Genomic DNA, 72,089 nt, shown 5'->3' with positions numbered 1-72,089 from the left:
AAGAAACTAGAATTTTTTTTTTTTTTTGCCAAGATGGCTGACTAGAAGCAGCTGGTGTGCGCCACTCTCACAGAGAGGAGAAAGAGTGGCGAATAAACATTAGCTCTTCAACTGGATCGTCCAGGTGGACAAGTTGGGATGCATCCGGGAAGCAACACAGCTCATGGAGAAGGGAGAAGAGAGAGACCGGACAGCTACCCCCCCAGGATCGGCACGGAGCCAGGAGAGGCTCCCCACTGCCGGGAACGGGCCTCCAGACTGACATGAAGAGCTGCTTAGAGCCTGGGCAGAGCCACCACTCAGGCGCACATGGCTTCCTGAGGACCTTAGACCCCTGGGCACCCTGGCACCAGCTATGGCAGCTCTGGCGATGGGGGAAGCAAGACTCCGTCACATGTCTGTAGGGTAGAGGCTGAATTGACAGGGCTGGGGAGTGGACGGACTGCAGGCCTTACCTCCGCTGTACCCCACCAGACTACGCCCGCTGGCCTAGGACCCTAGTGCAGCCCTCAGTGCCACCTGAGCTCTCTGGCTTCTGCCCTTCCCTGGGATGGAGCTCCCAGTGGTGGCAGGCAGGCCCCTTAGTTTTCCTGCTCTGCAGCTCCCAGCTCCCGCTGCCCTCAGGCTCAGGAGGCCGCAAAGCGATTCAAGACTAACACAGCCCCCAGCACAGCGCAGCTGTCTTACGAAAAAGTGGCCAGACTGTTTTCCACGTGGGTCACTGCCCCCACTTACCCTCAGTGGGCAGGGCCTCCCAACATGGGACCCCAGCCCCTCGCCCCTCCTGGGGTGCTGGTAGCAGCTCTGCACTGCTCTGCGAGGGAGCTCCAAGTGGTGGCAGACAGGCCTGCCATTTTTGCTGCTCTGGAGGGCCTGTCCTTGCTGCCCTCAGGCTTGGGAGACAGTGAAAAGATGAAGGACTAATGCAGCTCTCCACCGAGCACAGCCCCCTTAAAGAAAAGTGGCCACTCTGTTTTCCTCATGGTTCTCTGTCCTTGATACTCTTATTGGAAAGGGCCTCATAACCTGGGTCCCCACCCACCCCCGCTTGGGTTTAAACCCACAATGTGTGAAAGTACTTTTTTATGATGCCAATTTTCAGATTCATGGGTTTAGAGGGTGTGGATTTCTTGATCTGTTGTGTGGCAGGGTGCTGGTAAATGGGAGCCTACCACATTCTGCCAAGAATGAAGTCCAGTTTCATGTAGCATTGGCAGCCCTGCGCTGCCCTGGGACAGAACTCCCAGCAATAGTGGGCAAACCTGCTATTTTTGTTCTCAACAACTCCTGCTCCTGCTGCCCTCAGGCTTGGGAGGGAGCAAAACGACTAAAGACTAAGGACTAAGAAGGACCTCCAGCACAGCACCGCTGCCGTATGGAAAAGCAACCAGACTGTGTTCCGGGCAGGTCCTGTCACTCCTCACTGGGCAGGGCCTTTGACATAGTTAGGATCTGTGTCCCTGCCCAAATCTTATGTTAAATTGTAATCCCCAGTATTGGAGGTGGGGCCTGGTGGGAGGAGATTGGATCATGGGGGTGGATTTTCCCGTTGGTACTCTGTCATGATAGTGAGTTCTCACTAGATCTGGTTTTTAAAAAGTGTGTGGCACTGTCCCCCCACCCACCTTGGTCCTGCTCCTGCCATTAAGATGCCTGCTCCTGCTTTGCCTTCCACCGTGACTCAAAGCTCCCTGAAGCCTCCCCAGAAGCAGATGCTGCCATGCTTCCTGTACGGCCGGCAGAATCGTGACCCAATTAACCCTCTTTTCTTTCTAAATTACCCACTCTCAGGTATTTCTTTATAGCAGTACAAGAATAGACGAATACAGCCTCTCAAACAGGTCACCCAGCACAACCACCTTGCCTCTACCTGAACACGTCAGCTGGTGGTGGCTCTGCATTTCCCTGGAAAGGAAATCCCAGCAACAACCCTCAGACCCCCTCGCATTGCGGCGGCAGTGGTACCACCCTTACTACCCTTGGGCAGGGGGAGGAACAAAGGGCCTGGTCCCATTGCTGGCACCTCCAGCATGTCACAGCCACCCTATGGAGAGGAGCTAAGTTTCTCTTTCCTGTGAGCCCCCACCCCCTAGTCTTCACCAGGCAGGTCCTCGGCTGGGGACCACAGAGCAGCTGCCCCACCCCCAACTGAGTGCTCCCACTGGTAGTGGCTCTGTGTTTCCCTAGGATCGAGCTCCAAGTGGCAACTGACAATCTCTGTGCCATTGCCATTGCAGCAGTTTTGCCCTTGTTCCTCTTGGACTGGGGAAGGAACAGAGTCTGAGGGCTTTATTTGTGCCCCAGCACGCCACACTTACCATAAGGAAAGGAGCTCATTCTCTCTTCCCTGTGAGCCCTGACACCCTGCTCTTTATCAAGGAGGGCCCCTGGCTCAGGCCCCCAGTATAGTTGTCCCAATCCCTGGCTTAACATTCCCGTTGGCAGTGGCTGTGTTTCTCTGGGGTGGAACTCCCAGAGGCAACTGAGAGCACCTCTGCCACTGCTACTGCCGCTGTAGGGATACTGCCCTCGCTGACTTCAGACTGAGAAGGAGCAAAGACTCTGAGTGCCTTATACCTCTAGCATGCTGCAGCCGCCATAAGGAGAAGAGGCCAGTCTGTCTACCCCATGAGCTCCCTGCCCCCACTATTTGTTGCCAGACGGGGCCCCCAGGTTGAGCCCACACAGCTGCCCCACTCCAGGCCAATCGCCCAGATTGGTAAGGGCCCTGCATTTCTCTGAAGGTAGAGCCATAAGAGACAAGTGAAAGATCCTTTGCCATTGCCACTGCTGAGATCCCTGCCCCCAAGCCAGGCAGGCAACCTAAAGGCTGAGCTTGCCCCAGGGCTGTGGTGTGAAACCCAGGAGTGCCAAACTGAGGTCTGTAGTCAACACTTGAGTGGGAGAAGAGCCCGCATTCTCAAAGCACTGAGATGGAGCATGGCTGCAAACACAAGGAAATACAGAGGAGCCATGTGGATGAGCAAGAACCTATCTACTGGCCATTACACTTAAGTGCTGTCTACCAACCCAAAGCTTCAACACCAAAAATACTTTGCTAATATACACCCCATGAAACCAAGGACAAGAATTCAGCTACGAGAGACCCTGCACGAAGCCTCGGCCTGCTGAAAATATCCAGAAATGAAGACAACAGACTATACTCAGATTACACCACAGTTAAAGGAACACTATCCCACCCAAATAAGAACCAGCACAAGAACTCTGGCAGCTCAAAATGCCAGAGTATGTTCTTACCTCCAAACAACTGCACTAGTTCCCCAACAATGGTTCTTCACCAGGTTGAAATAGCTGAAATGACATAAATAGAATTTAGAATATGGATAGGAACAAAGATCATCAATATTCAGGAGGAAGTTGAAACCCAATCCAAGGAATCTAAGGAATACAATGAAATGATAGAGGAGATAAAAGGCAAAATGGCAATTTTAAGAAAGAACCAGGCTGGATGCGGTGGCTCATGCCTGTAAGCCCAGCACTTTGGGAGGCCAAGGTGGGTAGGTCACTTTAAGACAGGAGTCTGAGACCAGCCTGGTCAACATGGTGAAACCCTGTTTCTATTAAAAATGTGCAAGGTGGCAGGCACTGTAATCCCAGCTACTCGAGAGGCTGAGGCAGAAGAATCATTTGAACCTGGGAGGTGGAGGTTGTAATGAGCCGAGATTGTGCCATTGCCTGGGTGACAGAGTAAGACTCTGTCAAAAAAAAAAAAAAAAGAAAGAAAGAAAGAACCAAACTGATCTGATAGAGCTGAAAAACTCACTTCAAGAATTTCATAGTACAGTTACAAGTATTAACAGCAGAATCAACCAAGCTGAGGAAAGAATCTCAGAGCTCAAAAACCAGTTCTCTGAAGTAACTCAATCAGATGAAAGTAAAGAAGAAACAAAAAAGAATTGACAAAACTTCTGAGATACGTGGGATTATGAAAAGAGACTAAACCTAGGACTCATTGGCTAGTCTGAAAGAAGGAGAGAAAGCAAGCAACTTGGAAAACATAGTTACGGACATCATCCAGGAAAATTTCCCTAACCTTGTTAGAGAGGCCAACCTTCAAATTCAAGAAATGCAGAGAACCCCTGTGTGATATGGTACAACATGACTATCCCCAAGACACACAGTAATCAGATTTCCAAGTGTGAAATGAAAGACAAAATGTTAAAGGCATCTAGAAAGAAGGAGCAGATCACTAAAAAGGGAACTGCACCAGACTAACGTGAAGGAAAAATAAGATTTTTTTTTTTTTTCAAGATGGAGTCTTGCTCTGTCACCCAGGCTGGAGTGCTGTGGTGCAATCTCGGCTCACCGCAACTTCCACCTCCCAGGTTCAAGCGATTATCCTGCCTCAACCTCCTGAGTAGCTGGGATTACAGGCATGTGCCACCATGCCTGGCTAATTTTTGTATTATTGATAGACACAGGATTTCACCATGTTGGCCAGGCTAGTCTCAAACTCCTGACCTCAGGTGATCCACCCACCTTGGTCTCCCAAAGTGCTGGGATTACAGGCGTGAGCCCCCATGCCTGACCAAGATCTTTTTCAGACAAGCAAATGCTACTGGAATTCTTACCAGTAGACTGTCTTACAAGAGGTCCTTAAGAGAGTGCTAAATATGGAAAGGAAAGACTAATATTGGCCACCACAAAAACACACTTAAGTACATAGACCATTAACACTATAAAGCAATCAAGCCATCAAGTCTGAATAATAACCAGCTAACAACATGATGACAAAATCAAACCTCAACTGATCAATATTAACCTTGAATGTAAATTGGCTAAATGCTCCAATTAAAAGGCAAAGAATGGCAAGTGGAATAAAGAAAGCAAGACCCAACTCTATGCTGTCTTCAAGAGAATCATCTGACATGTAATAACACCCATAGACTTAAAGTAAAGGGATGGAGAAAAATCTACCAAGTAAATGGAAAACAGGAAAAAGCAGGGGTTGCTGTTCTAATTTCAGACAAAACAGACTTTAAACCAATGGTAATCAAAAAAGACACAGAAGGACATTATATAATGGCAAAGATTTTAATTCAACAAGAAGATCTGACTGTCCTAAATATATATGCATGCAACATAGGAACACCCAGATTTATAAAGCAATTTCTTAAAAACATACAAAGAGACTTAGATAACCAAACAGTAATAGTGGGAGACTTCAACACCCCACTGACAGTATTAGATAATTGAGGCAGAAAACTAATAAAGATATTTGGGACCTGAACTCAACATTTGACAAAATGGGTCTAACATACACCTACAGAACTCTCTATCCAAAAACAACAGAATATACATTTTCCTCCTTTACGTGGGCACATACACAAAAATTGACCACACAATTGGCCATAAAATAATCCTCAGCAAATTAAAAAACCCAAATTATACCAAACACACTCTTGGATACGGTACAATAAAAATAGAAATCAATACTAAGAAAACTGCTCAAAAGCACACAGTTACATGGAAATTAAACAATCTGCTCCTAAGTAACTTTTGCATAAGCAATGAAACTAAGGTAGACATCAAGAAATACTTTGAAACTAATGAGAACAAAGATACAACATACCAGAATATCTGGGACACAGCTATAGCTGTGTTAAGAGAAAAGTTTATAGCATTAAATGCCCACATCAAATAGAAAGATCTTAAATTAGCAACTAACATATCACCTAGAGGAACTAGAGAAACAAGAGCAAACCAACCCCAGAGCTAGCAGAAGACAAGAAATAACCAAAATCAGAGGCAAACTGAAGGACATTGAGATGTGAAAAACCATACAAAAGATCAACACATCAGGAGTTGGTTTTTTGAAAGAATAAATAAGATGAGTAGATCACTAGCTAGACAAATAAAGAAAAAAAAGAGAGAAGATCCAAATAAAAACAATCAGAAATAACAAAGAGGACATTACCACCAACCCACAGAAATAAAAAAAATGCTCAGAGACTACTACTAATACCTTTAAGCACAAAAAACTAGAAAACCTAGAATAAATGGATAAATTCTTGGAAACCTACACCTCCTAAGATTGAACCAGGAAGAAATGGAATCCCTGAACAAACCAATAATGAGTTCTGAAATTGAATCAGTAATCAAAAGTCTACCAATCATAAAAAGCCCAGGATCAGATGAAGTCACAACTAAATTCTATCACATGTATAAAGGAAAGCTGGTACCATCCCTATTGAAACTATTTCAAAAAATTGAGGAGGAGGGACTCCTCCTTAACTCATTCTGTGAGTCCAGCATCTTCCTGATACCAAAACCTGGCACAGACAGAACAAAAGGAAAGCCTCAGGACAATATTCTTGATAAATATAGATGCCAAATTCGTCAACAAAATACCGGCAAACAAAATCCAGCAAGACATCAAAAAATTAATCCACCACAATCAAGTAGGATTTATCTCTGGGATGCAAGGTTTGTTCAACATACATGAATCAATAAATGTGATTCATCACATAAACAGAACTAAAACCAAAACCACATGATCATCTCAATAGACACAGAAAAGGCCTTTGGTAAAATGCAAAATCTTTTCATGTTAAAAACCCTCGATACACTAGGCAATGAAGGAACATACCTCAAAATAATCAGAGCCATATGTAACAAACCCACACCAACATCATACTGAATGGGCAAAAACTTGAAACATTTGAGAACTGGAACAAGACAAGGATGCCCACTGTCACCACTCACATTCAACATTGTACTGGATATCCTAGCCAGAGCAATCAGGCAAGAGAAAGAAACTAAAGACATCCAAATAGGAAAAGAGGAAGTCAAACTATCTCCGTTTGTAGACAACATAATTCTGTATCTGGAAAACCCCATGGTCTCAGCCCAGAAGCTCCTTCAGTTGATAAACAACTTCAGCAAAGTTTCAGGATACAAATCAATGCAGAAATCACTGGCATTTCTATACACCAACAATAGCCAAGTCGAGAGCCAAATGAGGAACGAATCACATTCACAAGTGCCAGGAAAGAAATAAAATACCTGGGAATATGGCTAACCAAGGAGGTGAAAAATTTCTACAATGAGAATTACAAAACCCTGCTCAAATAAATCAGAGATGACACAAAGATTCAATGTTTATGGATAGGAAGAATCAATATTGTTAAAATGGCCATACTGCCCAAAGAAATTTATAGATTAAATGCTATTCCTATAAACTATCAATGGCATTCTTCACATAATTATAAAAAACTATTTTAAAATTCATGTGGAAGCAAAACGAGTGCCAATAGCAAAAGCAATACTAAGCACAAAGAACAAAGCTGGAGACAACACATTACCTGACTTCAAACTATTCTACAAGTTTACGGTAACCAAAACAGCATGGTACCAAAAAAAAAAAAAAAAAAAGGAAAAAGACCCACATAGATAGATTGATGCAACAGAATAGAGAGCCCAGAAATAAAACCACACATCTACAACAGTCTGATCTTTGACAAAGTCAACAAAGCAGGCAATGGGGAAAGGACACCCTATTCAATAAATGGAACTGGAATAACTGGTTAGCCCTATGAAGAAGATTAAAATTGAACTCCTTCCTTACATCATACACAAAAATCAATGCAAGCTAGGTTAGAGACTTATATGTAAAACCTACAACTATACAAACCCAGAAGACAACCTAAAAAATGTTACTGTAGACATACATTCTGGCAAAGATTTCATGATGAAGCTGCCAAAGACAATTGCAATAAAACCCAAAAATTGTCAAATGGAATCTGATTACACTGAAGATCTTCTGCACAGCAAAAGAAATTATCAACAGAGTAAACAGCCTACAGAATGGGAGAAGATATATGCAAGCTATATATCCAATAAATGTTGAATATCCAGAATCTATAAGGAACTTAAACAAATTTACAAGAAAAAAACAAAACCCCATTAAAACGTGCACAAAGAATATGAACAGACACTTTTCAAAAGAAGATATACATGTGCTCAAGAAGCATATGAAAAAATGGTCAACATCACTAATCATCACAGAAATGCAAATCAAAACCACAATGAGATAACATCTCACAGCACTCAGAATGGCTATTATTAAAAACTCAAAAAGTAATAAATGCTGACCAACTTGTAGAGAAAAGAAAATGCATATACATTGTTGGTGGGATGGTGATATGGTTTGACTGTGTCCTCACCCAAATCTTATCTTGAATTCCCACGTGTTGTGGGAGGGACCTGGTGGGAGGTAATTGAATCATGGGGGCAGGTCTTTTCCATGCTGTACTCATGATAGTGAGTAAGTCTCACGAGATGGTTTTAAAAATGGGAGTTTCCCTGAACAAGCTCCCTTCTCTTGTCTGCTGCGATGTGAGATGTGCCTTTCGGCTTCTGCCATAATTATGAGGCCTCCCCAGTTTATTGGACTGAAAGTCCAATAAACGTCTTTCTTTTGTAATTGTCTAGTCTCAGCTATGTCTTCATCAACAGTGTGAAAACAGAATAATACAGTAATTTGGTACCAGTAGAGTGGGGCGCTGCTGAAAAGATACTCAAAAATGTAGAAGCGACTTTGGAACTTGGTAACAGGCAGAGGTTGGAACAGTTTGGAGAGCTCAGAAAAAGACAGGAAAATGTGGGGAAGTTTGGAATTCCCTAGAGACTTGTTAAATGGCTTTGACCAAAATGCTGATAATGATATGAACAATGAAATCCAGGCTGAGGTGGTCTCAGATGAGATGAGGAACTTGTTGGGAAGTGGAGCAAAAGTAACTCTTGTTACATTTTAGCAAAGAGACTGGCAGCATTTTGCCCCTGCCCTAGAGACTTGTGGAACTTTGAACTTGAGAGAGAGGATTTAGGGTATCTGGTGGAAGCTTAGGCAGCAAAGCGTTAAAGATATGACTTGGGTGCTGTTAAAAACATTGTTTTAAAAAGGAAACAGCATAAAAGTTGGGAAAATTTGCAGCCTGACAATGTAATAGAAAAGCAAATCCCATTTTCTGAGGAGAAATTCAAGGCAGCTGCAGAAATTTGCGTAAGTAATGAGGAGCTGAATGTTAATCCCCAAGACAATGGGGAAAATGTCTCCAGGGCATGTCAGAGGTCTTCGTGGCAGCCCCTCCCATCACAACCTGGAGGCTTAGAAGGAAAAGTGGTTGTGTGGGCTGGGCCCAGAGTCTCTTTGCTGTGTGCAGTCTAGCGACTTGGTGCCTTGTGTTCCATCCACTCTAGCTGTGACTAAAAGGGGCCAAGGTGCAGCTCAGGCTGTTGCTTCAGAGGGTGGAAGCCCCAAGCCCTGTCAGCTTCCACATGGTGTTGAGCCTACAGGTGCAGAGAAGTCAAGAATTGAGGTTTGAGATTGTCTGCCTAGATTTCAGAGGATGTATGGAAATGCCTGGATGCCCAGGCAGAAGTTTGCTGCAGGAGAACCTCTGCTAGGGCAGTCTGAAAGGGAAATGTGGGGTCAGAGCCCCGACATGGAGTCCCTCCTGGGGCACTGCCTAGTGGAGCTGTGAGAAGCAGGCAACTATTATCCAGACCCCAGAATGGTAGCTCCACCAACAGCTTGCACAAGGTGCCTGGAAAAGTCACAGGCACTCAATGCCAGGCCATGACAGCACCCAGGAGGGGGGCTATATCCTGCAAAACCACAGGGGCAGAGCTGCCGAAGACCATGGGAACCCACCTCTTGCATCAGCATGACCTGGATGTGAGACATGGAGTCAAAGGAGATCATTTTGGAGCTTTAAAATTTGACTGCCCCGCTGGATTTTGGACTTTCAGGGGGACTGTAGCCCCTTCGTTTTGGTTAATTTCTCCATTTGAAATGTCCATATTTACCCAATACCTGTACCCCCGTTGTCTCTAGGAAGTAACCAAATTGCTTTTGATTTTACAGTCTCATAGGCAGAAGGGACTTGCCTTGTCTCCAATGAGACTTTGGACTGTGGACTTTTGAGTTAATGCAGAAATGAGTTAAGACTTTGAGAGACTGTAGGAAAGGCATGATTGGTTTTAAAATGTGAGGAAATAAGATTTGGGAGGGGCCAGAGGCAGAATGATGTGGTTTGGCTGTGTCCCCACCCAAATCTCATCTTGAATTCCCATGTGTTGTGGGAGGGACCTGGTGGGAGATAATTGAATTGTGGGGGCAGGTCTTTCTTGTGCTGTTCTTGTGATAGTGAATAAGTCTTATGAGAGCTGATGGTTTTAAAAATGGGAGTTTTCCTACACAAGCTCTCTTGTCTGCCACCATATGAGACATGCCTTTCACCTTCCATTATGATTGTGAGGCCTCCCTAGCCATGTGGAACTGTAAGTCCAATAAGCCTCTTTCTTTTGTAAATTGCCCAGTCTCGGGTATATCTTTATCAGCAGTGTGAAAACAGAATAACACAGACTGTAAATTAGTTCAGTCATAGGAGAAAGCAGTGTGGCAATTTCTCAAAGAACTTAAAACAGAATTACCATTCAACCCAGCAGTCCCATGATTGGGTGTATACCCAAAGGAATATGAGCCATTCGACTATAAAGACACATACATGCATGTATTCATCATAGCACTATTCACAATAGCAAAGACATGGAATCAACCTCCTAAATGCCCATCAATAGTAGACTGGATAAATAAAATGTGGTATATATACACTATGGAATACTACGCAACCAGAAAAAAGAACAAGATTATGTCCTTTGCAGCAACATGAATGGAGTTTGAGGCCATTATCATAGGCAAACTATTTCAGGAACAGAAAACCAAATACTGCATGTTCTTGCTTATAAATGGGAGCAAACATTGACTACACATGAACACATGTGTACTTGAGGGTAGAAGGTAGAGGAGGGAGAGGACCTAAAAACCACCTATTGGATAGTAAGATTATTACCTAGGTGATGAGATAATCTGTACAACGAACCCCTGTGACATGCGATTTACCTATATAACAAACCAGCACATGTACCCCTGAACCTAAAAGAAAAGTTTTATAAAAAGCTGTACACAAAATGCAGACCTTATTGGAAACCCTCAAGGCAGTGACATCGTGTTGGGTATTCCCATTTAGGGTGATGGGGTCTTGAGTAAATATCTCAGCGTTACTTGTATTATCAGAATGTGGGTATTTGTGCACTACTCTAATAATTGCCAGTAGAAGAGGATTTGGTTTTCCCTGAAGGCTGGTATTATAAAGAATTTACCAACTCCAGACAACTTGAAAGATTAAGTTGCTCATTTTTGGGGGTATTTCTATTTGGTACTTCCATTTAAGATATTCACCTAGGATGGAAAATGTTTTTAGTCCTCCAGTAAAGAATGGCTTTGCTAACACATGGTCAGCTTATTTAATATGTGGCATGTCATGTTTCTTCTAAGTCTAGCATTTAATGTCACCTCTTATTGGATGTAGACATGGAGAATTACTCCTTCTTCTATGTTTCTGTTATAGGAGTTATCATATACACATGTATTATATCTGTCTTTCCTTCTCACCTTCTCAAAACCAGATATTATGTCTTCTTCATCCATATATTCCCAACACTACACAGTACTAGGGATTTAGCAAATATTCTTTTTCTTCCTTTCCCTTTTCTCCTCAAATCATGAGCAATGTGAACTCATTTGGATAATTATTTTGAAATGTAGAAGTAGGCCGGGTGCAGTGGCTCTTGCCTGTAATCTCAGCACTTTGGGAGGCCGAGGTGGGCAGATCACAAGGTCAGGAGTTCGAGAGCAGCCTGGCCAACCTGGTGAAAACCCATCTCTACTAGAAATACAAAAATTAGCTGGGCATGGTGGTGGGCGTCTGTAACTCCAGCTACTTGGGAGGCTGAGGCAGGAGAATCATCTGAACCTGGGAGATGGAAGTTGCAGTGAGCTGAGATCATGTCATTGCACTCCAGCCTGGGCAACAGGGCGAGACTCCATTCAAAAGAAAAAAAAAAGAAATGTAGAAGTATAGAGATGTTGGCTAAACAGGCCAGTTGATAACAGCTTAGAAAACTCAGGTTTGACCATAGAAATGAATGGTGTCTCTAACACTGGCTTTTAGTAAACTTTTTCTCTTCTCCAGATGCAGAAGCTTCAAAGGAGTGTGGAAAGTGTCTGGAAGGAAAGGTGTGCACCTTGGAGCTTTCCTTGGAGTATATCATTGAGCTCTTTGTATTTGGGTGGTGGGTCTTTGGAAGGTAAGACTTCTGACCTCCGAGGGGGTGGATCTCCAGAGAGTAGCCTGACTTCCTGAAGGGCATCCTGGAGAGGCAAGGGTGAGGGAGGCAGAAACCAGAGTTCATCTTGATCCTCTAGGAACTTGACCTTGAAGCAGAGGGCTGAGTAGGGCTGAGTATTTGAATGGAAGAAGAGGTGCACCTTGAGTGTGGCACTGAGATACTAAGCATGGAACACTGTTATCTGCACTTAACACTGAAGAATGAAATCCACCTGCTTCAGCAAACCACATAGGGTGAACAAAATCTTGAATTACATAGAAGGTAACCATACATCCTGGTTTTCTGAAACAGTCCTGGCTAACGTCTCTTGTCCTGGCATAACTATTAACAGCATTCCTTTCTATTATCAAAAATGTCTCAATTTGTACAATAAATTACTTGACCACTTTGTGTAGGATCAGTTTTCAATAGCGACATTATGTGTTCTCACAAAGCAATGGCAGTGGACCAAGGTGTCCCAGGTTGACTCCTGGCTGGTGTGAATGCTAGAATGACCCCTCCCTGCCCTTGGACTTAAGAGCTGTAAAGACTCCTGACAATTTAGGGGGGAGGAATAACTTTAAGGAGTTCAAATATATCCTGTTTTTTTGTTTTTTTTTAAATTTAATACATGGTATATTATTCAATTTTATGCAACTTTCTGAAAAGATATACTTCACTGCAGTGAATAGTACCTGTATGTGACCAGAATTTCTATTTTCATCTAATACTAAGCTAATAGGGTAGAATTTTTTACCTTAAATTAAGAAGGTGACAGCCTCTGGGAACCATTCTATTCTCTATGCTTCCTCCTTAGCACGTAACTGACCCTATAAAAGTAACCTCAGTTTGGATTTTCCATTTAATCGAGAAGTTAATTAAAAGGATCTTTTATAAAATTTGCATGTAACTGGTTGGTTACACATTTTCATAATTTCTATAGTCATTGCACAATGCCTAGAAAATATGACCTGCTTGATACCAGCTTTCTTAAAGTTAATGACATTTTTAGACCTAAAACCTTATCATTTAAAATAATTTTCTCTTGTACTGGAAAATAATGTAGAGTATATCCTATTAGTAAGGCTTGTGAGTATTTCAGCAATTAATTGGAAAAATAAGAGGTGTGATGTATATGCTACTTTGAGTTGGTGAAGCAATTTATACCAGTCATATTCTAGTTATTTTAGAATTGTTGCTTACTTTAGCCCTAGTGACCTGATTATTTACATAATAACTCATACTTAAGAGTTCTTAAACTGAGCTCTTTGTAGTAGCTTTCGCCACCTTAACCTACAGTCTTTAGAAGTTACAATTTTTGCTTATACGAAGACACAGAGTTTAACAATAAAGTAGACCTCTGCTTTTGCATGTCCAGCATCCCTTTTATCTTCCATAGGAACTGAGCCCGTTTTACTGGGAGAAATGCATTCCACATAGTTTAGGTGATTCCCTTACTTTGTTCTTCTTCTTTTACTACTCTTAATCCTTAATAAGGGGCTGAACATATGACATAAACTTGACCAATCAGAGTATTCCATCCCTCTGGCCACATTGACTGTGGGACAGGGTAGGCAATTGACCTCAGGCCAGTTTATGATCTTTTCTGGACTTTACTGCTGAACCTATTGGAAAATGCTTTTATTCTGCAAAGATTGCTAATCTGGTAGTACGAGATTTGGGTTGTTGGCAGCCATCTTGTCACTAAAAGGAGAAGACCCATCTGAAGAGAGAAGAAAAAGAAACGATGTCTCAAAGACATTGTTTTGAGGTTTCTTGCTCTAGCCTTGTCTAAAGCCCCAAATCTATTCATGCACTTAAAAAAATTTTGTGGGTACATAGTAGGTATGTATATTTATGGGGTATATGAAATGTTTTGATACAGGTATGCAATGAGTAATAATCACATCGTGTAAAATGATGTACCCATCTCCTCAAGCATTTATCCATTGTGTTTACAAACCAATTATACTCTTTTAGTTATTTAAAAATGTACAATTAAATTGTTACTGATGATAGTCACCCTGTTTTGCTATAAAATACTAGGTCTTACTTTAAAAAAAAAAATCCACTAAGCATTCTCACCTCCCTGCCATCACCCTTCACAACCTCTGGTAACCGTTCTTCTACTCTCTATCTTCATGAGTTCAATTATTTTGATTTTTAGGTTTTACAAATAAATGAGAACATGTGATGTGTGTCTTTTTGTGCATGGTTTATTTCACTTAGCATCATGGCCTCCAGTTCCAATGCAAATGACAGAATCTCATTTTCTTTTTATGGCTGAATAGCACTCTATTGTGTAGATGTACTATATTTTCTTTATTCATTCATCTGTTGATGGGCACTTAGGCTGATTCCAAATTTTGGCTATTGTGAACAGTGCTGCAGTGAACGTGAAAGTGTAGATGGCTCTTCAATATACTGATTTCCTTTGAGTTTATACCCATCAGTGGGATTGCTGGATCATATGGTAGCTCTATTTTTAGTTTTTTGAGGAACCTCCAAACTGTTCTCCATGGTGTTTGTACTAACTTACATTCCCACTAACAATGTATGAGCATTCCCTTTTCTCTCTATCTTTTCCGGCATTTGTTATTCCGTTTTTGGATATAAGCCATTTTAACTGGGGTGAGATGATATCTCATTGTAGTTTTGATTTGCATTTCTCTGATGCTCAGTGATGTCAAGTACCTTCACATGCCTGTTTGCCATCTGTATGTATTCTTTTAGAAATGTCTATTCAAATCTTTTGCCCATTTTAAATCAGATTATTAGATTTATTTCCTATAGAGTTGTTTGAGCTCCTTGTATATCCTGGTTGTTAATCCCTTGTCAGAAGAGTAGTTTGCAAATATTTTCCCCCATTCTGTGATGTGTCTCTTTGTTGATTGTTTCATTTACTATGCAGAAGCTTTTTAACTTGATGAGAACTCATTTGTCCATTTTTGTCTTGGTTGCCTGTGCTTGTAAGGTATTACTCAAGAAATTTTTGCTCAGATCAATGTACTGGAGGGTTTCTCTGATGTTTTCTTGTGCTGGTTTCATAGGCTGAGGACTTAGATTTAAGACTTCAATCCATTTTGATTTGACTTTTGTATATGGTGAGAGACAGGGATTTAGTTTCATTTTCCTGCATATGGATATCCAGTTTTCTCAGTTTCATTTATTGAAGAGACTGTCTTTTCTCCCACATTTGTTCTTGGCACGTCTGTAGGTGCCAAGATATGCAGATTTGTTTCTGGGTTCTCTATTATGTTCCATTGGTATATGTGTCTGTTTTTATGCCAGTACCATGCTGCTTTGGTCGCTATAGCTCTGTAGTATAATTTGAAGTCAAGTAATGTGATTCCTCCTGTTTTATTCTTTTTGCTTAGAATAGTTTTGGCTATTCTGGGTCTTTAGTGGCTCCCTATAAATTTTAGAATAGTTTTGTTTTTTTTTTTAATTTATGTGAAGAATGTCATTGGTATTTTGATAAAAATTGCACTAAATCTGTAGATTGCTTTGGGTAGTATGGATATTTTAACAATATTAATTCTTCCAATCCATGAACTTGGAATAACTTTCCATTTTTTTGTGTCCTCTTAATTTCCTTCATCAGTTTTTACATTTTTCATTATAAAGATCTTTCACTTCTTTGGTTAATTCCTAGATATTTAATTTTATTTGTGGCTATGATAAGTGGAATTATTTTTTATTTTTTTTTCAGACTGTTCACTGTTGGCATATAGAAATCCTACTGATTTTCACAAAGTGGGGACAGGTCATCATGGTGGATGGGAGGCAGGACTAGATTGCAGCTGCAACTCAGACAGAGAGAGAAGCATGCAGAGGCTCGCATTTTGAATTGTAGCTCCAGATGAACTTCAAGAACAAACCAGCGATTCTGAGAGGACTCACAGACCCTCTGAAGGAAGTGGACTGCTCCTGCAGGACCCAGAAGCCACCCCAAATACTCTGTTGGTATTAATGGCTGAGAGACCCATAGACGGTTCACATGACAGGACTCTGTGCAGACAACCCCCAGTACCAGCCTGGCACCTGGTAGACTTGCTGGGTGGCTAGACCCAGAAGAGAGGCAACAATCACTGCAGTTCAGCTTACAGAAATCCACATTCTTAGGAAAAGGGGGAGAGTACTACATCAAGGGAACACCCTATGGGACAAAATAATCTGAACAACAGCCTTCAGCCCTAGACTTTCCCTCTAACAGGGCCTACCCAAATGAGAAGGAACCAGAAAACCAACTCTGGTAATACGACAAAACAAGGCTCTTTAACACCCCCCCTAAATCACACTAGTTCACCAGCAGTGGATTCAAGTCAAGAAAAAAAATCCCTGATTTACCTGAAAAAGAATTCAGGAGGTTAGTTATTAAGTTAATTAGGGAGGCACCAGAGAAAGGCAAAGCCCAATGCAAGGGAATCCAAAAAATGAAACAAGAAGTGAAGGGATAAATATTCAAGGAAGAGGTAGCTATTCTTATATCAGACAAAAGAAATTTTAAAGCAACAGCAGTTAAAAAAGACAAAGAGGGACATTATATGATGTTAAAAGGCCTTGTCCAACAGGAAAATATCGCAATCCTAAACATATATACATCTAACATTTGAGGTCCATAATTTATAAGACAATTACTAATAGACCTAAGAAATGAGATAGACAGCAACTTGATAATAGTGGGGAACTTCCATACTCCACTGACAGCAGTAGATAGGTCATCAAGATAGAAAGTCAATAAAGAAACGATGGATTTAAATTGTATCTTGGAACAAATGGACTTAACAGATACATATAGAACATTTTATCCAACAACTGCAGAATACACATTCTATTCAACAGCACATGGAACTTTCTCCAATATATACCATATGATAGGCCATAAAATGAGCCTCAATAAATTTAAGAAAATTTAAATTATATCAAGCACTCTCTCAGACCACAGTGGAATAAAACTGGAAATCAACATAAAAAGAAACATTCAAAACGATGGAAATACATGGAAATTATATAACCTGCTCCTGAATGAGCAATGAGTCAAAAATGAAATGAAGATGGAAATTAAAAAATTCTTCTAACTGAAGGACAATAATGACACAACCTATCAAAACATCTGGGATACAGCAAAGGCAGTGCTAAGAGGAAAGTTTATAGCCCTTAACACCTACATCAAAAAGACTGAAAGAGCACAAGCTGACATTCTAAGGTCACACCTCAAGGAACTACAGAAACAAGAACATACCACACCAAACCCAGCAGAAGAAAGGAAATAACAAAGATTAGAGCAAAACTAAATGTAATTGAAACAAACAACAACAACAAAAGAAATGCAAAAGATAAATGAAACAAAAAGCTGGTTCTTTGAAAAGAGTGATAAAATTGATAGATCATTAGCAAGATAAAGAAAAGAAGAGAGAAAATCCAAATAACCTCGTTAAGAAATGAAACAGGAGATATTACAACTGACACCACAGAAATACAAAAGATTATTAAAGGTTATTATGAACACCTCTACACACATAAACGATAAAACCTAGAAGAGATGGATAAATTCCTGGAAAGATACAACCCTCCTAGCTTAAATTGGGAAGAATTAGATACCCTGAACAGACCAATAACAAGCAGCGAGATAGAAATGGCAATTTAAAAATTACCACCAACAAAAAAAGTCCAGGACCGAATGGATTCACAGAAGAATTCTGCAAGACATTCAAAGAAGAATTGGTACCAATCATTTTAACACTATTCCACAAGATAGAGAAAGAGGGAACCCCCACACCCCCACACCCCCACTTCATTCTGTGAAGCCAGTATCACCCTAATACCAAAACCAAGAAAGGACACAACCAAAAAAGAAAATTACAGATTGATATCCTTGATGAACATAGATACTAAAATCCTTAAGAAAATACTAGCTACCTGAATTCAACAACATATCAAAAAGATAATCCATCATGATCAAGTGGGTTTCATACCAGGGATGCAGGGATGGTTTAACATACACAAGTCAACAAATGTTATATACCACATAAACAGAATTAAAACCAAAATCATGTGATCATCTCAATAGATGAAGAAAAAGCATTTGACAAAATCCAGCATCCCTTTGTGATTAAAACTCTCAGCAAAATTGGCATACAAGGGAGATACTTCAATGTAATAAAAGCCATCTATGACAAATCACCAGCCAACATAATACCGAATAGGGAAAAGTTGAAAGCATTCCCCCTGAGAATTGGAACAAGACAAGGATGCCCAATCTCACTACTCCTGTTCAACATACTATTGTAAGTCTTAGCCAGAGCAATCAGACAAAAGAGAAAAAGGGCATCCAAATCTGTAAAGAGGAAGTCAAACTGCCACTGTTTGCTGATGATAACCTTGAAAACCCTAAAGACTACTCCAGAAGGCTCCTAGAATTGATAGAAGAATTCAGCAAAGTTTCCGGATACAAGATTAACGTACACAAATCAGTAGCTCTTCTATATACCAACAGTGACCAAGGGGAGAATCAAATCAAGAATTCAACCCCTTTTACAGTAGCTGCAAACATAAAATAAAATACTTAGGAATTTACCTAAACAAGGAGATGAAAGACCTCTACAAGGAAAACTAAAAAACATTGCTGAAAGAAATCATAGTTGACACAAACAAATGGAAACACATCCCATGCTCACTGATGGGTAGAATCAGTATTGTGAAAATGACATACTGCCAAAAACAATCTACAAATTCAATGCAATCCCCATCAAAATACCACCATCATTCTTTACAGAATTAGAAAAAACAGTTCTAAAATTGATGTAAAACAAAAAAGGAACCCACATAGCCAAAGCAAGACTAAGCAAAAAGAACAAATCTGGAGGCATGACACTACCTGATTTCAAACGAATCTATAAGGCCATAGTCACCAAAACAGCATGGTACTGGTATAAAAATAGGCACATAGACCAATGGAACAGAATAGAGAACTCAGAAATAAACCCAAATACTTATAGCCAACTGATCTTTGATAAAGCAAACAAAAACATAAGGTGGGGAAAGGACATCCTTTTCAACAAATAGTGCTGGGACAACTGGATAGCCACATGTAGGAGAATGAAAGTGGATCCTCATCTCTTGCCTTATACAAAAATCAACTCAAGACGGATTAAGGACTTAAATCTAAGACCTGAAACTATAAAAATTCTAGAAGATAACGTTGGAAAAATCCTTTTAGACATTGGCTTAGGCAAGGATTTCATGACCAAGAACCCAAAAACAAATGCAATAAAAACAAAGATAAATAACTAGGACTTAATTAAACTAAAGAACTTTTGTCTGGCAAAAGGAATAGTCAGCAGAGTAAACAGACAGTCCACAGAGTGGCAGAAAATCTTCACAATCTATACATCTGACAAGGGACTATTCGGAATCTATATTCAGAATCTACAACAAACTCAAGCAAGTCAGCAAGAAAAACCAAACAATCCCATCAAAAAGTAGGCTAAGGACATGAATAGACAATTCTCAAAAGATGTACAAATGACCAACAAACATATGAAAAAATGCTCAATATCACTAATGATCAAAGAAATGCAAATCAAAACCACAATGTGATACCACCTTCCTCTTGCAAGAATGGCCATAATAAAAATAAATAAATAAATAAACAGTAGATATTGACGTTGATGTGGTGAAGAGGGGAACACTTCTACACTGCTGTTGGGAATGTAAACCAGTACAAACACTATGGAAAACAGTGTAGAGATTCTTTAAACAACTAAAAGAACTACCATTTGATCCAGCAATCCCACTACTGGATATCTACCAAGAGGAGAAGAAGTCATCATACAAAAAAGATATTTGCACACTCATGTTTATAGCAGCACAATTTGCAATTGCAAAATCGTGGAACCAACCCAAATGCCCATCAATCAACTAATGGATAAACAAATTGTGGTATATTTATATGATGGAATACTACTCAGTCATAAAAAGAAATGAAACAATGGCATTTGCAGCGACCTGGATGAGATTGGAAGCCATTATTCTAAGGGAAGTAACTCGGAAATGGAAAACCAAATATCATATGTTATTACTGATATGTGGGAGCTAAACTATGAGGACACAAAGGCATATGAATGATACAATGGACTTTGGGGACTTGTGGGGAAGAGTGGTAGGGGGTGAGGGACAAAAATATAGGGACAAAAATATTTTTAAAAAGACTACAGATATAGTGCAGTGTATACTGCTGGGGTGATGGGTGCACCAGAATCTCACAAATCACCACTAAAGAACTTACTAATGTAACCAAATACCAACTGTACCCCAATAACTTACAAAAAAAAGTTACTGATTTTTGTATGTTGATTTTGTATCCTGCAACTTTACTGAATTTGTTATCAGTTCTAAATAGCCTTTTTTGGTGTATTCTTTATTTTTTTCCAAATATAATATCATCTGAAAACAAGCAGAATTTGACTTCTTTCTTTTCAATTTGGATGTTCTTTATTTCTCTATCTTTTCTGATTGCTCTAGCTAGAATTTCCAGTACTATATTGAATAACAGTCATGAAAGTGGACATGTTCCAGAAATTAGAGGAAAGGCCTTCAGTTTTTCCTCATTCAGTATGATACTAGCTGTGAGTCTGTCATATATGGCTTTTATTATGTTGAGATATGTTCTTTCTATCTCCAGTTCTTTGAGGGCTTTTATCATGAAATATTGTTGAATTTTATCAATTGCTTTTTCAGCATCAATTGAAATGATCATATGGTTTTTGTCCTTCATTCTGTACATATAATGAATCACATTGATTGATTTGTGTATGTTGAACTATCCCTGCATCCCAGGTCATGATATATGATCTTTTTAATGTATTGTTGAATTTGATTTGCTGGTATTTTGTGGAGGATTTTGCACCAATATTCATCAGATATTTTGGCCTGTAGTTTTCTTTTTTGATGTGTTTTTGTCTGGTTTTGGTGTCAGGGTAATATTGACCTTATAGAATGTGTTTGGAAGTATTCCCTCCTCTTCTGCATTTTGGAATAGTTTGAATAGAATTGGTATTGTTCATCTTTATTTATTTTTTAATTATACTTTAAGTTCTGAGGTACATGTGCAGAATGTGCAGGTTTGCTACATAGATAAACATGTGCCATGTTGGTTTGCTGCACCCATCAACCTATCATCTACATTAGGTATTTCTCCTAATGCTATCCCTCCCCTAACCTCCCACCCCCTGACAGGCCCCTGTGTGTGATGTTCCCCTCCATGTTCATGTGTTCTCTTGTTCAACTCCCACTTATGAGAACATGTGGTGTTTGGTTTTCAGTTCTTGTGTTAGTTTGCTGAGAATGATGATTTCAAGCTTCATCTGTTGCACTGCAAAGTACATGAACTCATCCTTTTTTATGGCTGCATGGTAGTCCATGGTGTATACATGTCACATTTTCTTTATCCAGTCTATCATTGATGAGCATTTGGGTAGGTTCCAAGTCTTTGCTATTGTGAACAGACAGTGCCACAATAAACGTACATGTGCATGTGTCTTTTTAGTAGAATGATTTATAATCCGTTGGGGATATACCCGGTAATGGGATGGCTGGGTCAAATGGTATTTCTAGTTCTAGATCCTTGAGGAAATGCCACACTATCTTCCACAATGGTTGAACTAATTTACACTCCCACCAACAGTGTAAAAGCATTCCTATTTCTCCACTTTCTCCCCAGCATCTGTTGTTTCCTGACATTTTAGTGATTGCCATTCTAACTGGTGTGAGATGGTATCTCATTGTGGTTTTGATTTGCATTTCTCTAATGACCAGTGATGATGAGCTTTTTTTCATGTTTGTTGGCTGCATAAATGTCTTCTTTTGGAAAGTGTCTGTCCATATCCTTTGCCCGCTTTTTGGTGGTTTTTTTTTTCTTTTCTTGTAAATTTGTTTAAGTTCTTTGTAAATTCTGGATATTAGCCCTTTGTCAGATGGATAGATTGCAAAAATTTTCTCCCTTTCTGTAGGTTGCCTGTTCACTCTGATGATAGTTTCTTTTGCTGTGTAGAAGCTCTTTAGTTTAAGTATATCCCATTTGTCTATTTTGGTTTTTGTTGCCATTGCTTTTGGTGTCTTAGTCATGAAGTATTTGCTCATGCCTATGTCCTGAATGGTGTTGCCTAGGTTTTCTTCTAGGGTTTTTATGGTTTTATGTCTTACGTTTAAGTCTTTAATCCATCTTGAGTTAATTTTTGTATAAGGTGTAAGGAAGGGATCCAGTTTCAGCTTTCTACATATGGCTAGCCAGTTTTCCCAACACCATTTATTAAATAGGGAATCCTTTCCTCATTGCTTGTTTTTGTCAGGTTTATCAAAGATCAGATGGTTGTATATATGTGGCATTACTTCTGAGGCCTCTGTTCTGTTCCATTAGTCTATATATGTGTTTTGGTACCAGTACCATGTTGTTTTGGTTACTGTAGCCTTGTAGTGTAGTTTGAAGTCAGGTAGTGTGATGACTCCAGCTTTGTTCTTTTTGCTTAGTAGGATTGTCTTTGCTATATGGGCTCTTTTTTAGTTCCATATGAAATTTAAAGTTGTTTTTTCCAATTCTTTGAAGACAGTCAATGGTAGCTTGATGGGGATAGCACTGAATCTACAAATTACTTTGGGCAGTATGGCCATTTTCACGATATTGATTATTCCTATCTGTGAGCACGGAATGTTTTTCCATTTGTTTGTATCCTCTCTTATTTCCTTGAGGAGTGGTTTGTAGTTCTTCTTGAAGAGGTCCTTCACTTCCCTTGTAAGTTGTATTCCTAGGTATATTATTCTCTTTGTAGCAATTGTGAATGGGAGTTTATTCATGATTTGGCTCTCTGTTTGTCTATTATTGGTGTATAGGAATGCTTTTAATTTTTCACATTGATTTTGTATCCTGAGACTTTGCTGAAGTTGCTTATCAGCTTAAGGAGATTTGGGGCTGAGACGATGGGGTTTTCTAAATATATAATCATGTCATCTGCAAACAGGGACAATTTGACTTCCTCTTTTCCCAATTGAGTACCTTTTATTTCTTTCTCTTGCCTGATTGCCCTGGCCAGAACTTCCAATAGTATGTTGAATAGGAGTGAGAGAGGGCATCCTTGTCTTGTGCTGGTATTCATAGGGAATGCCTCCAGTTTTTTCCCATTCAGTATGATATTGGTTGTGGGTTTGTCATAAATAGCACTCATTATTTTGAGAAATGTTCCATCAATACCTAGTTTATTGAGAGTTTTTAGCATGAAGAGCTGTTGAATTTTGTTGAAGGCCTTTTCTGCATCTATTAAGATAATCATGTGGTTTTTGTCATTGGTTCTGTTTATATGAAGGATTACGTTTATTGATTTGCATATGTTGAACCAGCCTCACATCCCAGGGATGAAGCCAACTTGATCGTGGTGGATGTGCTGCTGGATTTGGTTTGCCAGTGTTTTATTGAGGATTTTCAAATCGATGTTCATTAGGAATATTGGCCTGGAATTTTCTTTTTTTGTTGTGTCTCTGCCAGGTTTTGGTATCAGGATAATGCTGGCCTCATAAAATGAGTTAGGGAGGATTCCCTCTTTTTCTGTTGTTTGGAATAGTTTCAGAAGGAATGGTGCCAGCTCTTCTTTGTACCTCTGGTAGAATTTGGCTAGAAATTCAACTGGTCCTGGACTTTTTTCAGTTGATAGGCTATTAATTGCTGTCTCAATTTCAGAACTTGTTATTGGTCTGTTCAGGATTCGACTTCATCCTGATTTAGTCTTGGGAGGGTGTATGTATCCAGGAACTTATCCATTTCTTCTAGATTTTCTAGTTTATTTGCATAGAGGTTATTCTTTGACGTAGTTTGTATTTCTGTGGGATCAGTGGTGATATCCCCTTTATCATTTTTTATTGCATCTATTTGATTCTTCTCTGTTTTCTTCTTTATTAGTCTGGCTAGTGGTCTATCTATTTTGTTGATCTTTTTAAAAAACCAGCTCCTGGATTCACTGATTTTTTGAAGAGTTTTTCATGTCTCTCTCCTTCAGTTCTGTTCTGAGTTATTTCTTGCCTTCTGCTTGCTTTTGAATTTGTTTACTCTTGCTTCTCTAGTTCTTTTAATTGTAATGTTAGGGTGTTGATTTTAGATCTTTCCTGGTTCTCTTGTGGGCATTTAGTCCTATAAATTTCCCTCTACACACTGCTTTAAATGCGTCCTCGAGATTCTGGTACATTGTGTCTTTGTTCTCATTGGTTTCAAAGAACTTATTTATTTCTGCCTTTATTTCATTATTTACCCAGTAGTCATTCAGGAGCAGGTTGTTTAGTTTCCAAGTAGTTGTGCGGTTTTGAGTGACTTTCTTAATCCTGAGTTCTAATTTGATTGCACTGTGGTCTCAGAGGCTCTTTGTTATGATTTCCGTTCTTTTGCATTTGCTGAGGAGTGTTTTACTTTCAATTATGTGGTCAATTTTGGAATAAGTGCAATGTGGTGCTGAGAAGAATGTATATTCTGTTGATTTTGGGTGGAGAGTTCTGTAGATGTCTATTAGATCTGCTTGGTCCAGAGCTGAGTTCAAGTCCTGGATATTCTTATTAATTTTCTGCCTTGTTGATCCATCTAATATTGACAGTGGGGTGTTAAAGTCTTCCACTATTATAGTGTGGGAGTCTAAGTATTAAAGTCTTCCACTTTTTTTTTTTTTTTTGAGATGGAGTCTCGCTCTGTCGCCCAGGCTGGAGTGCAGTGGCGGGATCTCGGCTCACTGCAAGCTCCGCCTCCTGGGTTCACGCCATTCTCTTGCCTCAACCTCCCAAGTAGCTGGGACTACAGGCGCCCGCCACCAAGCCCAGCTAATTTTTTGTATTTTTAGTAGAGACGGAGTTTCACCGTGTTAACCAGGATGGTCTCGATCTCCTGACGATCTGCCCGCCTCGGCCTCCCAGAGTGCTGGGATTACAGGCATGAGTCATCCGCCTGGCTGTCTTCCACTATTATAGTGTGGGAGTCTAAGTCTCTTTGTAGGTCTCTGAGAACTTGCTTTGTGAATCTGGGTGCTCCTGTATTGGGTGCACATATATTTAGGATATTTAGCTCTTCTTGTTGCATCGATCCCTTTACCATTACTTAATGCCCTTCTTTGTATCTTTTGATATTTGTTGGTTTAAAGTTTGTTTTATCAGAGACTAGGATTGCAACCCCTGCAGTTCATCTTTAAATGTTTGGTAGAATTCAGGAGCGAAGCCATCAGGTCCTGGGTTTTTCTTTACTGGGAGACTATTTATTACAGCTTTGATCTCATTACTTGCTATTGGTCTTTTCAGGTTTAGATTTCTTCATGGTTCAATCTTGTTGTTTTTGTCTAGGAATTTGTCAATTTCTTCTAGATTTTCCAATTTATTGGCCTATGGTTGCTCATAGTGGCCCCTAATAAATCCTTTGAATTTCTGCAGGACCAGTTGCAAGTCTACTTTTTTCACCTCTGATTTCATTTATTTGGATCGTCTCTCTTTTTTTCTTAGTCAGGCTGCAGGTTTTTCAATGTTGTTTAACTTTTCAATAAAGAAACTTTTTGTTTCATTGATCTTTTGTATTGTTTTTTTTTTTTTTTTTTTTTTTTTTTTTGAGACGGAGTCTTGCTCTGTTGCCCAGGCTGGAGTGCAGTGGCGCAATCTCGGCTCACTGCAAGCTCCGCCTCCCGGGTTCACGCCATTCTCCTGCCTCAGCCTCCCGAGTAGCTGGGACTACAGGCGCCCGCCGCTGCGCCCGGCTAATTTTTTCTATTTTTAGTAGAGACGGGGTTTCACCATGGTCTCGTCTCCTGACCTTGTGATCCACCCGCCTCGGCCTCCCAAAGTGCTGGGATTACAGGCGTGAGCCACCGCGCCCGGCCCTTTTGTATTGTTTTCTTCGTTTTGATTTCATTTATTTCTGCTCTGATCTTTATGTTTCTTTTCTACTAATTTTGCATTTGTTTTGCTCTTGCTTTTCTCATTCTTCAAGATGCATCATTTTGTTGTTTATTTAAAGTTTTTCTTCTTTCTTGATGTAGGCACTTAGAGCTATAAATTTATCTTTTAGTACTACTTTTGCTGTATCCTGTAGGTTTTGTTATGTTGTGTTTTCATTATCATTTGTTTCAAGAAATTTTAAAATTTCTTTCTTAATGTCTTCATTGACCTACTAGTCATTCAGGAGCATATTGTTTAATTTCCATGTATTTCTATACTTTCCCAGATTCCTCATTATTGATTTCTAGCTTTATTCCATTTGGTCAGAGAAGATGGTTGATATTATTTCAATTTTTGAGAATGCTGTTTTGTGACCTAAAATATGGTCTATTCTTGAGAGTGATCCATGTGCTAAGGAAAATAATGTGTATTCTGAAGCTGCTGGATGAAATGTTCTGTAAGTATCCATTAGGTTTATTTGGACTACAGTGCAGATTACATCCAATGTTTGTTTGTTGATTTTCTGTCTAGGAGATCTGTCCAAAGCTAAAGGTAGGGTGTTAAAGCCTCCAGGTATTATCGTATTAAGGTCTATCTCTCTCTTTAGTTTTAATAATATTTGCTATATATATCTGGGTGCTCCAGTGTTGGGTGCATATATATTTAAAATTGTTGTATCCTCTTGCTGAATTAATCCCTTTATCATTATGTAGTGACTTTATCTCTTATATTTTTACTCGTTAAATATATTTTGTCTTATATAAGAATAGTTATTCTTGCCTAAAGTGTGTTTCTTTTAGACAACAGATCTTTGGGTCCTGTTCATAAATTCATTCAGTCAGTCTATGTCCTTTGATTGGAGAGTTTAGTCCACTTACATTCAATGTTATTATTGATAAGTAAAGACTTACTTCTGCCATTTTGTTACTTGTTTTCTTGTTGTTTTGTGGTCTTCTCTTCCTTCTTCCTTTTCTTCCTGTCTTCCTTCTAGTAAAGGTGATTCTGTCTGGTGATATAATTTAGTTTTTTTTTTTTTTTGCATTTTTTTGTGTATTCATTGTATGTTTTTTGAGATTACCATGAGGTTAGCAAATACTATCTTATAACCCATTATTTTAAGCTAATAACAACTTAACATTACTTGCATAAACAAACATGAAAAAAGAAAACAAAGGCTCTATTTCTTAACTTTGTACCCCCATTTTTTAACTTCTTGTTGTTTCTATTTATATCTTGTTATACTGTCTATGTTCTGAAAAGTTGTAGTTATTTTTGATTGGTTCATTGTTTAGTTTTCCTACTTAAGAGTAGTTTACATACCACAGTTACTATGTTATAATATTGTGTTTTTCTGTGTACTTACTATTAGCAGTAGTTTTGTACCTTCAGATAATTTCCTATTGCTCATTAACGTCCTTTTCTTTCTGATTAATGTACTCCCATTAGCATTTCTTGTAGGATAGGTCTGTTGTTGATGAAGTCCCTCAGATTTTGTTTGTCTGGGAAAGTCTTTATTTCTCCTTCATGTTTGAAGGACATTTTCACCAGAATGCTATAGCAGGATAAATGTTTATTCCCTCTAGCACTTTGAATATATCATGCCACTCTCTCCTGGTCTGTAAGATTTTCATTGAAATGTCTGCTGCCAGACATATTAGATCTCCATTGTATGTTATTTGTTTCTTTTCTCTTGTTGCATTTGTGATCCTTTCTTTATCCTTGACCTTTGGGAGTTTTGATTATTAAATACCTTGACATAGTCTTCTTTGGGTTAAATCTGTTGGTGTTCTATATTTGGATATCGATATCGTTCTCTAAGTTTGGGAAGTTCTTTGTTATTATTCCTTTGAATAAACTTTCTATGCCTATCTCTTTACCTCCCCTTTGAGGCCAATAACTCTTTTTTTTTTTTTTTTTTTTGAGACAGAGTCTCCCTCTGTAGCCCAGGCTGGAGTGCAGTGGTGCCATCTCGGCTCACTGCAAGCTCCGCCTCCTGGGTTCAGGCCATTCTCCTGCCTCAGCCTCCTAAGTAGCTGGAACTACAGGCGCCCGCCACCACGCCCGGCTAATTTTTTGTATTTTTAGTAGAGACGGGGTTTCACTGTGGTCTCGATCTCCTGACCTCGTGATCCGCCCGCCTCGGCCTCCCAAAGTGCTGGGATTACAAGCGTGAGCCACCGCGCCCGGCCGAGGCCAGTAACTCTTAGATTTTTTCTTTTGAGGTTACTTTCTAGATCCTGTAGGTGTGCTTTGTTGTTTTTCATTTTATTTTTTCCTTTTGTGTCTTCTGTGTATTTTCAATTAGCCTGTCTTTAACCTCACCAATTCTTTCTCCTGTTTGGTCAATTCTGCTATTAAAAGACTCTGATGTATTCTTCAGTATGCTAAATGCATTTTAACTCCAGAATTTCTGCTTGATCTTGATTCTTTTAAATTATTTTAATCTCGGTGTTAAATTTATCTGATAGAATTCTGAGTTTCTTCTCTGTGTTATCTTGAATTTGAGTTTCCTCAAAACAGGTATTTTACTTTTCTGCCTGAAAGGTCACATATCTCTGTTTCTCCAGGATTGGTCCCTGATGCCTTACTTAGTTTGGTGAGGTCATGTTTTCCTGAATGTTGTTGATGCTTGTAGGTGTTTGGTGTTGGGGCATTGAAGAGTTAGGCATTTATTGTAGTCTTCTCAGTCTGGGCTTGTTGGTGCCCATTCTACTTGGGAAGGCCTTCCAGATATTCAAAAGGAGTTTGATGTTGTGATCTAAGCCATTACCTGCTGTAGGGGCCACCCTAAGCCCAGTAATACTGTGGTTCTTTCCGACTTGTAGAGGTACTACCTTGATGACTTTGAGAAAAATCTGGAAGAATTCTCTGGATTATCAGGCAGAGGTTCTTATTCTCTTTCCCTACTTTCCCCCAAATGAATGGCATCTCTCTCTTTTCTGAGTCACCTGGAGCTCTGGGTGGTGTAACACAAGTACCTCTGTGGCCAAAACCACTAGAATTGTGCTGGGTTAGACCTGAAGCCAGCACAGCACTAGGTCTTACCCAAAGTCTGCTGTAATCACTCCCTGGCTATGTCCTATGTTCACTCAAGGCCCTGGGGCTCTACAATCAGCAGGTGGCAAAGCAACCAGGCCTGTGTCCTTCCCTTCATGGTGGTGAGTTCCCCCTGGCCCTGTGCATGTCCAGAGATGCTGTCAGGGGCCAGGGTCTAGAGTCAAGAACTTTAGAAGTCTACCTGATATTCTGTTGTACTGCGGATGAGCTGGGTTTCAAACCAAAAGTCTCAGTTCTTCCCACTCTTCCCTCCCCTTTCCAAAAGCAGAGATGCCTCACACCATGGCCACTGCCACCATAGGCCTATGGGGGAGTACTGCCAGACTACCACGAATGTTTCTTTAAAGAAAGGCTCTTCAGTCAGCTTGTGGTGAGTGCTGCCTGGCCTGGGACTCACCCTTCAGGGCAGTGAGATCCCCTCTGGCCTAGGGCAGTTCCAGAAATGTATTCCGAGAACCAAGTCCTGAAACTGGTGACCCAAGGGCTCACTCTGTGCTCTACCCCACTGTGGCCAAGCTGGAAGACAATGTCCACTTTGCTTTTTTCCTCTGCTTTTCTCAGGTAGAAGGAATCTTGACCTATAGCCACAATAGCTGGGACTATGCTGAGTCTCACCTGAAGCCAGAAATTCTCAGGGTCTCACCTAAAGCCCCCCATATAGTACCTAAGTATTGCTGTTGGTTATTCAGGGCCCAAAGGCTTTTCAGTTAGCAGATGATGAGTCCTTCAAGGACTGAGTCCTCTTCAAAGTAGCAGGGTCCTTTCTGGCCCAGTGTGTGTCTAGAAATGTCATCTGGGAGCTAGGGCCTGGAAAGGGGGCTTCATGACTCTGACTGGTACCCTATCTTGCAGTGGCTGAACTGCTATTCAAGATGCAAGACAAAGTCCTCCCAACTTGAGTCCTCCTTGAGCAGATGGAAACGGTCTCTTTTGGAGTCATGTGCTGTGCTGCCTGGGATTAGGGGAGGGGTAATTCCAGCACTCCCTTAGCCACTCGGTGACCACCCCCGCTCCCTGCCAAGTCCACTGTGTCTGGGCCTAGTGCAGCACTAGGACTCACCTAGGAATTTCAACTTTATTTAAGCCTCCAAAGTACTTTAGCTTGGCAGTGGCAAGGCTTGCAGAAACTTAAATTCCGACAGCTGGGATCAGCAATTCTTCACTAGCTAGGGCTGGTTTAAATTATCCCTCTGTGGCAGGTGTCACGTGAGTTTGGTCTGGTTTTGTTTTCTGTTATAATAGGGAAGCTCTGAGTTCAATATCTCACAGATGCTGCAATCTTTCTCTCCCCAGCACTCAGTAATGCTCTCCACACCACACCCCTGCTGCTGGAGGATGGGGAAGGGGTGGCGTTGGCGATTCCAGACTGTTTTTCCTATCTCTTCAGTGCCTCTTTCAGCAGTATGAAGTTAAAACTACAGACTGTGAGTGCTCATCTGATTTTTGGTTCTTATAAAGATGCTTTCTTTATGTAGATAGTTGTTAAATTGATGTCTTTGAAAGACGGATAATTGATGGAGTCTTCTGATTTCTTGCCTGGCGTATTTATTCATAGGCTTTTTATTTTATGTTTAAATATGTAAATATAAATATTTATGGATTTGCTATAAATTACCTCAAGCTAAGGTCACTTACAACCTATGAGTTCTAATATAAGTAGTAAGTAATCTTCTGTATTTCAGGAATCCAATGTGTCAGATTTTTGAGACTCACTAGAATAATTTATGAATTAACTTTTCTTAGCATCTGTGTAATTCCCCAAGGTCAGATTTGTTTACTATCAGGTACTAATTCAGCCGATCCATAGAGCCACATAAATCTATTACAGAGCTTTTTACTGGGCAAGGTTAATCCTGGAAAGATGATGTGGTGACGGAAGGTAGTCAAGTAGGCAAACGATGAGGAAAAAACTGAAGCAAATCTCTTTCCTCCACAAGTTTCATGCCTCCCTTCTACACGCTCGGATCCCACTTCTCTTCTGTTGCTCAAGGATATTTCTTGAGGAATCAGTGGGGTAACATGTCCTCTGTCTCAAGTGTGAGAGATGGAAAGAAGAAGCATCTGAGCTTCCACAAGGTGCTCCTGCTCAGCACCTTGGGCAGTACATTGACGAGGAGATCTGGATTTATGAATCTTACATGAAAAAACAGGTAGCTCAGCAGTCTGATGAAAAATAGGGTGATGAAAAAGAGACAGCAAAAAATCCTAAAAAGAGAATGCCATGAAACTGTTAACCAGAAGGTTAGAAAACTTGGAACAAAAAATAAATCATACCTGAATGCATATCTGTCTCCTAATTGATATTCTAATGTCTCTCATGGATTATCACCCCCTTTCCTGACAACCTTTTATAATGGCAGCTTCCCTCTCCCATGTTCTGGCCTATTGGTTATTCTCTATCCTTTACCATGTTTTATTTTCTTGGTAGCATTTATCACTAAAATAATTTTGTTCTCTTATTTTTTGTTTTGTTTATTTTTGGTTTTGTTTTGGCAAGTTGTTTTTCAAAACAGTTTCATTGGTTTATAACCCTCTAGCAAGGTATAGGTTTTGTGGACCATATCCTCGCCAACACTTGATTATCAGATGTAAACACTTTTGCTGATCAAATGGGTGTAAAATAATCTCTCACTGTGGCCTCAATATGCATTTCCCTGAGGAACAGTGATGCTGAACATCTGTTGATAGGTTTATTGGTTTTACGTGTTTCTTCTTGCCCATTTGTCTACAAGGTAGTTTTAGCTTTTCTTATTGACTTGTAAGAGTTTGTTTTACGTTGTTATCAATCGTTTTACATTGTGTGTAGTGTTATATATCCTCCCAACTTTATAACCTTCACTTGCTCTAAGATGTTAAAGAAAAAAATTATCAATTTTAATAGGGTATAGTTTGTCAATCTTTTCTTTAATTAGAATCAATACTTTCTGTGTCCTTTTTACAAAAATTCCCTATCCCAAGACCTGAAAGATACCCATATTTTCTATTAAAAGTCTATGTTCATTTAAAAATATGTCTACAGATTCTTTATTACTCCTCCTTTCAAGAGAATTCCCCTCGATTGGAGTGTGGACTGGACTTAATAACTTACTTCTAAAGAATGGAATATGGTGGAAGTCACAGTATGTAGTGTAGCTTCCTAGATTACATCATAAAGGTATTGCAGTTTTCTCCACAGACTGTGGAGGAAGCCAGTAGTCATGTTGTGAGGACACTCAAGTGGCTTTATGGGAGGGTCTGTGCAGTGAGGAACTGAGACTTTGTGTCAACTACCAGAAAAAGCTTGCCAGATACGCAAGTTACTTACCTTGGAAATATAACTTCTAGCTCCAGCCAAACCTTCTAATGACTGCAATTTTGGTCAACATCCTAACTGCAACTTCTTGACAGATATTAGCTAGAACCACTTGGCTAGTACCACCTGGCCCATAGAAACTGTGCCAATAATTGTTTGTTCTTTGAAGTCACTAAGTTTTTGGGGTAATTTATTATGTAGCATAGAAAATAATACAGAGTTTCAAAGATTTTTTTTTTTTTTAAGCATTTACATCTTTAACACATCTGGGCTTGCCTTTTGTATATACTGCATTTAGTGATCCAATCTCATATAGATAACCATTTTTTTTCCTGCTGTTCTTATTGAACAGTTCGTTCTTCCTTTTCCTTTGACATGCAGTCACTGTCACATACCAAAGTTTGCTATGTGCACAATTTCTGAACTCTTTGTTCCATTCCACTAGGCAGTTTTCCTATTCCTGTCCCAATACCACACCATAATGATTACTATAACGTCATAGTAAGTCCTGATATCTGGAAGGGCGTGTTCCCCACTCCCTGCTCTTTAAAACTTTCCAGGTTATTCTTGACCCTTTATTCTTCATATAGAGTATATTTTAGAATTATTTTATTCAGTTCCATGAAAAACCCTTTGGAGAGTTTGATTGAAATTTGGCTGAATTTATTAATCATTTGGAGGCAATTCTTACTGTTTTGATATGAGTTTCTACCCACGATTATGTTGTCTTCTTTCATTCATGTTATCTGTAACATTTTGTAATAATTTTTTATAAACCACCCTATGGTGGTCTTGATTTTTTTTTTCCTTTCAACTGATGAGTTATTTAGGCCTTATGGCTTTGTTATGATTTGCATGAGCAAACCTTCACCATTTCTTTCCTGTATTATCCTTACCCAGCTGTTTCGGGGGTGCCTCTGCCCCTGGACAAATTCACTATTCACCTTTAAAGGTCAAAAACAGCCCCTTCCCCTCCACTTTTCTCAAGTTTGCTGCTATGGTTGATCTTGGTGACAGGAGCCAGCACTCATTATAGCACAACACCTTGGTCAAAATTAGAATCAGAAGCCCTTGACAAATCTTCCCACCACTCTCCATGAAATTTGAGCCAATACACATGAGAAGGTTCTGGGATTGCATTCTCAGGGAAAATCCTAGGAATAGCCTAGCTTTCTTGTCTCTTGAGTTAGTGTCCAGTGTACCAGTGCCCCACAAGATGTAGAAGCAGAACAAGAAAAAAGACATTTATAGTTTGACATGATTAGCTAGATTTTCAGGATCTCTTTTCTAAGATTTCCTTCAGGATGCCAAGTCTGTTTAGGCAGACAGTCCTTATTCTAGAAATCCACACAGTCAATTCCATGGTGGGCCCTTGTGTTGGAGTATAAGAGAACAAGTAGGAGTTCTAGAGAAAATTCGTCTAGTTGTTTCAGGAATATTGTGTCTAGGAATATTGAAAGATGTAATATTTCATTTATCTGGTATGAAGGGGTATTCTACTTAAGCAAATTTTCTAGATAATTGGAACTGACCTTTAAGCATCAATAATTTTACGTTAAACATTTTGATGGAACTCTCTCTAAATCATATTTCATACCATTTTGAATATATGTTTCTTTATGCCTTCTTAAACAGACTATATTGAATATAATTTGACCTTTTCTTGAAAATGTAGTAGCTTCATGAATACCAATTTTACTTTGCTATCACAGTGTTTCCCTCAGGATGAATATCTACTCAGGTGTTTGAATCTTAAATTCTTTTCAATTTAACCAGTATTTTCAAGCAACCGTTATGTGTTAGATGCTCTTTCTCATAATGCTTGTCTCTCTTCTATCTCTTATTTGTCAGTGGTATACTAGCATGTGACAGGCTTCATTCTACTCTACCAATGCTACTAGGAAACCAGATACATGAAGCAAATCCAAACTGTTAAAGGGAAAAGGCGGTAAATAAGAGATTTGCCACATCTCTTTTACATAATCAAATTTCTATTTCTTAATACCACAAGGCTGTTGATTTTTAATAATGGAAAGTTGAGATTATTAATTACCTTTAAATAAATAAGTCATAACATTAGAATAGAGAAATACAGTCAAAGACGTTAGTTTGCTGACTTGTGTGTATGTGTGTGTGCACACGCATGTACAAGGTTCTCCTTGTCTAGACTTTTCTCTCTGTCAGGATGGCTAAATAGGGCTCCCAGTTTTATAGGAAGTTTACTTGAAGATATTTTACTTACTTTCTACTGAAAAATGTTGCTGTCTTTTGGGTAGGAGTACCCTGGAAGAAGAAGAAAGGATATTGATAAATAAGCAATTTCTGGAGGCTATTATCATTGTCCAATAATATTTAGTGAGCCATTAGTTATATGTTATTTAGATAACTTTAACAAATTCTTTTTATATGCATAAGCACATATAATTTTCAGGCCAAAAATTTAAAATATATTTATTATTATTGTTATTTGTCCTACCTTTTTACATATTTATATAACTAAACAAAGGCACAGAAAGTCAAAGTATGCTACCCAAGGTCACATAGTTAGTGGCAGGATCGGGCCTGGAACCTGGATTGTCTGACCCCACATTCTTGGCTCTCTCAACTATACCATTCTGTCTTCTGCTTAACCAGTGACCCTTAGAGAAGCTTATAGGCTAAGAAAACTACATAAACATATCTTAAGAGAGAAGTCTTAAAAGCTATAAAAATCTAAAGATGAGTGATCAAGTTTGGCTTCATCCCTGGGATGCAAGGTTGGTTCAACATACACAAATCGATAAATATAATCCATCACATAAACAGAACTAAAAACAAAAACCACATGATTATCTCAAGATGCAGAAAAGGCCTCTGATAAAATTCAACATCCCTTAATGTTAAAAACTCTCAATAACCTAGGTATTGAAAGAACATATGTCAAAATAATAAGAGCCACATATGACAAATCCACAGCCAATATCATACTAAATAGACAGAAGCTGGAAGCATTCCCCTTGAAAAATGGCATAAGACAAGGGTGCCCTCTCTTACCACTCCTACTCAACATAGCATTGGAAGTTCTGGCCAGGGCAGTCAGGAAAGAGAAAGAAATAAATAAAGGGTATTCAGATAGGAAAAGAGGAAGTCAGACTATCTTTGTTTGCAGGTGGCATGATCCTGTATCTAGAAAACCCCATCATCTCAGCCCAAAAGCCTCTTCAGCAACTTCAGCGAAGTCTCAGGCTACAAACTCAGTGTGCAGAAGTCACAGCGTTCCTATACACCAACAACAGTCAAGCAGAGAGCCAAATGATGAAAGAACTCCCATTCACAATTGCTACAAAAAATAAAATACCTAGGAATATAGCTAACAAGGGAAATGAAAGACTCCTTCAAGGAGAACTACAAACTACTCTGAAAGAAATCAGAGAGGACTCAAACAAATGGAAAAACATTCCATGTTCCTGGATAGAAAGAATCAATAATTTCTAGATTCAATGCTATTCACATTAACCTACCATTGACATTTTTCACAGAATTAGAAAAAAATGATTTTAAAATTCAGATGGAACCAAAAAAAAGCCCCAATAACCAAGACAATCCTCAGCAAAAAGAACAAAGCTAGAGGCATCACACTACCTGACTTCAAACTATACTACAAGGCTACAGTAACCAAAACAGCATGGTACTAGTACAAAAACAGACACATAGACCAATGAAATAAAATAGAAAACTCAGAAATAAGACTGCTTGCCTACAACCATCTGATCTTCAACAAATCTGACAAAAACAAACAATGGGGAAAGGACTCCCTATTCAATAAATGGTGCTGGAAAACTGGCTAGCCATATGCAGAAAATTGAAACTGGACTGCTTCCTTACATAATATACAAAAATTATCTCAAGATGGATTATAGACTTAAATGTAAAACCCAAAACTGTTAAAACCCTAGAAGAAAATCTAGGCAATACTGTGGACATAGGCATGGGCAAAGATTTCATGATGAAAATGCCAAAAGCAATTGCAACAAAAGCAAAAATTGACAAACGGGATCTAGTTAAACTAAAGAGCTTCTGCACGGGAAAATAAACTATCATCAGAGTGAGCAGACAACCTACAGAATAGGAGACAATTTTTGAAAACTATGTTAGACAAAGGTCTAACACCCAGAGTCTACAAGGAACTTAAACAAACTTACAAGAAAAAAACAACCTCATTAAAAAGTAGGCAAAGAACATGAACAGACACTTCTCAAAAGAAGACATATATATAGCCAACAAACATACGAAAAAAAAGTTCGACATTACTGATCATTAGAGAAATGCAAATCAAAGCAACAATGAAATACCATCTCATGCCAGTCAGAATTGCTATTATTTAAAAGTCAAACAACAACAGATACTGGTGAGGTTGCAGAGAAAAAGACATGCTTTTACACTGTTGGTGGGAGTATAAATTTGTTCAACCATTATGGAAGAAGTGTGGCAATTCCTCAGAAACCTAGAGGCAGAAATACCATTTGACACAGCAATGTCAATACTGGGTATATACCCAAAGGAATATAAATCATTCTGTCATAGAGACACATGCACACAAATATCATTGCAGCACTGTTTACAATAGCAAAGACATGGAATCAACCTAAGTGCCATCAATGATAGACTGAATAAAGAATATGTGATACATATACATATTGCAGGGACATGGGTGGTATTGGAAGCCATTTTCCTCAGCCAACTAACCCAAGAACAGAAACCCAAACACTGCATGTTCTCACTTATAAGTGGGAGATGAATGATGAGAACACACAGACACATGCAGGGGAACAACACACACTGGAGCTTGTCAGCAGGGGTGAGGTAGTGGGAGGGAGAGCATCAGGAAGAATAGCTAATAGCTGCTGGACTTAATACCTAGGTGATGGGATGATCTGTGCAGCAAACCACCATGGAACATGTTGACCTGTGTAACAAACCTGCACATCCTGCACACGTACCCCTGAACTTTAAAAGTTGAAGAAAAAAATAAATCTAAACATGAGGCTATGTCCTGTATTTCTGTAGCATTCTTGTTTCAAAATATTTTCTGTTGTTTCATTGTCCTTTAACCTTCCTTGTGAGATAAAAAGAGGAATTACGATCACATTTTAGAGCAAGTCAGGCATGGTGGTGGGTGCCTGTAGTCCTAGCTACTTGGGAGGCGAAGGTGGGAGGAACCCTTGAGCCCAGGAGTTCAAGATCAGTCTGAACAGCATAGTGAGAATTCCTCTTTCTACTAAAAAAAATTAGAGCTGTGGAAATGAGGCTCACAGAATTGGAATTACAAAGAAGCTTTCAGGATTACAAATTTTGTTCTGTAGTTTGAGTAAGATTACATGTCATGCCAAACAGTCAGTTCTCAGGCATCCTCTCTCCAAAGATGCTCAGACAACATTAGGTCATTGAACCATCATGGGACCCTGATGAGCTTGATGTAGACAACTTTATTTTTTTCCTCTCACACATAGTTAGAAGGAATATTTTGATGAGCTGTGGGGAGAGATGGTAGGACACATTGGAGATGTCAAAAACTTGGTTCTACAGAAGTAGGTCGAGTTAATTTCAAGGATTTTGTTTACTAAGCAGAATATGCAAGCTTCAGGGCCAGAATGACTTGTTCAGTACTCTAAGAACCACGGACATGGCCTAACATATATCAAAACATTTGGATGACCCAAGCACAATGGCCAATATTTGATATTTGCTTTTAAGGAAGTGATTAGTTCTCTTTTCTGATAATTTATCTTGACTATATGTAATTTCTGATGATTGTTAACCTGGACTCTAAAGTCAATATAAATTACAAAATTAAAACCCAACCCAAGTTTAACCTTTTATTCTTGCTGCCACAAGATATCAAGCAGGCCAAGAGGATTGGTTCTCTGCATGAAATTGTTCTGTTTCCTTCAGACCTTTACATGTGTGCTGGTGGGTTCATAATGTTAAATATGAACAGACACTGAAACTGTCATAAAGAAGCAATAAGAAGCAATAGCTTTCTATGTTTTAACTCTCAGGCCAACTCTGACTAGATGATGATAGATGGTGGGTGCTCTGTGTTGAGAGAGATTAGGGACCATGTCGAGATCATCAGGAAAGAGTAATGTGATTGCAGGAGATGGAAGAGGTGGTGTATGTGCCCTATACTGGCCTCTTTCTATAGAGCATACCCTCAATTAAGGTTGCTTCTTGCCTCCATTCTGAGTTCTCTTAGGTCTTTGGCTAGTTTTTTAAGAGCCTGTTATTTGTATGGCTGAATGAGAAGAAAGTAGATTGTTCCTTAGAGTCTAGTTTGTTTGTTTAGGGTTGCAATGCTCTGTAATTATAGCTGGTACCTCTCTTGGAAAATGCACATGGCAAGACTGGGTATACATTTGGTGCCTTAGAGTTTGCTGGAGATGTCTTTGAAAGGCAATGACACTGTGAGGAGCTGAAGAGAGAGTGGAGTGTTTACCTCATTATTTTGCCTGGTATGCTCTTTTTCCACAGAGTTCATGCTCACAAGTTTTGATCTATGAAGATAAGAGCCAGGACAGAAATTGAACAAAGTGCACTAAAATATTCATACTACACCATTGTTATTTTAAAAAAGCTTTATATTCTACATCTGTACTGTCCAATATTGTAACTACTGGCTTCCTATAGCTATTTAAATTAATTAAAGTTAAAATTCATTTCCTCAGTTGAGTACATCTTTTATGTACTCAATTGCCATATGTAGTTAGTTTTACCTACTAACTAGCACAGAAAATTCTGCTGGGCAACCTGTTCTAGAATCTTGGCTTAACAGTCAAGCCATAAACCAATGTTCAGCAGGGATCTTGAGTGACTTGAAGGTGTCCTTTAGAAACAAGGACCTACAAGTCCTAGGACCCTGGCCCCTAGGCCACAGTTTGTATTTGGCCTATATAGAAGCTATATGCAGTTTTGATCTCTTGTTCTTGATCTAAGGATTTAAAAATATTTCATAAATAGAAATATTGCTTGACTGCATTACGATTTAACTTACAAAGGGGGTCAAGAAATGAAGATGAGGTTTTTGGTAATTTCTCACCATTTAGACTCTTGACAAACTCAGTGTATTATGAGAAGTGCTTTCCCTTTATAATTTCTAATTTTAAATGTTTGTAGTTCAATACAGTGTACAGTTCTGATTTATATAATGTAGTAGCTGTGGTATGAGTCTAGAGATTAGTTTCATGCCTACCCAATATGGTTGGGTGTCCATATATTTGGGGGAAGTGAGGATGGTATTAATTAAAAGGCTTTTCTGTGATATATAAGGAATAGCCTACTTATCAAGGTGACTGACCACCAACTCTTTTTAAAGTACATGTTTCTACTCTTAGTATCAACCCAAATAATAACGTGATAATGTGATAAAATTATGAAGGGAGATGTGTTTCTGAGGTCTTTTTAGAAGGATGGGAGAATGACTGGAAGTTTTAAGTTGGTGTGATCTACCGGGGTCAACCAGATCAGTAACAGAGGGCAAAGATATGTGGTGTCGGAACTCATTCAATTCCACATAGAAATTGGTCTGAAAACTGTTTGCTCTGACTCAGGCTGAGATGGAGTTTCTACCAAAACCGGGATGTTCCTTTGCCAAAGCTCACACTTCTCTCTCAAGGAACCGAGCCTCTAGTTCTTCTTCTATTTTCTTCAATGTTTCCTGGTACTTCTTCAAAGAGAAACAAAGGAAGCCCCAGTTACTACTTAGGAGGTTTTTAATTTTTCTAAGCGTAATGAGCACTTGCTACTTTACATGATACCATGAATGCTTTGTATTTCCACTGCCACTTTCTCTGCTTTCATAAACCTCACCCCACCACTACTCTTGATCTCTCACTATGCCTTACCACCGGATAGGTTTCTGGGCATCACTGACATTATAAATAGCAGAAGTGTGAATTATTAACTTAACAGCACAGAGAGTGGGAGAGCAGGGCAGGAATTCCCAGGGAGACAAAGACAAATAGAGTGATATTGGTAGCGAGGTGGGGTGCTGATGACCTGAAAGTCTCCCAGTAGTGCCACCTTGAAGTGTTGAAATGGCTCTGGACAGTATTCCTTGAAAATCCTGGTTCTATTTCATCCTGTACCTTAATAAACCCTTTGCTAGCCCTTTACCAAGAAGCTCTACCTTTATGTAGAGGGCTTGATCTTCACAGAGCTGGGTCACAAAAGCATACTCCTTCATTACCTGGGAAATCAAAATTGGGTTGTAAATATATTTCAGTAAATTGCTGTAAGAACACAAGCATACTTGCTTCCTCCAGTGTCCCAGCTCCTAAATGTGGTTTTCTAATTATTCTAAATAGGTTTTCTTTTTTGCTGTACAGGTAAATGGATTTCCTTTTTTTAGGGTAAATAAGCTAAATGGGAGTTATTGGTCAAAGGTGGAATTTGGGAGCAGTTGGGAGAGGAATAGATAGATACTAATATTTGCAAGATATAAACTGTTGAGTGTATTCTGTAAAAAAACATTGAAGAGAAAGTCACCTCAGGGATTGTGTTTATCTTCCTTTTTTTACCCCTCCCTAGCCCCATCATGGTCTTGGATCTGGAACCTTTATGTAAATCAATCATTTGAGAAATAGATTGTCTGACCAAAGATCACATTTCCCTTTTCCGGGAGAAGTCACACTGAAGTTCCTGCTGTTACCTTGAGCAGCTCCTTCTCTTGGCGTGCATAGGAAGCTTCCAGCTGTTGTAACTTAACCTAAAGAAAACAAAAGAGACTGCTAACTTGGCAAGGTGAAAGCTGTGCAGGAATGGAATGCTGTCACCAAGGTGGTCTCACGAGCCATGAGGAGCCTCAGGGCCACGACTTCACACGTCTCCTGATGGAGGAGTTAAACTACCCAGCACCCTTTGCAGCTGCTTGTTAAACTTGCTCTTTTATACTCCTTATCTTTTAGTCTTCATCTGATGCTACCTTCATCCCTAAACTTCAGTTCTGAGCTTCCTACTCTTACTTAGCCATTTCTCTGAAAAACAATACCAGTTTTGAAAAACTTCACTCTTCCTTTTCCTTTAATATAGTCGATCAGGCTCTAAGGCATTTGTTCACTCCTTTTTCCCTCCCTGTATGCCTTGCTCGCCCTTTTATTTCCTTCAATACTTGGAAAAAGACCATTCTACATCAGCTGCTATGCTGGAGTGAAGCATGTGTGTGTCGGGGGGCAGGGAGTAGTACTTAGGATACAGTAGTAGACAGGATGGACTAGCTCTCCACCCTTGCAGAGCTGGCATTCTAGTAGGAAGACAACAAATACGTCTACATGATAATGGTATGTGCTATGAAGGAAACAAAAACATTAATGTTTAAAGATAGTGATGGTAGTGGTGGTGTGAGAGGAGGTGGTAGGTGGTTGGCAAAGGCCTCTCTGATGTGATGATACCTGAGCTAAAGCCTAAATGATAAATGCTAGCTAAATGGAGATCTGGAATAAAGATGTTCTCTGTGAAGGGTATGGCAAGGGCCAAGACTATGAGGTTATCACAGATTTGGCTTGTATGAGGGAGTTGTGTGACCAGAGCGTAAGGGAAATTGATAGGTAGGAAGCAAGGTGGGATAAGGTAGACAGGGGCTAGATTGTGTAGGGCCTTGTGGCTTCTAAAAGGATTTCGGTTCTTTGTTCTAATTGCAGTGAGAAGGCAGGAGAGGCTTGAAGTCTAAAGACACAATCTGATTAATGTTTTTAGAGAATAGCCTTTTCTCTGTCTGAAGAAAAGGATCGTTTGGGTGTGAGAGTTGAAGCAGGGAGACTGGTTGAGAGGTGACTCCTTTTGTCCAGGTAAGGGGTTATGGTGGCTTGCAAAAGGATAGTAGTAACAGAAGTGGTAGAGAGGAATGAATACATTTGGGAGATAATTTGGCAGAAGAGCAGACATGCCCATTCTTCCTTCCCTTTTTGGCTCTGCTGTTCCCACTTTCACCTAGGTGCTATTATTTCACACCCAGATTCTTCTGAGAGTTGCTTCACTCTTCAGTTACATCCAGGACCAGTTTTCCAAATGTGCTAAGGGATATATAGTTTCAAGCCAATAGTGTGAGTCACAAAGGGTTGAATTAGACACTCCATTAAAGCTGCTGCACTGATGACTAGCATGCCAGAGGAACAGAAGCAAAAGAGATTCTGTACATTTCACAGAATTAGAGCTATCACCTGATAATTCAATAAAATACGTGGGCAAAGAGTGGTTCAAAGGATTAAACAATACTCTAGAACTCTTTAGGGCTAGCCAGCAAAAAAATGGCCATTATTCTGACTAACACTAGACTCTATTCTCTATTACCTGACATAGTAAGCACAGCCAGACTTAAAGTATCACCACTCAATTCTGACTGGGCTTATTTTCTGGGAAAAATAAGTGATTTTGTAAGAAAATCAGTGTCCTGACCACTGGAATCATATGGCAAGTGCAGTCAGGGGTGTTTATAGCTCTTCCTAATTTGGGCTCCAATTTCTTCCAGATTTCTCTTTCCAGATAACTTACCTGAATGAGCACAGCCAAGCAAGCTTATTTGGTGGTTTTGGACTTCCTATTTTTGTGGTCATCAAAACTAAATTGGCCAGAAGATAGGGGAGTAATTCTCCATACTTTCATTTTCTATTTCTATTTTTCTATGTATCCAAATCTTCAGAGGCTTCATACACACAACCAAGTGTAGGCTTTAGAGGGTAAAGAGAAGTTAGATAAGGCAAGGACAAAGATGTAATTCTAGAGAAGGTGTCAAAAAAATTTTATCTGTTCTTCTCTGAAGAAAAATAAAGTCTCCGCAATGCAACATGTCTATGTTAGCAAAATGGCACTTGTACCCCCTGAATATATACAAAAAATTTCTCTCTCTCTCTCTCTCATCAAATAGGTTGTGGTTGGTCTCAGGTTCTTAGCTCTGGAACACAATTAGAGACATGCCAAGCAGAGTATGATGTGCTTAGCAGGTAGTGGTCACATTAAATACTTGAGTGACTAATTGAATCCTTTTCTAGATTGGAATCCATGACAGGGTACATAAATTGCCGAGCACTCAGTAGACTTACAAATCCTGGTTCTGCCTCTCTGAATTCATACATGCACCTCAGCAAGACTTTTAAATAATTACGTAAAACTTAAAGGAGAGAATATTTTATATACACAATTTCATTTAATCTTGAAACTGAGGCTAAGAGGGAGTAATTAAATTACCCAACTTCATACACCAAATTATGTGCTGTGGCTTTAAACTGGGGACTTTAACTGCCCCCACATGTTACATATGCATTTGTGCCCTCCTCTTCCTAACAGAAGAGAGAACAATAAATAAGACTTAAGAGTGACATTCCTTACTAAGGGCAGAGAAGAATTCAGCACTCAGTGGCTCAAGCTTAAGCTTGATATGGGGGAAAACTACCAAGAATTTGTCACAACGTTGACAATGATTTCCAACTTAACAGTTTATTTCCTGGTTACATAGCCCAACCACATTTAGGATTGCTTTTTCATTTACCTTTGTCTCTTCTAGGGCTCCATCTGGACTGCTTTGTTCACAGTTGGTTATCTTTTGTGATTTCCTTGTAAGCTATAGTTTCAAATAAAAAAATGTACTAAATTAAAAGGTGTAGAAGGCAAAGACTTTCTCTGGTGTGTGGAGATTAGTAACTATGGCCTTGATAAAACTTTCCAGGACATAGTCCTTTGGTAGATATTTGGTGACCTGTGGAAAACATCTTTGTTCTACTTCCATCTTCTTCTCACTAGTCTTGGCCACTGATGCTAGAGTCCACTCAAGGCAGGAGTACTTTCCTCAATCCCGATTCATGTTGGGTTACTCAGGGATACAGCCCTCTACAGTAGAGGGCTAGTCTGTACTCATGGGTCAGAGAGTAGGGTAGTCATTGGAAGCCCACTGTATTCTGAGGAGGTATTGAGGTATTGGAAATGGCTAGGTAAGAAAAAGGAAATCCTTGGGGATTAAGTTAATTATTGTTGTTGTTTAGAAGTTCTCTTTTGAAAGTAAAATTAACCTCTCACCACAAAGGTTCCAGTCAATGACTTCAACAGAGTATCTGTTGGAACCCATTTTCTGGCGATAGAATGAAGAACCCATGAGATTACTAAATATTCCATCCATTCCTTTCCCCTCATGCTTACTCAGAAAATCCATAACATTTAGGTCATGAATCTTGGCCTCAGGAGAGTGGATTAGAGAGTAGTATGCACTCCCCATACAGGCCTCTCTGACTTACGGGTTCCTCTATGATCACTTCCCCCCAACCTTGCCTCTTTGATGAGTGGGGCTGTTGTGGGGGCACTGGAGAACACAAGAACCCCACCTCACCTTTTGTTGAAGTTCTGTTATACTGTGAACCAATGTCTTATTCTTCCTTTCCTGTGAGAGAGAAATAACAGTGTAAGTCTGCCTCTGTACTCCACCTGTTCTCATTCAGTTGATTGCTGTCCATTTCACCCCAGCTATATTTTCCTTCAGTAATTTGACCTTATTTGCATAATGTCATGTGTATATTGAAATCAAACGACAGGTAAAATACAGGGATATAGGTGCCCATCTGTAGGGCTTCCCAATTATTAAACATTGCCAAGAAGCCAAACACATCCCCTTCCATGCATGGACAAATTCTGACATGACTTTTGAGGTGGCTACTCTTCATGTATAAAAAGGAGAGATAAGCTTATCTGATAATTGATGAAGGATGGAATGAGGAATGCAACCAATTAAATGGCTCTTCCCAACTTCTTGCTTACAAGTCTGGCTGTTTCTTCCTCCAGCTCCTGCAAGGCTCTTTCCCTTTCCATCGTGGTGTGGTTCTCCTTCTCCCACTCTTCATCTTCCACCAGGTCCCCCGTCTGAATGATCTCACTTTCCAGTCTGGACAACACAAGCATATGCCATGAAGACCCATGCTTGGCAGTTTCAGAACTGATAAAACACAGATGTCTGATATAAGGGAACTTCAGGGACAGTGTACATGAGTCTCAAGCTGAAAACTCTTCCTTACTGAATCCACAGGATCATGATCACTTCAGTATTATAAAAAGGAAGACCTGCCTGATTCCTAAGCCAAACACCCCAATGTTCTCTCAACTCCATCTTGTAGGAATCTATTTGAAACTTGCTGTGCTTCAGTGTTCAAGAGAAATGTCAAAGAATGAAGAAGTAACTTCCTGACACACAAGATAGAGGTCTCTAGAACAAGCAGGAAAATTCAGTTTTGGTTTTGATCCTCCACCCCTTCTTTGGATTGGGACCTTCTCTCATGAAACCTTAATACTCACCTCTGAATCTTATCTTCTCTCTCTTGGATTTTGAGAAGAAGTTTCTGATTTGCTTCATCCATTCTCTGCATATCCCTTTCAAGGTCCGTGTTCAAACTGATAATGTTTCTTTTTGACTGAGCCAATCTAAAGATTTCCATTTTCTCCGACCTATAGACTCAGCCCCCAAAATGAACAAGGGCCAGTTATCTGGAGATCAATAATCATTGGGCCAAAAAGGATATTTAGAAGACATCTAGTTTATTAACCTTGCTCTCTCTGGGGGCATACCATTTTCATTCTTGAAAAATTACATTTCTTGATCATGCTCTACAACTGTTTCGATAATTCTCAGCTCAGTCAGCAAGGGTCTTTCCCAGCCTTTCTCCTCCAAAGTGCTCAATCTAATAGTGCACCTCCACTCTGGTTTCATGAGAAGCTTTGCTTCCTTAGATAGCCCCTAGCATTGAAGAGAAATGTTTCTCTTGGAAATCTTTTCTTAGATAAACTATTCACAAAACCCGCTCATACAATACACATCCTTTGAACACTTTTATCTCAGCACCTGGCACATCACTTCTGGTTGGGCCTGGCATTCTGCATAGCCACAAGGGGTTTCCACCAGCATAATAGGGCTTCATTCTTTCCCTTCCTCCTCCCAGCTCAACACCTCTCCCTCACTTGTCTGCTACAAAGTTTGAAATTTTTACCATGAGAGTCATTCCATTAAGCACACACACACATAGGCTCTAGGCATAGCTTTCAAAAATGCAAACATCTTTTTTGAAGTAAATTTAAATGAAATAATGGTAACTCTAGAGTATTTTAGAAAGGGTACATGGGAGGCTCTTGATATATTTTTCTTTTTCTTCTAATGTAAATTAATTCATTGGTTTGTGTTTGAATTGATTAACCACAACTAGTGTAGTGAGGCACCGGGGCTTTTGTTTTAGATAGGAATGAAGGGTAATATTGGAAAGTTAAGTCCTATCTTGGAAGGGCTTGCTTGGATGGGGGATTTATAGTAATTACTTCAGGAGGGTATGGCATGCTTGGGGTCGGGTGTGGAGGTGGGTGCATAACAGGAGTAGAAGGTGAGAAGAAGGCTGGAAGATGAGGGAAGGGGTCAGTAGCAAACCTGCTTTACACCTTGGTCTCTGGATGTGGCTTTGCATAATCATGACTACTTAATCCAGTTGATCTTTCTTGTGTCCTTCCATTGTAGATTCCCTAAAATGCCAACAGAGATGTATGTAATGAATTGGAAAAATGGCTGCATTTGTCAAGAACAGAGTAACTGGGGAAGATTCCCAAAATGTAGAAACCAAATTAAGTTAACTTGTTTTCTCCCTTGAATCCCCACATTTTAACCATGACAAAACTCAGCCCTTTGATTCTTCTGCCCATGATCTGATTATACCCTAGTAAAGATACGTTCAGGATACAGAGATAATGCTGGAATATACATCCTATTAGTAGACATAGTCAGAGATGGTTTATCAACATAAAACCCTGTGGAAGTTTATACAAGACAATATAAAGAAATAGAGGTAATCAATATTTAAGTCTCTTTTTGCTCTAGGCCAGTTGCTTTCCATAAAGCACCATGGGCATGGATGTAGGTTTACAACTGCCCTGAAAAATAATCTTTGCTCTCTATCTTGGTGTATGCCAGAATTTCCAGATATTAAGATCTTTAGTATTAAAGCGGGCTCAGAAAACCAAGTACATGTAAATCATTTGGCTCTCTCTTCCCCTTAGTTTCTTTTTTTCCCCTTTATTTCTTCTATAAACTCTACCTCTCCCTTTTGGTGTATCTTGTCTCCCTGATCCTTCCCTAGTCAATTAGCTTCTGAGGAGTCTAATCTTTCTCCACTGGAAGTATCCAGTAGAATCTCAGAACATTCTGAGAGGTCATGACTCTTCTTTTGACATAGGATAGGTGGGGCAACGTGTCATAGTGGGGTGGCTGGCAATGGTTTCTCATCATTTGTGTAGAGTCTAGAGCCTAGATAAGTGTATGGATTTCATGGCCAAGTCTGCCCTAAGTAGCAGTAGGTTCAACAGATTTGATTTCTGGGTAGTTTGAGGAGCAGCCTCTATCTTTTATTTCTCTGGCAGATAAAGCTCTCTTCCTGCCCCAGTGTGACTAAAATGGAAAGTCTAGGTCCTTTGGCCAGCAGTCTAATTTCAACATATAGCCAACTAACTACTCATTCATTCAACAAACAGTGAAACACTGAATGAGAACGATGTGTGTCTTCTAGGCTCTGTTCTAAGCACTGGAGAGAAAGAGTGAACAAAGCAGCCAAAAGCCATTGACCTCATGAAGTTTATATTCTAAGATGTGTGTGTGTGTGTGTGTGTGTGTGCATGTGTGTAGGGGGAACTGGTAACACAATCAATAAAATAAATAAAATTAGTTTTACTTGATACGATAAAAGAGGAGACTGCTGAAACCATACCCCAAAGAGTTAAAGAAACCAGTGACTAACAGAAATTCTTGAGCTTGCAGAATAGCAGATAAGAAAATGAACAACTTGCAGAAATGCTGAAACTCCCTCTATTTGAGAGGTTTTAAAACAAAAAACCTAGCTGAAATTGGTTGGAACCAATAAGGCCAACTGGAGTCTGTGCAGAACAAGCTTACTAATGTCACAGCTTGAGTTTCCACTGCGTGTTTCATACTAATTTCCTCTAAATTTGCACATGGGACCCATAAGGAGGCATGAAGAGATAATTGTGCATGCCCGAGGACTTTTCAGACCTCCCCTTTTCTTCTACCAGTCATTTGCTAATTCCAGAATCCAATTCCTAAACCTTTTCTAATAAAAGCACTGCCTGAAAGCCAGCGCAGGTAGACAGATTTTAGTTGGATTCCTGTCTCCTTGTTGGTAGACCTACAGTAAAAAGCTCTTTTTTTTTTTTTTTTTTTTTTTTTTCTTTTTTTAACCTCAAAAACCTTACGTCATAGTACTGGCTTCCAGCACATTGGGCAGTGAGGCTGTTTTGCTTGGGCACACTGCCGTGAGGAAACAGAAACAGGTGAAGGAGGTAAGAGCGAATGCAGTGTGTATATGCGTTTTGTGTATGGTGGGGAGGTTGTTGCAAGTATAACTAGGGTGGTGCAGAAAAAGCGGCTGAGCATTCTCAGACCCGGAAGTGGTCTGTAGATGTGGTTAGAGGCTGGGTGGACAAGAGAAGCCCTCCAGTTGTGCTGAGGTGGACACAGAGTCCAGCAGATCTAGGAGCAGGAAGGGGAGGCAGGAAAACCCAAACCTTTTCCTGTGATGCTTCCTGGGTACGTAGCTTTTCCTTGTACCTGCCACCATCTTAGGAAAGAGCAGCACACTGGAGGGGGAGAATCTCCTTCAAAGACTGAGAAATTACCTGAAAGAGATTTTTAAATTGGAAAATTTTATGGTATCTCAAACTGACTTTAGTGAGTCTTTCCTGCCAACTTTAGGAACAGGAGCTGGAGGGGAAGGTATGATCAGTTGCAGAATCTAAAGCATATATTTCTGCATACCTGAAGGTATGTTCCTTTGATAAGATTCTGTACCGTTTGTGACTTTTTGTGTATGCGAGTCATGGAAGCTTGTGAAGTTTTGGATCTCTGCTTAGGAAGGACCACATTGAGTTGATTTGTGAGCCAGAGTAACTTCTTAACATACTGTCGTTTCCAATAAACTATTTGTAAAATTAATGGCCTCTGATGACCCCCATTACCATCTCCCTTCTTCCTGAAAGAAGGCATTTCATTGCTTTATGAAGCTGTACACAGAAGAGTAATTAAGTAACAATTCAGGCCAATGGCCTCTCCCAGGAATTAATGGTAGGGAGAGTTCATTAACCCCAGCTGGTTATAGCTTCTGCAGGAAATGCCCTGGACCAAGGTTATCGAAGCTGTTAATGGATTGGACAGGGACTTTAACTGGGATAAAAATAAAGCTCTATCTCCTTCCTGGGGAGCTTTTCTCCTTGAGGGGCTACCGAAGGCAAGCTGGTATGAGCAGCAGAACCCCAAGCTTGAGGCCTTGTGTGGGATGAGGACAACAGATTGCTATCATTGGGAATTGTTAAATCAAGCTAAAAACAGGGCCTTGGGGGCAAATTAAGGTGTTTGATATAAGCCTTCCTGCTATTCGGGAGATGGTTTGATTAACACAGAGTGCAGCTTTAGAGCAGCTGTTTTTGTCTTGTTAACTTTTCAGTGCCATGCCTTGCCCCATTCTGCTGGGAGACCCCATCCCTATAAAAGCATTCGAAGATTTTTATTTGTATAAGCATTATAATTTTCAGTATAAGCAAAATATAAAACAACTTATATTTTGACCCTTTATAAATCAGTATTCAAAATAAAAAATGTAAGAAAAGTAAGGACAAGAAGGAATAACTCTCGCTGGGATTAAAAGTCAATATTAAAAGATCTCCCACATGTATGACTATACCCGGAACATTTTCTGACTCATTCTTCTGGAAGCCTGGAAAAGTGCAACAGGAAAAGGGAATTTTCTTGATTATCACATGGTGCTGCTACCATGGAGCAGTGATTTATGTAGGCTTCATATTAGTAACAGTTTTTTTGTTTGTTTTTAATGAGGTCATTTCATCAGAGGTAACCAATGCTTGGTAGCTGCTTTCATCATCCTTTGCTTTATTTTAAGTTTGCTTCCCTAACTTTTATCTTTAAAATTTGCAGTTAGTTAGTGATCATTAAATGGAGGATTCCTAAAAAAGAATAACTGGAATAACTTACATGCAAAGTCTTATAAACAATTTACACTGACTTCCAATGTAACTGCATACTCTTTTCTCAAGTCTTCCAGCTCTGTGTTCTTTCTGCCATATATGGAAAACACAAACATTTAATTTTTTAATTAGTCTTATTTGATAATTGTAGAGAATCTTCCATACATTGAGACTTTGGAGCATCTTTGGTTTAACCAAAGTAATATTGTGCTGAGATAGTCATGCTATAAATGACATCATTAACTTAGCTTTGGCTACATACCTATCATTCTTTCTTTGTTTAACAAATATTTTTATTGAGCATCTATTATGTACTGACCTAGATCATGGGATAACCCATGGATGACTACTCAGTTTCATAAGGGAGACAGACATGTACCTAGTATGGCCCTCCCTACAGTGTAATAAATGTCATAGTGAAGAAAGGTAGAAAGTAGGTAGAAAGCGCTTTGGAATACAGAGAAGAAACATCTAGCTTTAAGTGATTTGGGGAAGCTTCCATGGGAAGGTAACTTTGGGTTAAGTTAATCCTAAAGGAAGGGAATAACTTTACCAGATAATACAAAAGGGCTTGGTAAGAGGAGGAAAACAATAGTTTCAAAGGCACAGTATGCTCAGTGTACAACAAAGAAGTCACTGTAGTTTCTGTCTAGAGCAGTGCATACCAATGTGTGTTACATGAACGACTGGTGGTGTAACATGACACAGAGAGCGACTTCTTAATTTTAAAAAGTTAATTTCAAGAGTAATAGTCAAATATTTAGTAAAATTGAAAGTGGCACATTAAAACTTGACTAAAAGACACTGCTTAGCATGAGGATAATTTTAAGTAAAAACATTACTTGGTTTATAGAAAACTATTAAATTGATAGCAATTCTGGGGGAACGTGAATGTAGCAAACACTGTGAAGGCGGTGTGTGAGTGACTGAAGTCTGGGAAACAGAGCTCTAAGAGTGTATGTGGCATGGCATGGTGGGGAAGAAACAGCTATGTTGGCTGAGGAGCACCATGTGCGTGTGCTGCAGACTTTGGGTTTCCCCTTGAAACCTCCTGAAGAGGCATTTGAGACTTCTAAGCAAAGAGTGGTAAAATCATTGTCTTTGAGAAAGATCACTCAGGGGCAGTGAAGGATGGATATAAGGATCCTAGGAGTCCCCTCCTTATCCCCGTGCTTGTCTATGCTACACACTCAGATTAGATGTCTGAGGGGAGATGTATTACATATATTTCCATTTATAACGGAGGCTCCAGTTTTTTTCTTTCCTCCAACCAAAAAGAGTACATTTGGAAATTTATTTTTGTTTGTTATCTTTTCTTTTTTTTTTGTTTTTAATTGACACTTAATAATTCTATACATGTATACAAGTTTTTACCGTGGATTTTTTTTCTATTGAAAATAAGATATTGGAAGTTTTTCCCTTTGATATTATTTATACTCTGGTTAGTTTTTAAAGGCAATGGTGAGTGTTTTTCTACATGCACAAGGTCTGTCAAACTGGCAGTGAGAGTTTTTATCTCTGACTCCCTAACTTTGACCTGATTAGATAATCATTGGCTGAACAAGAGCTCATCCATACATGGTTTGGTCTCCTATTGTTCCTTAAATTTATTTATTTTTTCCACTGGGACTAATTCTTCCTCCAAATGGAAACTTGGAAATCCCATGACATTTTCTGGTTGCTTCCAGTCACACAGCAATGTTCCAGTTCGATAATCAAGACATCTGATATCATGCAGTAATCAAAACCCTGAACTTGGTATAGAGTTGAGTATTCAACCTTCTGGCAGCTGAGGTCTACTGTAGGCAGAAAAGCTGTAACTGAGGAAAGGGGCTTTGTTTACTTATCTCTTTCCACATGGAGCATGTCTGCTCTTCCCTCCCACCAAGCTGGCTATGATGGTGAACATACACCTACTACATAGGAGAGGGAAGGGGACTTAAAAAGTTCTTACTTGCTCTTACAGATGTTTTGGAGGTTGCCCAACCAGTATCTTGGTGTAACTGGGATCTGTAGCCCTGACCTGGACAGTAGCATGTCTAATCTAGCTCTTCACTTGCTTCTCTACTAACTGCAAGACTTTTGTCATTTTTGTCAGCATCTCTTTGCTGGTCTCTTGTCCTTATAGGTGACCATGATTGGCCACATAATTTTCAAGACCCAGTGCAAAACAAAATTGCAGGGCCCCTTGCTCAGAAATGATTAAGAATTTCAAGCCAGGGAAAACAGAACATTAAATTAAGCAGATTCCTTTTGAATGTAGGTCCCTGTGTAGCTGCACAAGTACCATGTCCATGAAATTGGCCCCGCAGGTGGGTTTCATAAATAAGACCTTGACAGTCCTTTGCAGGAAAGGCACACTCACATATTCTTTGTCTCTCAACAGGCTCTGGAACGCAGGCCAATTCCCAGTTGTTCACTCTGATGTCGAAACTGTTAGCTAATCTGTATCAAGCCCTTGGACTTTTCAGAGGACAGTCAGATAGCAGTACCCAGTGTTCACTGGGATTTAGAAGAAATATAGTAAGATGTCCTAGTGGGCTTTCTAAAACCTTTTCTCTTGTATTAGTTTTCTATGCCACTATGACAAATTACCACAAATCTTGTGACTTAGCACAATGCAAATCTACTATTGTACAGTTTTGGAGGTCAGAAGTCTGAGATGGCTCTCACTGGGTGATATGGTTAGGCTTTTTGTCCCCACCAGAATTTCATCTTGAATTGTAATCCCCATAATCCCTATGTGTCAAGGGAGAGAATGAGTGGAGGTAATTGAGTCATACGGGCTATTTCCCCCATGCTGTTCTCGTGATAGTGAGGGAGTTCTCATGAGATCTGATGGTTTTACAAGGGGTTCTTGCCTCTTCACTCAGCACTTCTTCCTCCCACCTGTGAAGAAGGCGCCTTGCTTCCCCTTTGACTTCTGCCATGATTGTAAGTTCCTGAAGCCTCCCCAGCCATGCTGGACTGTGAGTCAATTAAACCTCTATCCTTTATAATTTACCCAGTCTCAGGCAGTTTTTAATAGCAGTGGGGTAATACACTGGGGTAAAATCAAGGTGTTGGCAGAGCTGCATTCCTTCTGGAGGCTCTAGGAAAGAATCTATTTTCTTGCCAGTTATAGCTTCTAAAGCCCACCTGCATTCCTAGTGTGTGACCCTGTCATTCATCTTTGCAGCCAGGAGTATGGGATCTTCAAATCTCTCTGGGACTCTCTCACCTTTACATCCATTGGCATATTGCTTCTCTCACTCTGATCCCCCTGCCTCCCTCTTATAAAAACCTTTGTGATTACATCCCGTCCATCTGGATAACCTAGGATAATCTCTGTGTTTAAAGATGCTTAATCACATCTGCAGAGACTCTTTTTACCATGTAAGGTATATTTATAGGTTGTGAAGATTAGCATGTAAACATGTTTAGAAGCTCTTTACTCAGCCCACCTCACTTACCTTGCATAGGGAGAGCAGATCTCCCATCCTTCCTTTTGGTCCTCTTGTCTCTCTAGGTTTGGAAGGTTAGCCCTTGCACCCTTCCCTTTGGGGCTATACAGTCACAGCACAGCCCTCTGAAGAGATTGCACTTCTAATCTTGGCTCAACTTTGTTTATTACTTTTTTTAAAAAAATGCCTTTTGATTGATAAATCATAATCATATACATTTATGAGGTACAATGTGATGTTTTGATATATCTATATAATGTGATGTGATTAAGTCAAACTGATTAGCTTATCCATCACCTCACTTACCTGTCATTTTTTATAGTGAGACATCTAAAATGGACTCTCCTAGTTATTTTGAAATTTATATTACTATTGACTATAGTCACCCTGCTGTGCAATAAATCTCAAAATATATTTCTCCTATCTGAAACTCTGTACCCTTTAATCAACAACTTCCTATTCCCTCTTTTCCCACCCCCAGCCTTTGGTAACCATCATTCTACTCTCCAATTCTGGGAGTTCAAGTTTATTAAATTTCACATCTAAGGGAGATCATGTGGTATTTGTCTTTCTGTCCTGACTTGTTTCACGTAGCAAAATATCCTACAGATTCATCTATGTTGTTGAAAATTACAGGATTTCCTTCCTTTTTAAGGCTGAATAATATCTCATTTTGTGTGTGTGTGTGTGAATATCTATCTATCTATCTATCTATCTATCTATCTATCTATCTATCTATCATCTATCTATCTGTCTCGCATTTTCTTTATCCAGTCATCTGTTGATAGACACTTAGGTTGTTTCCATAATTGGGCTTTTCTGAATAGTGCTGCAGTGAACATGGAGTAGTACAAATATCCCCTTGACATACTGATTTCAGTTCCTTTGGCTATATACCCACACATGAGATTATGGATAATATAGTAGTTCTATTTTTAGTTTTTAGAGAAACTTTGATACTATTTTCCACAAAATTTACATTTCTCACCAATAATGTTTAAAAGTTTCTGTTTCTCTGCACCCTCTTCAGTGTGTATCTCTTATCTTTTTTATAAAAGTCATTCTAACAGGTGTAGGGTGATTCTTATTTGCATTTCCCTAAAGAGGAGTAATGCTGAGCATTTTCTCATGCACTTATTGACCATTTTTAAGTCTTCTTTTGAGAAATGCGTGTTCACATCTTTTGCCCGTTTTTTATTGTCTTTCTTTGTGTGTGTTTGGTGGTCTGTTCAGACTTTCTATTTTCTCATGACTCAGTTGTGGTAGCTTGTATGTATCTAAGTATTTATCTGCTTCTTCTAGGTTATGGTATTTGTTAGTATATAATTATTCATGGTAGTTTCTTATGATCATTTATATTTTGGTGGTATCAGTTGTAGTGTCTCCTCTTTCATTTCTAATTATATTTGAGGATCCTATCTTAACTTCCTAGTTAGTATAGCTAGAGGTTTGTCAATTTTGTTTATCTTTTCCAAAAAAAAAAACCTCTAACTCTTAGCTTCATTAATTTTTTTTCTATTGTTTTCTTGATCTCTATTTTATTTATTTCTTCTCGGATCTTGGTTATTTCCTTCCTTATGCTAATTTTGGGGTTAGTTCATTCTTCCTTTTCCTAGTTCCTTGAGGTGTAATGTTAAATCTAAGATTGTTTACTTGTCTTCCTTCCTTCCTTCCTTCCTTCCTTCCTTCCTTTCTTCCTTTTCTTTTCTTTTCCTTTCTTTCTTTCTCCTTCCTTCCTTCCTTTCTTCTTTCTTTCTCTTTCTCTTTCTTTCTCTCTTTCTTGTCTTTCTCTCTCTTTCTCTTTCTTTCTCTCTCTTTCCCTCCCTCCCTCCCTCTCTCCCTTCCTTCCTTCCTGCCTTTCCTTCCTCCCTCCCTCTCTCTCTCTTTCTTTCTTTCTTCTTTCTTTCTTTTTCTTTCTTTCTTCCCTCCCTTCCTCCCTTCCTTCCTTCCTTCCTTCCTTCCTTCCTTCCTTCCTTCCTTCCTCTCTTTCTCTCTTTCTCTTTCTCTCTTTCTTTCTTTCTTCTTTCGACATCTCACTCTCTTGCCCAGGCTGGAGTGCACTGGCACAATTTTCACTCATTGCAACCTCAAGCTCCCAGGTTCAAGTGATCCTTTCACCTCAGCCTCCCAAGTAGCTGGGACTACAGGCACATGCCACCATATCCAGGTAATTTTTGTATTTTTGATAGAGGTGGGGTTTTGCCATGTTGCCCAGGCTAGTCTCAAACTCCTGGGCTCAAGCAATCCACCAGCCTTGGCCTGTCAAAGTGCTGGGATTATAGGTGTGAACCGCTGTGCCTGGGCCCTACTCTTTTTGGTATAGATGTTTATCACCAAATATTTCTCTCTTAGAAATGCTTTTGCTCCATCTCAAATGTTTTGGTATGTTGTCTTTCCAATTTAGTTTGTCTCAAGGTAATATTGATTTCATTTTTTATTTGTTCTGTGACCTACTGCTTGTGATGAATGTGTTGTTTAATTTCCACATATTTGTGTGTCTTCCAAGATTTCTCCTGTTATTGATTTCTAGTTTTATGCCATTGTGATCTAAAAAGATATTTAGTATTATTTAAATCATATTATATTTGTTATATTTGTTCAGATTTGTTTTGTGGACTAGCATATGACCTATCCTGGAGAATGTTCCATGTGCACTTGAGAAAAATGTGTGTTTTGCTGCTGTTGGATGGAATGTTCTGTGTATGTCTATTAGGTCTTTTTGATCTAAAGTGCAACTCAAGTCCAATCTTCTTTCCTGATTTTCTGTCAAGATGATCTGTCCATTTTTGAAACTAGGATATCAAGGCCCCCTACTATTACAGTATTGAAATCTATCTTTCCCTTCAGATCATTCAATAGTTGCTTTATGTATTTATGTGCTATAATGTTGGGTGCCTATGTATTTACAATTGTTATGTATTAATGGTGAACTAACGCCTTCATTATGTGTAATAACCTTTTTTGCCTCTTTTTATGGTCTCTTACTTAAACTCTACTTTGATATAAGTATCACTCCCCTTACTCATTTTTGGTTTCTATTTGTGTGGAATATGATTTTCCATCTCTTTACTTTCAGTCTGTGTTCTTACTAGTAAAGTAGGTCTTTTGTAGACAGCATATGGTTGGATTTAAAAAAAAAATCTATTTAGCCATTTGGTCTTTTTATTAGAAAATTTAATCTAATTTCATTTAAGGTAATTATTGATAAGTAAGAACATACTACTGCCATTTTGTAATTTGTTTCCTCATTGTGTTGTAGATTGTTTTTTTCTTCATCTGTTGCTATCTTCCTGTGTGGTGTGATGATTTTCCATATCGATGTGCTTTGGATCCTTTCCTTTTCTATTTTGTGTAACTACTATAGATTTTGCTTTGTGGTTACTATGAGGCTTACCTAAAATATCTTATCCTTAAAGCAAGCTAGTTTAAATTGACTACTACTTGCCTTTAATCACAACAAAAAACTCTAACACTTTCACCCTTCCCCAGTTTTATGATTTTGATGTCAAAATATACGTTTGTTTTTGTAATTTGCACTCCTTTACAATTTGTGGTAGCGACAGTTGTTTTTAACACTTCTGTCTTTTAAACCTCCTAGTAGGGATAAAATTGTTTTACACACATTCTTACAGAATAAGAGAATTCTGAGTATGGCTATGTATTACTTATACCATAGAGGTTTTCTTTTACTTTATACGTTTTTTGTTATTAATTAGCAGATTTTCATTTCAGTTTAAAGAACTAAAGAACTCCCTTTAAAAATCCTGTAAAGCAGGCCTAATTGTGATTAACTCTCTTAATTTTTTGTTGTTGTTGTTGTTGTTGTTTTCTGGGAAATTTTAATTTCCCTCTCATTTCTGAAGGATGGCTTTTCTTTTTTTTTTTTTTTTTTTTTTTTTGAGAGGGTGTCTCGCGCTGTGTCACCCAGGCTGGAGTGCAGTGGCGCGATCTCGGCTCACTGCAAGCTCCGCCTCCCAGGTTCACGCCATTCTCCTGCCTCAGCCTCCGAGTAGCTGGGACTACAGGCGCCCGCCACCACGCCCGGCTAGTTTTTTGTATTTTTAGTAGAGACGGGGTTTCACCATGTTAGCCAGGATGGTCTCGATCTCCTGACCTCATGATCCACCCGCCTCGGCCTCCCAAAGTGCTGGGATTACAGGCTTGAGCCACCGCGCCCGGCCAGGATGGCTTTTCTGAGTAAAAAAAAATTCTTGTTGGCATGTTATTTTCCTTCAGCACTTTTTAAAAATATACTTTAAGTTCTGGGATACATGTACAGAATGTGCAGGTTTGTTACATAGGTATACACGTGCCATGGTGGTTTGCTGCACCCATCAACCCATCATCTACATTAGATATTTCTCCTAATGCTGTCCCTCCCCTATCCCCCAACCCCCTGACAGACCCTGGTGTGTAATATTCCCCTCTCTGTGTCCATATGTTCTCATTGTTCAACTCCCACTTTTGAGTGAGAACATGTGGTATTTGGTTTTCTGTTCCTGTGTTAGTTGGCTGAGAATAATGGTTTCCAGCTTCATCCCTGTCCCTGCAAAGGACATGAACTCATCCTTCTTTATGGCTGCATCGTATTCCATTATGCATATGTGCCACACTTTCTTAATCCAGTCTATCATTGATGGCCGTTTGGGTTAGTTCCAAGTCTTTGCTATTGTGAGGAGTGCTGCAATAAACAAATGTGTGCATGTGTCTTTATGGTAGAATGATTTATAATCCTTTGGGCATATACCCAGTAATGGGATTGCTGGGTCAAATGATATTTCTGGTTCTAGATCCTTGAGGAATCGCCATACTGTCTTCCACAATGGTGGAACTAATTTACACTCCCACCAGCAGTATAAAAGCATTCATATTTCTCCACATTTTCTCCAGCATCTGTTGTTTCCTTTCTTTTTAATGATTGTCATTCTAACTGGTGTGAGACGGTATCTCATTGTGGTTTTGATTTGCATTTCTCTAATAACCAGTGATGATAAGCTTTTTTTCATATGTTCATTGGCTGCATAAGTGTCTTCTTTTGAGAAGTGTCCGTTCAAATCCTTCACCCACTTTTGATGGAGTTGTTTGTTTTTTTCTTGTAAATTTGTTCAAGTTATTTGTAGATTCTGGATATTAGTCTTTTGTCAGATGGATAGATTGCAAACATTTTCTCCCATTCTGTAGCTTGCCTGTTCATTCTGATGATAGTTTCATTTGTAGTACAGATACTCTTTAGTTTAATTAGATCTCATTTGTCAATTACCTCCTTCAGCACTTTTAATATATCATACTCCTACTTTCTCCTGGCCTGTAGGGTGTCTGTGAGAAATCTTCTGAAAGCCATATTAAGGTTACCTGGAATGTGGTATTTCTTTTTTTTAATTTTTAATTTTTTATTATACTTTAAGTTCTAGGGTACATGTGCACAAAATGTGAGTTTGTTACATATGTATACATGTGCCATTTTGGTGTGCTGCACCCATTAACTCGTCATTTACATTAAGTATATCTCCTAATGCTATCCCTCCCCACTCACCCCACCCCAAGAGAGGCCCCAGTGTGTGATGTTCCCCATCCTGTGTCCAAATGTTCTTATTGTTCAATTCCCACCTATGAGTGAGAACATGCAGTGTTCGGTTTTCTGTTCTTGGGATAGTTTGCTGAGAGTGATGGTTTCCAGCTGCATCCATGTTCCTACAAAGGACGTGAACTCATCCTTTTTTATGGCTGCATAGTATTCCATGGCGTATATGTGCCACATTTTCTTAATACAGTCTGTCATTGATGAACATTTGGGTTGGTTCCAAGTCTTTGCTATTGTGAATAGTGCCGCAATGAACATACGTGTGCATGTGTCTTTAGAGCAGCATGATGTATAATCCTTTGGGTATATATCCAGTAATGGGATGGCTGGGTCAAATGGTATTTCTAGTTCTAGATCCTTGAGGAATCACCACACTGTCTTCCACAATGGTTGAACTAGTTTACAGTCCCACCAACAGTGTAAAAGTGTTCCTATTTCTCCACATCCTCTCCAGCACCTGTTGTTTCCTGACTTTTTAATGATCGCCATTCTAACTGGTGTGAGATGGTATCTCATTATGGTTTTGATTTGCATTTCTCTGATGGCCAGTGATGATGAGCATTATTTCATGTGTCTGTTGGCTGCATAAATGTCTTCTTTTGAGAAGTGTCTGTACATATCCTTTGCCCACTTTTTGATGGGGTTGTTTGTTTTTTTCTTGTAAATTTGTTTGAGTTCTTTGTAGGTTCTGGATATTAGCCCTTTGTCAGATGAGTAGATTGCAAAAATTTTCTCCCATTCTGTAGGTTGCCTGTTCACTCTGATGGTAGTTTCTTTTGCTATGCAGAAGCTCTTTAGTTTAATTAGATCCCATTTGTCAATTTTGGCTTTTGTTGCCATTGCTTTTGGTGTTTTAGACATGAAGTCCTTGCCCATGCCTATGTCCTGAATGGTATTGCCTAGGTTTTCTTCTAGGGTTTTTGGTCTAATATTTAAGTCTCTAATCCATCTTGAATTAATTTTTGTATAAGGTGTAAGGAAGGGATCCATTTTCAGTTTTCTACATATGGCTAGCCAGTTTTCCCAGCACCATTTATTAAATAGGGAATCCTTTCCCCATTTCTTGTTTTTATCAGGTTTGTCAAAGATCAGATGGTTGTAGATGTGTGGTATTATTTCTTAGGGCTCTGTTGTATTGTTCTATTCCATTGGTCTCTGTTTTGGTACCAGTACCTTGCTATTTTGGTTACTGTAGCCTTGTAGTATGGTTTGAAGTCAGGTAGCGTAATGCCTCCAGCTTTGTTCTTTTGGCTAAGGATTGTCTTGGCTATATGGGCTCTTTTTCGGTTCCATATGAACTTTAAAGTAGTTTTTTTCCAATTCTGTGAAGAAAACTATTGGTAGCTGAATGGGGATGGCATTGAATCTATAAATTCCCTTGGACAGTATGGCCATTTTCATGATATTGATTCTTCCTATCTGTGAGCATGGAATGTTCTTCCATCTGTTTGTTTCCTCTTTTATTTCATTGAGCAGTGGTTTGTAGCTCTCCTTGAAGAGGTCCTTCATGTCCCTTGTAAGTTCGATTCCTAGGTATTTTATTCTATTTGAAGCAATTGTGAATGGGAGTTCACTCATGATTTGGCTCTCTGTTTATCTGTTATTGGTGTATAAGAATGCTTGTGATTTTTGCACATTGATTTTGTATCCTGAGACTTTGCTGAAGTTGTTTATCAGCTTAAGGAGATTTTGGGCTGAGATGATGTGGTTTTCTAAATATACAATCATGTCATCTGCAAACAGGGACAATTTGACTTCTTCTTTTCCTAATTGACCACCCTTTATTTCTTTCTCCTGCCTGATTGCCCTGGCCAGAACTTCCAACACTATGCTGAATAGGAGTGGTGAGAGAGGTCGTCCCTGTCTTGTGCCAGTTTTCAAAGGGAATGCTTCCAATTTCTGCCCATTCAGTATGATATTGGCTGTGGGTTTGTCATAAATAGCTCTTATTTTTTTTGAGATACATTCCATCAGTACCAAATTTATTGAGAGTTTTTAGCATGAAGGGCTGCTGAATTTTGTCAAAGGACTTTTCTGCATCTATTGAGATAATCATGTAGTTTTTGTCTTTGGTTTTATTTATATGCTGGATTATATTTATTGATTTGCGTATGTTGAACCAGCCTTGCATCCTAGGGATGAAGCCCACTTGATCATGGTGGATAAGCTTTTTGATGTGCTGCTGGATTTGGTTTGCCAGTATTTTATTGAGGATTTTTGCATCTATGTTCATCAGGGATATTGGTCTAAAATTCTCTTTTTTTTGTTGTGTTTCTGCCAGATTTTGGTATTAGGATGAAGTTGGCCTCATAAAATGAGTTAGGGAGGATTCCCTCTTTTTCTGTTGATTGGAATAGTTTCAGAAGGAATGGTACCAGCTCTTCCTTGTACCTCTGGTAGAATTAGACTGTGAATCCGTCTGGTCCTGGACTTTTTTTGGTTGGTAGGCTATTAATTATTGCCTCAATTTCAGAGCCTGTTATTGGTCTATTCAGAGATTCTGATCAAACTTCTCCGAGCTAAAGGAGGAAGTTCGAACCTACAGCAAAGAAGCTAAAAACCTTGAAAAAAGATTAGACAAATGGCAAAGTAGAATAACCAATGTAGAGAAGTCCTTAAATGACCTGATACTGATAGAGCTGAAAACCATGGCATGAGAACTACGTGACAAATGCACAAGCTTCAGTAACCGATTCAATCAACTGGAAGAAAGGGTATCAGCGATTGAAGATCAAATGAATGAAATGAAGCAAGAAGAGAAGTTTAGAGAAAAAAGAGTAAAAAGAAACGAACAATGCCTCCAAGAAATATGGGACTATGTGACTATGTGAAAAGACCAAATCTACATCTGATTGGTGTACCTGAAAGTGACGGGGCAAATGGAACCAAGTTGGAAAACACTCCCCAGGATATTATCCAGGAGAATTTCCCCAACCTAGCAAGGCAGGCCAACATTCAAATTCAGGAAATACAGAGAATGCCACAAAGATACTCCTCGAGAAGAGCAACTCTAGGACACATAATTGTCAGATTCATCAAGGTTGAAATGAAGGAAAAAATGTTAAGGGCAGCCGGAGAGAAAGGTCGGGTTACCCACAAGGGGAAGCCCATCAGACGAACAGCAGATCTCTCAGCAGAAACTCTACAAGCCAGAAGACAGTGGGGGCCAATATTCAACATTCTGAAAGAAAAGAATTTTCAAACCAGAATTTCATATCCAGCCAAACTAAATTTCATAAGTGAAGGAGAAATAAAATCCTTTACAGACAAGCAAACGCTGAGAGATTTTGTTACCACCAGGCTTGCCCTACAAGAGCTCCTGAAGGAAGCACTAACCATGGAAAGGAACAACTGGTACCAGCCACTGCAAAAGCATGCCAAAATAGAAAGACCATTGATGCTAGGAAGAAACTGCATCAACTAACAAACCAACATAACATCATAATGACATGATAAAATTCACACATAACAATATTAACTTTAAATGTAAATGGACCAAATGCTCCAATTAAAAGACACAGACTGGCAAATTGGATAAAGAGTCAAGACCCATCAGTGTGCTGTATTCAGGAGACCCATCTCATGTGCAGAGACACACATATGCTCAAAATAAAGGCATGGAGGAAGATCTACCAAGCAAAAAACAAAAAAAGGCAGCGGTTGCAATCCTAGTCTCTGATGAAACAAACTTTAAATCAACAAAGATCAAAAGAGACAAAGAAGGCCATTACATAATGGTAAAGGGATCAATTCAACAAGAAGAGCTAACTATCCTAAATATATATGCACCCAATAGAGGAGCACCCAGATTCATAAAGAGTCCTTGGAGACTTACAAAGAGACTTAGACTCCCACATAATAATAATGGGAGACTTTAACACCCCACTGGCAACATTAGACAGATCAGTGAGACAGAAAGTTAACAAGGGTATCCAGGAATTGAACTCAGCTCTGCACCAAGTAGACCTAATAGTCATCTACAGGTATTTCTTATCTCTTGCTACTTTTGGTATGTTTTCTTTGTATTTGATTTTTGATAATTTGGTTATGATGGTTATGAGGTATCTTGACTAACTGTTTTTTGGCCTTATTTTGGTTGATGACCTCTGAGCTTTCTGTACCTGAATGTTGCCTTTCACCAGATTTGTGAAATTGTCACCCACTACTTCCTTAAACATCATTATCAGGCCTCTTCTCTCTCTTCTCCTCTAGTAACTCCTATTATGTAAAGATTAGTTTGCTTGATGGTGTCCCATAATTCCTGAATTCATCATTCTTTTCCCTCATTTTTCTTATTACTCCTCTAACTGGAGAACTTTAAATGTTCTGTCTTCAAGCACACTGAGTCTTCTGCTTGATGAAGTCTGCTACTGAAGTTTTTAATTGAATTTTTCAGTTCAGTTGTCATGTTCTTTATCTTTAGAATTTATGTTTTTTATTGTTTCTATTTCTTTATCAAATTTTTATTTTTTTTCATAAATTATTAGCTAAATTTTATTTCCTTTCTATTAGTATTTTCTGGCAGTTCCCTGAACTTCTTTAAAATTATTACTCTGAATTCTAAACAGTTTTTCAAATAAACTTATTTACACTCAAGTCCTTATCTGAGTGTTTTTCACATTCATATTTTGTTTTGCACTTTTATAATTTCATAGTTAAAGTATTCCAATAGCAATTAGTATGTCAGCTTTAGTACTTGCAGAAAGTGTTATCATAGCAGTCATGTAGAAAAACAATAATACATCATTTCATATTCTATATGTTAAAAGATTCATTTCCCTCTGATTAAGAGTTTATTTTGAAAATTCTGATTGTGTGGGAACTGGATGAGGCCTGTGGCTGCCAGCTTTCCCCCACTTGCCTGACAACCTGCATGACTCAGCAGAGGCAGCCATAATCTTCCTACGTACATAACTCCATTGACCTGGGAACCTCACCCGCATCCCCCACAGCAGCTACAGCAAGACCTGCCCAAAGAGTCTGAGCTCAGACACGCCTAGTGATGCCTCCCACCTGATGGTCCTTCTCTACCCACCCTGGAACTGAACACAAAGGGCATATACTCAGGAGTTATAAGGGCCCTGCCCACTGCCAGTTCCTCTCCATACTACTACAGTTGATGCTCTCTGGAAAGCACCACCTCCTGGCAGGAGGCCAACCAGCACCAAAATAGAGCATTAAACCACCAAAGCTAAGAACTCTCACAGAGTCCATTTCACCCCCTGCCACTTCCACCTGAACAGGTGCTGGTATCCACAACTGAGAGATCCATAGATGGTTCACATCACAGGACTCTCTGCAGACAACCCCCAGTACCAGCCTGGAGCCTGGTAGATTTGCTGGGTGGCTAGACCCAGAAGAGAGATAACAATAACTACAGCTTTGCACTCAGGAAGCCACATCCATAGGAAAAGGTGGAGAGTACTAATCAAAGAAACACCCCTTGAGACAAAAGAATTTGAACAACAGCCTTCAGCCCTAGACCTTCCCTCTGGCAGAGCCTACCCAAATGAGAAGGAACCAGAAAACCAACTCTGGTAATACGACAAAATGAGACTCTTTAACATCACCCCCAAAATCACACTAGCTCACTAGCAATGAATCCAAACCAAGAAGAAATCCTTGATTTACCTGAAAAAGAATTCAGGAGGTTATTAAGCTAGTCAGGGAGGCACCAGAGAAAGGTGAAGCCAAATGCAAGGAAATCAAAAAACTGATACAAGAGGTGAAGGGGGAAATATCCAATGAAATATGAAGCATAAATAAAAACATTAGAAACTTCAGGAAACATTGGACACACTTACAGCAATGCAAAATGCTCTGGAAAGTCTTAGCAATAGAATTGAACAGGTAGAAGAAAGAAGTTCAGACTTCAAAGACAAGGTATTTGAATTAACACAATCCAACAGAGGTGAAGAAAAAAGAATAAGAAAATATAAACAAAGCCTCCAAGAAGACTGGGATTATGTTAAATGACTAAACCTAAGAACAATCCATGTTCCTGAGGAAGAAGAGAAATCTAAAAGTTTGGAAAACATATTTGGGGGAATAATTAAGGAAAGCTTCCCTGGCCTTGCTAGAGACCTAGACATCCAAATACAAGAAGCACAAAGAAGACCTGGGAAATTAATTGCAAAATAGATCATCACGTAGGCACACAGTCATCAGGTTATCTAAATTTAAGATGAAGGCAAGAATGGTTGGAGCTGTGAGACAGAAGCACCAGGTAACCTATAAGGGAAAGCCTATCAGATTCACTGCAGATTTCTCAGCAGAAACCCTATAAGCTAGAAGTGACTGGGGCCCAATCTTCAGCCTCCTCAAACAAAACAATTATCAGCTGAGAATTTTGTATCCAGAGAAACTGAGCATCACATATAAAGGAAAGATACAGTCTTTTTCTGAAAAACAAACGCTGAAAGAATTTGCCACTACCAAGCCACCACTACCAGACCTGTTAGAAGGAGCTCTAAATCTTGAAACAAATCCTGGAAACACATCAAAACAGAACCACTTTAAAGGATAAATCACACAAGACTTATAAAACAAAAATATGCTATTTAAAAAACAAAATAAAACAAACAAACAAAAGGTATACAGGCAACAAATAGCATGATAAATGGAATGCTACCCTACATCTCAATACTAACATTAAATGTAAATGGCCTAAATGTGCCACTGAAAAATTACAGAACTGTGAAATTGAAAGAATTCACTAACCAACTATCTGCTGCCTTCAAGGGACTCATCTAAACTTAATAAGGACTCATATAAACTTAAAGGGATGGAAAAAAGCATTTTATGCAAATGGATACCAAAAGTGAGCCGGAGTAGCTATTCTTATATCAGACAAAACAAACTTTAAAGAAACAGCAGTTAAAAAAGACAAGAAGGACATTTTATAATGGTAAAAGGCGTTGTCCAACAGGAAAATACCACAATCCTCAACATATATGCATCTAACACTGAAGCTCCCAAATTTAGAAAACAATTACTTATAGACCTAAGAAATGAGATAGACAGCAACACAATAATAGTGGGGACTTCAATATTCCACTGACAGCACTAGACAGGTCAATCACGACTGAAAGTCAACAAAGAAACAATGGATTTAAACTATACCTTGAAACAAATGGACTTAACAGATGTATGCAGAACATTCCGTGCAACAACCGCAGAATATACATTCTATTTAATAGTGCATGGAACTTTCTCCAAGATAGGCCACAAAATGAGTCTCAATAAATTTAAGAAAACTGAAATTATGGCCAGGCAAGTTTGCTCATGCCTGTAATCCCAAAAGTTTGGGAGACCGAGGCGGATAGATCACCTCAGGTCAGGAGTTTGAGACCAGCCTGGCCAACATGGTGAAACCCTGTCTCTACTAAAAATACCAAAAATTAGCTGGGCATAGTGATGGGTGCCTGTAATCCCAGCCACTTAGGAGGCTGAGACAGGAGAATTGCTTGAACCTGGGAGGTGGAGGTTGCAGTGAACCAAGATTGTGCCATGGCACTCCAGCCTGGGCAACAAGAGCAAAACTCTGTCTCCAAAAAAAAAAAAAAAAAAAGAAAACTGAAATTATATCAAGCACTGTCTCAGACCACAGTGGAATAAAACTGGAAATGAACTCCAAAATGAACCTTCAAAACCATGCAAATACTTGGAAATTAAATAACCTGCTCCTGAATGAGTATTGGGTCAAAAATGAAATCAAGATGGAAATTAAAAAATTCTTTGAACTGAACAAAAATAGTAACACAATCTATCAAAACCTCTGCGATACAGCAAAGGCAGTGCTAAGAGGAAAGTCCATAGTCCTAAATACCTACATGAAAAGTCTGAAAGCACAAACTGACAATCTAAGGTCACACCTCCAGGAACTAGAGAAACAAGAACAAATCAAACTCAAACTCAGCAGAAGAAAGGAAATAACCAAGATCAGAGAAAAACTAAATGAAATTGAAACAACAAAAAAAATACAAAAGATAAATGAAACAAAAAGCTGGTTTTTTGAAAAGATAAGTTGATAGATCATCAGTAAGATTAACCAAGAAAAGGAGAGAGAAAATCCAAATAACCTCAATAAGAAACGAAATGGGAGGTATTACAACTGACATCACAGAAATACAAAAGATCATTCAAGGCTACTATGAACACCTTTATGCACATAAACTAAAAAACCTAGAAGAGATGGAAAATTCCTGGAAAGATACAACCCTTCTAGCTGAAATCAGGGAGAATTAGATACCATGCACAGACCAATAACAAGCAGTGAGACTGAAATGGTAATTAAACCAACAACAACAAAGAAAAGTCTAGGACCAGGTGGATTCACAGCAGAATTCTACCAGATATTCAAATAGGAATTGATAGCAATCCTTTTGATGCTATTCCACAAGATACAGAAAGAGGGAACCCTCCCTAACTTATTCTATGAAGCCAGCATCACCCTAATACCAAAACCAGGAAAGGACATAACCAAAAAAGAAAACTTCAGATGTATATCCCTGATGAACATAGATGCTAAAACCCTTAACAAAATACTAGCTAACTGAATCCAACAATATATAAACAAGATAATCCACCATGATCAAGTGGGTTTCATACCAGGCATGCAAGGATGGTTTAACATACACAAGTCAATAAATATGATACACCACATAAACAGAATTAAAAATAGAAATCACATGATCATCTCAATAGATGCAGAAACAGCATCTGACAAAGTCCAGGATCTCTATATGATTAAAATTCTCAGCAAAATCAGCATACAAGGGACATACCTCAATGTAATAAAAGCCATCTATGACAAACCCCCAGCTAACTTAATACTGAGTGGGTAAAAGTTGAAAGCATTCCCCCTGAGAACTGGAACAAGACAAGGATGCCCACTCTCACTATTCCTCTTCAACATAATACTGGAAGTCCTAGCCAGAGCAATCAGACAAGAAAAAAATAAATAAATAAATAAAGGGCATCCAAATTGGCAAAGAGGAAGTCAAACTGTCACTGTTTGCTGATGATATGATTGTCTACCTTGAAAACCCTAAAGACTCCCCCAGAAAGCTCCTAGAACTGATAAAAGAATTCAGCAAAGTTTCAGGATACAAAATTAATGTACACAAATTAGTAGCTCTTCTATACTCCAGCAGTGATCAAGCAGAGAATAAAATCAAGAACTCAACCCCCTTTACAATAGCTGCAAAGAAAAAAAAAAAACTTAGGAATATACCTAACCAAGGAGGTGAAAGACCTCTACAAATAAAACTACAAAACACTGCTGAAAGAAATCACAGATGACACAAACAAATGGAAACACATCCCATGCTCATGGATGGGTAGAATCAGTAATGTAAATGACCATACTGTCAAAAGCAATCACAATTTCAATGCAATTCTCATCAAAATAATACCATCATTCTTCATAGATTTAGAAAAAAAATTCTAAAATTCATATGGAACCAAAAATGATCCTGCATAGCCAAAGCAAGACTAAGGAGAAGGAAAAAATCTGGAGGCATCACACTACCTGATTTCAAACTGTACTGTAAGGCCATAGTCACAAAACAGCATGGTACTGGTATAAAAATAGGCACAGAGACCAACGGAATGGAAATAGAGAATGCAGAAATAAACTCAAATACTTACAGCCAACTGATCTTCGACAGAGCAAACAAAAATATAATGTGGGGAAAGTACACTCTTTTCAACAAATAGCGCTGGGATAATTGACCAGCCACATGTAGGAGAATGAAACTGGGTCCTCATCTCTCACCTTATACAAAAATTAACTGAAGATGGATTAAGGACTTAAATCTAAGACCTGAAACTATAAAAATTCTAGAAGATAACATTTGGAAAAACCCTTCTAGAGATTGGCTTAGGCAAGTATTTCATGACCAAGAACTCAAAAGCAAATGCAATAAAAACAAAGGTAAATAGTTGGGACTTAAACTTTTGCATGGCAAAAGGAATAGTCGGCAGAGTAAACAGACAACCCACAGAGTGGGAGAAAATCTTCACAATCTATACATCTGACAAAGGACTAATATTCAGAATCTACAGCAAACTTAAACAAATCAGCAAGAAAAAAACAACAATCTCATGGAAAAGTGGGCTAAAAACATGAATAGATAGTTCTCTAAACAAGATATACAAATGGCTAACAAACATATGAAAAAAATGATCAACATCACTAATAATCAGGGAAATGTGAATCAAAACCACAATGCAATACCACCTTACTCCTGCAAGAATGGCCATAATCAAAAAATTAAACAAAAAGGAGATATTGGCATGGATGTGGTGATCAGGGAACACTTCTACACTGCTGGTGGTAATGCAGACTAGTACAGCCACTGGGAAAACAGTGGAAATTCCTTGAAGAACTAAAAGTAGAACTACCATTTGATCCAGCAATCCCACTACTGGGTATCTACCCAGAGGAAAAGAAGTCATCATTCGAAAAATATACTGGCACGTGTATGTTTATAGCAGCACAATTTGCAATTGCAAAATCGTGGAACCAACTCAAATGCCCATCAATCAACAAGTGGATAAAGAAACTGGTGTATATATATGATGGAATACTACTCAGCCATAAAAAGGAATGAATTAATGGCATTCACAGCGACCTGGATGAGATTGAAGACTATTATTCTAAATGAAGTAACTCAGAAATGGAAAACCAAACAGTGTATGTTCTGACTGATATGTGGGAGCTAAACTATGAGGACATAAAGTCATAAGAATGATACAATGGACTTTGGGGACTTGGGGGCAAGGGTGGGATGGGGGTGAGGGATAAAAGACTACAAATATGCTGCAGTGTATACTGCTTGGGTGATGGGTGCATCAAAATCTCACAAATCACCACTAAAGAACTTACCCAGTTAACCAAACACCACCTGTACCCCAATAACTATGGGAAAAAAAGAGATACAGGAATCTCTCTCTCTCTCTCTCTCTCTCCCTTCCTCTCCCCCTCTTTCCCTCCCTCTCCCTCTCCCTCTCTTCCTTCCCTCCTCCCTCCCATGGGAGTAGAGGGTGGTTGTCTGCCTGCAAACCAGAAAGAGGGCCCTCACGAGAAACTTAATTGGCTGGTGTCTTGACCTTGGACTTCCAGCCCCCGGAACAGTGAGGAACATATGTCTTTTGTTCAGATCACCTAGTCTATGGTATGTTGTTATAGCAGCTTGGGCAGACAAAAACAGCCTGCCTTCCTGTTTTCACTGACTCTGTGCTCTTGGTCTCGTACCTGAGCTTGTGCTTCATTCCTGTGACCAACGTCCTACCTTAATTTTCAGTTTCAGAGTCTGAAACCTTGACCTGCAAATGTAGTCCTGGCCAGTCTGCATTGAGACACTGTTCTTGTCAAAACCTCCATGCATGGATCTTTCACTCCAAATTCTTCCCCAAAGCTGGGGCCCATCCAGGGCTTCCACATCTCTTTAAGGCCCTGCCTGCCCAAGTCTCCCTGTTTCTGTGATCTTCCTGTTTACCGGGGAATGCCACTATTACCATTTGTTGGATTTCTTTGGTTCTAAACACGATTTTGCCCTGTCCTCCTCCTTTGCCTATACTAGATCTCTAGGTTGCAATGGTTTCCTTCGCTACTGAATCAGAATCTGGACAGCATCCCTGTCCAGAAGTTATATTTCACTCTTGTCTCAGCCTCTCCTCCTATGGAATATTCTGTAGTGGGTGAAATGCTTGTTTTAATAATATTAATATATAGATTTCATAAAAATGAAAAAGGAGACTTTAGAATTAGATACATTTTGAAAATTCTATGCATGTGATAAAATCTGGTGACATTTAAGCACATACATCATTGTAGAGAGCTCCTTTCTCAAATAATATATGTTTTCAAAGGCTGAGTTGTGCTATTGTTCAGGATAGAAGGTGCTTCCCTTTAAAGTAGACCTTCCCCCCACCAATTGTAATGACTTTTGCTTGAGTTTTTGTAATATCCAGCAGATCTCTTTCCTGAGAAAATGTAAGTAGATAAATAAAAATAAAGTTGAGTGCTTTCTTGGGCCAATTTTAGTTTTGGAGAAAATGTGTCTGAGAGGTCAAACTCAAGATAATTTCAGAATTCTAAACAGGTTCTATAACCTCTATTGGTGAGACATCTGTATTTGCAGAATCCATAAAGCTTTTAAGGTATAGTTGATATTGAAACAATAATGACCCTGGAACAGAATATTTCCTGGAGATTAATGACCAGCTGGGAGGGGTTGATGGCCTGAGGTGTAGTTGAGGGCCATTAACCTCAGACAGTCATTAAAGCCCAGGAAATGTCCTATGTCTAGGTCGTTATTGTTATTATAAATTGAAAATGGAAAAAAGAAACAGGCATACAGATTATCTGAAGGGCGACTCCATTTCCAGTGGTTGGAATAGGGAATGTTCTGGGGAGAATTTATTCCCCTGTCCATTAGCCAGCTAATCCCCCTGAATCCTCTTGTGACTTCGCCCTTCAACTGATGCGTCTTTGTGCTAAAAATCCCAGAATTCCCCAGATACTGGA

At 39.2% G+C, this 72,089-nt stretch overlaps 1 protein-coding gene across 2 annotated transcripts; it reads right to left on the bottom strand.

Moving 5' to 3' along the window:
* Positions 1–12,816: 12,816 nt before the first annotated feature.
* TMCO5A (transmembrane and coiled-coil domains 5A) lies at positions 12,817–47,665 on the bottom strand. Of its 2 annotated transcripts, none has more exons than XM_025390452.1 (12): positions 47,578–47,665; positions 46,917–47,008; positions 45,800–45,949; positions 45,269–45,392; positions 44,844–44,894; positions 44,013–44,084; positions 41,181–41,237; positions 40,659–40,718; positions 40,132–40,196; positions 38,970–39,027; positions 34,737–34,777; positions 12,817–13,918 (listed from the first exon to the last, which is right to left on the bottom strand). In XM_025390452.1, the coding sequence occupies exons 3-12, from the start codon at positions 45,937–45,939 to the stop codon at positions 13,900–13,902; spliced, it is 687 nt and encodes a 228-aa protein (XP_025246237.1). In that variant the 5' UTR covers positions 45,940–45,949; positions 46,917–47,008; positions 47,578–47,665; the 3' UTR covers positions 12,817–13,899. The 2 variants fall into 2 exon arrangements, with proteins under 2 accessions (XP_025246237.1, XP_025246236.1); XM_025390451.1 differs by lacking the exon at positions 12,817–13,918 and adding an exon at positions 31,021–31,407.
* Positions 47,666–72,089: the final 24,424 nt, after the last annotated feature.

This window comes from Theropithecus gelada, chromosome 7a, assembly GCF_003255815.1.
Source record: "Theropithecus gelada isolate Dixy chromosome 7a, Tgel_1.0, whole genome shotgun sequence".
NCBI lineage: Eukaryota > Metazoa > Chordata > Mammalia > Primates > Cercopithecidae > Theropithecus > Theropithecus gelada.
This window is presented reverse-complemented; position numbering and strand designations above follow the sequence as displayed.

What these genes read in the sequence shown, in the direction of transcription:
- TMCO5A (XM_025390451.1), bottom strand. Translation starts at nt 45,939, where the DNA reads ATGGAAATCTTTAGATTGGCTCAGTCAAAAAGAAACATTATCAGTTTG. An exon ending in AGGAAGAAACAGCCAGACTT is followed by an intron (nt 44,895 to 45,268) that starts GTAAGCAAGAAG and finishes TCTCTCTCACAG; the next exon opens with GAAAGGAAGAATAAGACATT. An exon ending in TAACAGAACTTCAACAAAAG is followed by an intron (nt 44,085 to 44,843) that starts GTGAGGTGGGGT and finishes TTGAAACTATAG; the next exon opens with CTTACAAGGAAATCACAAAA.